The 72,089-nt window shown below is 37.7% G+C and overlaps 1 protein-coding gene and 1 long non-coding RNA gene across 4 annotated transcripts; one reads left to right on the top strand and one right to left on the bottom strand.

The window, feature by feature from the left end:
* Positions 1-17,401: 17,401 nt before the first annotated feature.
* Prp25l1 (acidic proline-rich protein 25-like 1) lies at positions 17,402-20,355 on the bottom strand. Of its 3 annotated transcripts, none has more exons than XM_087657039.1 (3): positions 20,208-20,355; positions 17,909-18,591; positions 17,402-17,494 (listed from the first exon to the last, which is right to left on the bottom strand). In XM_087657039.1, exons 1-2 carry the CDS (start codon positions 20,269-20,271, stop codon positions 17,927-17,929), a joined length of 729 nt encoding a protein of 242 aa, XP_087513165.1. In that variant the 5' UTR covers positions 20,272-20,355; the 3' UTR covers positions 17,402-17,494; positions 17,909-17,926. The 3 variants fall into 3 exon arrangements, with proteins under 3 accessions (XP_087513165.1, XP_087513166.1, NP_001020154.2); XM_087657040.1 differs by having other exon boundaries at positions 20,214-20,300; NM_001024983.2 differs by lacking the exon at positions 17,402-17,494 and having other exon boundaries at positions 17,907-18,030; positions 18,145-18,591; positions 20,214-20,305.
* A 12,795-nt stretch (positions 20,356-33,150) lies between these two features.
* LOC147995098 (uncharacterized) lies at positions 33,151-46,745 on the top strand. The gene is made up of 4 exons (XR_015687273.1): positions 33,151-33,230; positions 41,701-41,810; positions 42,780-42,872; positions 44,377-46,745. It is a non-coding gene; the product is annotated as an uncharacterized LOC147995098 (long non-coding RNA).
* Positions 46,746-72,089: the final 25,344 nt, after the last annotated feature.

The following is a 72,089-nucleotide window of genomic DNA, read 5'->3' as shown; positions in this document are numbered from 1 at the left end:
AACTCCACTCCCTTAGCTTCAGGAAGCAGAATCTTCATTTTCAGTGGCCAAGATCATCTGAGTGCTATGTGCTGATATTAGCATGAGTGAAGGGGATACAGATAGGCCAGACTGGTGTTTTTATAAGGAAAGAACACATATAAATGTCATAAAACCAATATTTATTTTACAAAATCTCAAATATGTTAAAACAATAAATTTAGCAACATACATAGAAAACCTATTGGGCCACGGAAAAAAAGCACTGAAGGATATGCTCACAGAAAATTTTTCACTGGAAGCTATGGAAAAGGGGCTTTCCAAATTCACACTTTCTGTTGGCCATAAAATCTCCAAATCTGCTGATCTTCTATATTCTGAGATAAGTGGATACCTAGGGGCTAATCATGCATAGTTTACCTGGTAGCTTGGCACTGTCTTACTCCTGGAGTTACAGAGCACTTTATAAATTATAATGTTTGCTGTTAAGTCTTCCATCACCTGAATGATGTGAATACCCTTTTTTAATGATGCATTAACCTCTTTCACACTTATCTCACAATGAAAGAAGGTTAGCCAAAGGGCAAATGCAGGGTGATATTTACTAGAATTAACATAGGGCAAGGATGGCTTTTTGCCATGATGTTACTTCCATACCAACTCATGAACCTACTTTTGCTTCTTCTATCTTATATGAAAGTTAAGCATGTGGTTGAAGTTTACCTGGTACAGTGCCTATATAACAGCTGGGCTCAACCTGTAGGCTGCCACCCATTTCTGGGTTGAATAACTCTTTTATATACTTCCCCCAAAATCTTAAAAGCCACAGATATTTATGTTACTATACATAACAGTAGCAAAATTACAATGATGAAGTAGAAACAAAAATTATTTTATGATTGCTGGCACACCAACATAAGGAAATATACTGAAGTATCACAGCATTATGTAGCATGAGAACCACTGTCATACTGCTTCCTTAGTATTACTGATGGTTATGGTAATAATCGAGGATATTTGAGGAACTTGTACATATATCCTACATCCAAACATAAAAAATATAAAGAGCTCCTCAGATTTCCATATGTCTTGAGAGAGTTAACACATTGTAACCTATCTCCTTCCAAAGCCAATATGCATTTACAAACAATACAAAAGCAAACAAGTCAAAGAAATTGAGACAGATAATTACCTATGGATAATTAAATTCTTTCAAAGGTAATTATATGAAGTGTTGGAGACACCTTAGTCCACACTTTAAAAAAGGTTGGTTTTAGACCGCCGGAACCTGAAAGAAACAGACCGGATAAACAGTTCTCTGCACCCAAATCCCGTGGGAGGGAGAGCTAAACCTTCAGAGAGGCAGACAAGCCTGGGAAACCAGAAGAGACTGCTCCCTGCACACACATCTCGGACGCCAGAGGAAAAAGCCAAAGACCATCTGGAACCCTGGTGCACTGAAGCTCCCGGAAGGGGCGGCACAGGTCTTCCTGGTTGCTGCCTCTGCAGAGAGCCCCTGGGCAGCACCCCACGAGCGAACCTGAGCCTCGGGACCACAGGTAAGACCAAATTTTCTGCTGCAAGAAAGCTGCCTGGTGAACTCAAGACACAGGCCCATAGGAACAGCTGAAGACCTGTAGAGAGGAAAAACTACACGCCCGAAAGCAGAACACACTGTCCCCATAACTGACTGAAAGAGAGGAAAACAGGTCTACAGCACTCCTGACACACAGGCTTATAGGTCAGTCTAGCCACTGTCAGAAATAGCAGAACAAAGTAACACTAGAGATAATCTGATGGCGAGAGGCAAGCGCAGGAACCCAAGCAACAGAAACCAAGACTGCATGCCATCATCGGAGCCCAATTCTCCCACCAAAACAAACATGGAATATCCAAACACACCAGAAAAGCAAGATCTAGTTTCAAAATCATATTTGATCATGATGCTGGAGGACTTCAAGAAAGACATGAACACACTTAGGGAAAAACAGGAAATCATTAATAAACAAGTAGAAGCCTACAGAGAGGAATGGCAAAAATCCCTGAAAGAATTCCAGGAAAACACAATCAAACAGTTGAAGGAATTAAAAATGGAAATAGAAGCAATCAAGAAAGAACACATGGAAACAACCCTGGATATAGAAAACCAAAAGAAGAGACAAGGAGCTGTAGATACAAGCTTCACCAACAGAATACAAGAGATGGAAGAGAGAATCTCAGGAGCAGAAGATTCCATAGAAATCATTGACTCAACTGTCAAAGATAATGTAAAGCGGAAAAAGCTACTGGTCCAAAACATACAGGAAATCCAGGACTCAATGAGAAGATCAAACCTAAGGATAATAGGTATAGAAGAGAGTGAAGACTCCCAGCTCAAAGGACCAGTAAATATCTTCAACAAAATCATAGAAGAAAACTTCCCTAACCTAAAAAAAGAGATACCTATAGGCATACAAGAAGCCTACAGAACTCCAAATAGATTGGACCAGAAAAGAAACACCTCCCGTCACATAATTGTCAAAACACCAAACGCACAAAATAAAGAAAGAATATTAAAAGCAGTAAGGGAAAAAGGTCAAGTAACATATAAAGGGAGACCTATCAGAATCACACCAGACTTCTCGCTAGAAACTATGAAGACCAGAAGATCCTGGACTGATGTCATACAGACCCTAAGAGAACACAAATGCCAGCCCAGATTACTGTATCCAGCAAAACTCTCAATTAACATTGATGGAGAAACCAAGATATTCCATGACAAAACCAAATTTACACAATATCTTTCTACAAATCCAGCACTACAAAGGATAATAAATGGTAAAGCCCAACATAAGGAGGCAAGCTATACCCTAGAAGAAGCAAGAAACTAATCGTCTTGGCAACAAAACAAAGAGAATGAAAGCACACAAACATAAGCTCACATCCAAATATGAATATAAAGGGAAACAATAATCACTATTCCTTAATATCTCTCAATATCAATGGCCTCAACTCCCCAATAAAAAGACATAGATTAACAAACTGGATACGCAACGAGGACCCTGCATTCTGCTGCCTACAGGAAACACACCTCAGAGACAAAGACAGACACTACCTCAGAGTGAAAGGCTGGAAAACAACTTTCCAAGCAAATGGTCAGAAGAAGCAAGCTGGAGTAGCCATTCTAACATCAAATAAAATCAATTTCCAACTAAAAGTCATCAAAAAAGATAAGGAAGGACACTTCATATTCATCAAAGGAAAAATCCACCAAGATGAACTCTCAATCCTAAATATCTATGCCCCAAATACAAGGGCACCTACATACGTAAAAGAAACCTTACTAAAGCTCAAAACACACATTGCACCTCACACAATAATAGTGGGAGATTTTAACACCCCACTCTCATCAATGGACAGATCATGGAAACAGAAATTAAACAGTGATGTCGACAGACTAAGAGAAGTCATGAGCCAAATGGACTTAACGGATATTTATAGAACATTCTATCCTAAAGCAAAAGGATATACCTTCTTCTCAGCTCCTCATGGTACTTTCTCCAAAATTGACCATATAATTGGTCAAAAAACGGGCCTCAACAGGTACAAAAAGATAGAAATAATCCCATGCGTGCTATCGGACCACCACGGCCTAAAACTGGTCTTCAATAACAATAAGGGAAGAATGCCCACATATACGTGGAAATTGAACAATGCTCTACTCAATGATAACCTGGTCAAGGAAGAAATAAAGAAAGAAATTAAAAACTTTTTAGAATTTAATGAAAATGAAGATACAACATACTCAAACTTATGGGACACAATGAAAGCTGTGCTAAGAGGAAAACTCATAGCGCTGAGTGCCTGCAGAAAGAAACAGGAAAGAGCATATGTCACCAGCTTGACAGCACACCTAAAAGCTCTAGAACAAAAAGAAGCAAATACACCCAGGAGGAGTAGAAGGCAGGAAATAATCAAACTCAGAGCTGAAATCAACCAAGTAGAAACTAAAAGGACCATAGAAAGAATCAACAGAACCAAAAGTTGGTTCTTTGAGAAAATCAACAAGATAGATATACCCTTAGACAGAATAATGAGAGGACACAGAGAGTGTGTCCAAATTAACAAAATCAGAAATGGAAAGGGAGACATAACTACAGATTCAGAGGAAATTCAAAAAATCATCAGATCTTACTATAAAAACCTATATTCAACAAAACTTGAAAATCTGCAGGAAATGGACAATTTCCTAGACAGATACCAGGTATCGAAGTTAAATCAGGAACAGATAAACCAGTTAAACAACCCCATAACTTCTAAGAAAATAGAAGCAGGCATTAAAGGTCTCCCAACCAAAAAGAGCCCAGGTCCAGTCGGGTTTAGTGCAGAATTCTATAGACCTTCACAGAAGACCTCATAGCAATACTATCCAAACTATATCACAAAATTGAAACAGATGGAGCACTACCGAATTCCTTCTATTAAGCCACAATTACTCTTATACCTAAACCACACAAAGACCCAACAAAGAAAGAGAGCTTCAGACCAATTTCCCTTATGAATATCGATGCAAAAATACTCAATAAAATTCTGGCAAACCGAATCCAAGAGCACATCAAAACAATCATCCACCATGATCAAGTAGGCTTCATCCCAGGCATGCAGGAATGATTTAATATATGGAAAACCATCAATGTGATCCATTATATAAACAAACTGAAAGAACAAAACCACATGATCATTTCATTAGATGCTGAGAAAGCATTTGACAAAATTCAACACCCCTTTATGATAAAAGTCCTGGAAAGAATAGGAATTCAAGGCCCATACCTGAACATGGTAAAAGCCATATACAGCAAACCAGTTGCTAACATTAAACTAAATGGAGAGAAACTTGAAGCAATCCCACTAAAATCAGGGACTAGACAATGCTGCCCACACTCTCCCTACTTATTCAATATAGTTCTTGAAGTTCTAGCCAGAGCAATCAGACAACAAAAGGAGATCAAGGGGATACAGATTGGAAAAGAAGAAGTCAAGATATCACTATTTGCACATAATATGATAGTATATTTAAGTGTTTCCAAAAGTTCCACCAGAGAACTACTAAAGCTGATAAACAACTTCAGCAAAGTGGCTGGGCATAAAATTAACTCAAATAAATCAGTAGCCTTCCTCTACACAAAAGAGAAACAAGCCAAGAAAGAAATTAGGGAAACGACACCCTTCATAATAGACCCAAATAATATAAAGTACCTCGATGTGACTTTAACCAAGCAATTAAAAGATCTGTACAATAAGAACTTCAAGACTCTGAAGAAAGAAATTGAAGAAGACCTCAGAAGTTAGAAATACCTCCCATGCTCATGGATTGGCGGGATTACTATAGTAAATATGGCCATTTTTACCAAAAGCAATCTACAGAGTCAATGCAATCCCCATCAGAATACCAATCAAATTCTTTACAGAGTTAGACAGAACAATTTGCAAATTCATCTGGAATAACAAAAAACCCAAGATAGCTAAAACTATCCTCAACAACAAAAGGACTTCAGGGGGAATCATTATCCCTGAACTCAAGCAGTATTACAGAGCAATAGTGATAAAAACTGCATGGTATTGTAACAGGGACAGACAGATAGAACAATGGAATTGAATTGAAGACCCAGAAATGAACCCACACACCTATGGGCACTTGATTTTTGACAAAGGAGTCAAAAACATCCAATGGAAAAAAGATAGCGTTTTCAGCAAATGGTGCTGGTTCAACTGGAGGTCAGCATGTAGAAGAATGCAGATCTATCCGTGCTTATCACCCTGTAGAAAGCTTAAGTCCAAGTGGATCAAGGACCTCCACATCAAACTAGATACACTCAAACTAATAGAAGAAAAACTGGGGCAGCATCTCAAACACATGGGCACTGGAAAAAATTTCCTGAACAAAACACCAATGGCTTATGCTCTAAGATCAAGAATTGACAAATGGGATCTCATAAAACTGCAAAGCTTCTGTAAGGCAAAGGACACTGTGGTCAGGACAAAACGGCAACCAACAGATTGGGAAAAGATCTTTACCAATCCTACAACACATAGAAGGCTTATATCCAAGATATACAAAGAACTCAAGATGTTAGACCTCAGGGAGACAAATAAACCTATTAAAAATGGGGTTCAGAGCTAAACAAAGAATTCACAGCTGAGGAATACCGAATGGCTGAGAAACACCTAAAGAAATGTTCAACATTTTTAGTTATAAGGGAAATGCAAATCAAAATCACCCTGAGATTCCACCACACACCAGTGAGAATGGCTAAGATCAAAAACTCAGGTGACAGCAAATGCTGGCGAGAACGTGGAAAGAACACTCCTCCATTGTCAGTGGGATTGCAGACAGGTACAACAATTCTGGAAATCAGTCTGGAGGTTCCTCAGAAAATTGGACATAAAACTACCTGAGGATCCAGCTACACCTCTCTTGGTCATATACCCAAAAGATGCCCTAACATATAAAAAAAGACATGTGCTCCACTATGTTCATAGCAGCCTTATTTATAATAGCCAGAAGCTGGAAAGAACCCAGATGCCCTTCAACAGAGGAATTGATACAGAAAATGTGGTACATCTACACTATGGATATTAATCAGCTATGAAAAACAATGCCTTTATGAAATCCACAGGGAAATGGTTGGAACTGGAACATATCATCCTGAGTGAGCTAACCCAATCACAGAAAAACACACATGGTATGCACTCATTGATAAGTGGCTATTAGCCCAAATGCTTGAATTACCCTAGATGTACAGAACACATGAAACTCAAGAGGGTTGACCAAAATGTGAATGCTTCACTCCTTCATTAAAAGGGGAACAAGAATACCCTTGGCAGGGAATAGAGAGGTAAAGATTAAAACAGAGGCAGAAGAAACACCCATTCAGAGCCTACCCCACATGTGGCCCATACATATACAGCCACCCAATTAGACAAGATGGATGAAGCAAAGAAGTGCAGGCTGACAGGATCCTGGATGTTGATTTCTCCTGAGAGACACAGCCAGAATACAGCAAATACAGAGGCGAATGCCAGCAGCAAACACACTGAACTGAGAACAGGACCCCCATTTTAGGAATCAGAGAAAGGACTGGAAGAGCTTGAAGGGCCTCAAGACCCCATATGAACAACAATGACAAGCAACCAGATCTTCCAGGAACTAAGCCACTACTCAAAGGCTATACATGGACTGACCCTGGACTCTGACCTCATAGGTAGCAATGAATAGCCTAGTAAGAGCACCCGTGAAAGGGAAGCCCTTGGTCCTGCTAAGACTGAACCCCCAGTGAATGTGACTATTGGGAGGAGGGTGGTAATGGGGGGAGGATGGGGAGGGGAATACCCATAAGGAAGGGGAGGGGGAGGGGTTAGGGGGATGTTGGCCCAGAATCCGGGAAAGGGAATAACATTCAAAATGTAAATAAGAAATAATCAAGTTTATATATATATACATATATATATGTGTATATATATGTATATATATATATACATATATATAATTCTTGCAAAAGGAATCCAAGAACACATCAAAACCATCATTCATCATGATCAAGTAGGCTTCATCCCAGGTATGCAGGGATGGTTCAATATACAGAAAACTATCAATGTAATCCACTATATAAATAAACACAAAGGTAAAAACCACATGATATTTCATTAGATGGTGAGACAGCATTTGACAAAGTTCAACACCCCTTCATGATAAAAGTCCTGGATAGAACAGGAATTCAAGGCCCATACCTAAACACTGTAAAAGCGATAAACAGCAAAACAGTAGCAAATAGAAAAATAAATGAAGAGAAACATGAAGGAATGCCACTAAAATCATGGAGAAGACAAGGCTGCCTACCCTCTCCCTATTTACTCAATACTTTCTTCAAAGTCCTACACAGAGCAATCAGACAACATAAGGAGGTCAATGGGACTCAAATTGGAAAGGAAGAAGTCAAAATATCACTATTTGCAGACGATATGATGGTATACTTAAGTGACCCCAAAAGTTCCAGCAGAGAACTACTAAGCCTGATAAACAACTTCAGCAAAGTGTCTGGGTATAAAATTAACTCAAACAAATCAGTAGCCTTCCTCTACACAAAAGATAAACAGGCTGAGAAAGTAATTAGGGAAATGACACCCTTCATAATAGTCCCAAATATTATAAAAAACCTTGTTGTGACTCTAGCCAAGCAAGTGAAAGATCTTTACTATAAGAACTTCAAGACTCTGATGAATGAAATTGAACAAGATCTCAGAGCATGGAATGATCTCCCAGAATCATATATTGGCAGGATTAAAAAAGTAAAAATGTCCATTTGCTCAAAGTAGTCTACCAACTCAACACAACCCCCATCAAAATTTCCAGTCCTATTCTTCAGAGAGTAAGAATGAACCATTTGCAAATTCATTTGCAATAATAAAACACCAGGACAGGTATAACTATCCTCAACAATAAGAGGACTTCTGGGGAAATCAACATCCCTGACCTCAAGCAGTATTACAGAGCTATAGCCATAAAAACTGAATGAAATTTTTGCAGAGACAGGCAGATAGACCAGTGGAATAGAATTGAGGACCCAGAAATGAACCCACATGCCTATGGTCACTTCATTTTCGACAAGGAAGCCAAAACCTTACAATGGAAATAAGATAGCATTTTCAACAAATGATGCTGTTTCAACTGGAGGTCAGCATGTAGAAGAATGCAAACCAATCCATTCTTATAGCCCTGTACAAAGCATAAGTCTCAGTGGATCAAGGACTTCCATACCAAACCAGATACACTCAGACTAATAGAAGAAAAAGTGGGGAATGGTCTCCAACACATGGACAATGGAGAAAATTTCCTGAATTGAACACCAGTGGCTTCTGCTCTAAGATCAAGAATCTACAAATGGTATCTCATAAAACTGCAAAAACTTCTATAAGGCTAAGGACAGTGTCATTATGACAAAACAGTAACCACCATATTGGGAAAAGATCTTTACCAATCTTACATCTGATAAAGGACTATTATCCAAAATATACACAAAATTCATGTAGTTAGAATCTAGAGAACCAAATAATATTATTAAAATGGTGTAAAGAGGTAAACAAATAATTCACAATTGAGGAATATCAAATGGATGAGAAACACCTAAAAAAATGTTCAACATCCTTAGTCATCATGGAAATGCAAATCAAACAACCCTGAGATTCCACCTCACACATGTCAGAATGGCTAAGAACTCAGGTGCCAGCATATGCTGGTGAGGATGTGGAGAAAGAGGAACACTCCATCATTATTGGAGGAATTGCAAACTGGTACAACCTCTCTGGAAATCAGACTGGAGGTTCTTCGGAAAAGTAGACATAATACAATCTGATTACCCAGCATTACCACTCCTGGGCATATAGCCAAAAGATTCTCCAAGATACAACAAAGATGCTCCACTATGTTGATATCAGCCTTATTTATAATAGCCAATACCTTGAGAGAACCCAGATGCAATTCAACATAGGAATGGATACAGAAAATGTGGTAACATCTACACAATGGAGTAGGATTCATCTATCAAAAACATTGACTTCATGAAATTCATAGGCAAATGGAACAAACTAGAAAATATCATCCTGAGTGAAGTAACTCAATCACAGAAAAACACACAAAGCATGCACTCTCTGATTACTGGATATTTGCCCAAATACTCAAATTACCCAAAATGCCATGCACAGACCACATGAAACTCAAGAAGAATGACCAAAATGTGGATGATTCACTCCTGCTTTAAAAGAGGAACAAAAATATCCATAGGAGTGGATAGGAAGGCAAAGTTTTGAGCAGAGACTGAAGGAACAGTTATTCAGAGCTTTCCCCTATATGGACATAATATATATTAATATATGTCTCCCCCAAAACTAGATAACACGGATGAAGCTAAGAAATGCATGCTGAGAGGAACCGGATATAGCTCTCTCCTGAGAGACACAGCCAGAACATGTCAAATACAGAGGCAAAAGCCAACTCCAAACCACTGAAGTGAGAATGGGAATCTTGTTGGAGGAATTAGAGAAAGGACTGAAAGAGATGAAAGGGTTTGCAACTCCATAAGAATAACAATGTCAACCACCCCGAAGTCCAGGTATTAAACAACGACCCAAAGACTCTGGACTGACCCTTGGCTCCAACTGCACAGGTAGTAGTGAATACCCTTGTTGGGGCACCAACAACCTTGTAAGGGGAAGCCCTTGGTCCTGCCAAGTTTGGACCCCCAGTGTAGGGGATTGCTGGGGTGTGGGGCAATAATATGGGATGGATGGAGAGGGAAACACCAATATAGATGGGGTGGAGAAGGTGTTAGGTGGCTGACGGAGAGGAAACTGGGAAAGGAAATAACATTTGAAATGTAAATAAAAAATTCTCGATTTAATAAAAATGGAACAAAAAATACCTTTATGTACAAGCAAAGAAATGTCAATAAACATAAGCAAATATTGTATATTTAATGGACCAAAAATAAAATTTATATTGTATCTAAAACTGAAAAAAAAGAAATAATTACATATATGCTATCAGATCACTGTGGATTAAGGCTGATCTTTGATAAAAATAAAAGCACCTGAAAGCCCACATACACTTGGAGGCTGAACAACACTCTACTCTGTGAAAACTTTGTCAAGGATGAAATAAGAAAAGAAATTAAAGACATTTTAGAAGTTAATGGAACTGAAGACACAACATTCCCAAACATATGGGATACAATGAAAGCAGTTTTAAGAGGACAACTCATACCTCTGAGTGCCTAAATAAAGAAACTAGAGACAGAAAACACTGTTGGCTTGAGAACACACTTGAAAGCTCTAGGACAACAGGCAGCAAATACAACCAAGAGGAGTAGATGGCTGAAATAATCAAACTCATAGCTGAAATCAACTGTGTAGAAACAAAATGATCTATAGAAAGAATAAGCAAAACCAGGAGCTGGTTCTTTGAGAAAATCAACAAAATACATAAACACTTAGCAAGATTATCTATAGGGTACAGAGACACTATCCTAATTAACAAATCGGAAAGGAAAAGGTAGACTTAGCAGAAGAAACTGAGGAAATTCCAAAAATCATCACATGCTGCCTATGCGAAATAAAATTCAGGAATCTGGAGGAAAAAGACAATTTTCTAGACACACACCAGCCACCAAAATTAAATGAAGATCAGGTAAATCATGTAAACTGTCTGATAACACCTACAGGAAAGGAAGCATTCATTAAAAGTCTTGTAATCAAAAACAAAACAAAACAAAACAAAACCCAGGACCAGATGGGTTTAGTGCATAATTTTATCAGTCATGCAAAGATGTAACATCAATATTCTTCAAACTCTTCCACAAAATAGAAATGGTGGAACCCTACCCAGTTTGTTCTTCGAAGCCACAATTATGCTTATTCCTAAAACATGAAAAGACCTTACAAAAAATAGAACTTCTGACCAATATTTCTTATGAATATCAATGCAATAATAACTGAAAAAATTCACAAACCGAATCCAAGTATATACCAAAATGATCATTCCCCATGATCAAGTAGGCTTCAGTCCAGGGTTGCAGGAATGGTTTAATATATAGAAATTCATCAAAATAATCTACTATGTAGACCAACTCAAAGAAAAAACATACATGATCATCTCATTGGGTGCTGAAAAAGCTTTTGACAATATTCAACATCTCTGTATGACAAAAGTCTTACAAATAACAGTAATTGAAGGATCATACCTAAACACAGCAATAGAAATTTACAGCAAACCAGTAGCCAACATCTAACAGAATGGAGAAATCTTGAAGCAATCCCACTAAAATCAGGAACTAGAAAAGGCTGCCCACTCTGTCCCTTCCCTTTTTCTCAGATAGGGTGTACCACATACCCCCAATTCCCATGGCATCCCCTTCTCAGGAGTACTAAGTCTCTACAGGACTAGGCTCATCATCTTACACTGTAGCCAGACCAGACAAGATGTCCTCCGCTATATATATATATATAAATAAATAAAACAGGCTCCTCAGACGATACTTCCATGTCCTTAGATTGCAGTCCTAGTTGCTTAGGCACTTGACTTGATGGTTTACAAAACTCCAAAACCACACAGTGGAAAAGAGAAAGTAAATGCAACAAATGATGATGGTCTAACTTGTGTTGTGCATGTACAGATTTTCACCCTGCCCAAAGCCCAAGTCCATGGGCATACTGTTTACTTCAAGCAAAGTTTATCTGTCACCTGCTTTTAAAGATTGTCATTGAGCCACTATATTTTATGCTAATTGTAAAATATTTTAAAACCTCAGATTTTTTTAAAAAATGCTTATAAATTTGCCTCAAAAAAGTAGTTTCTGTAGTGTCAGAATGGTCTTCCTCTTTTTCATTAAGTTAGGCGTTTTTTCCTGGTATGTATATGATAGAGGATCTACTGCTCTCTTTAGTGTCTCTAGAAAATAAATAGAAGCACCAATCTGGAGTCCCAAGATGGGTTTTTAAATGAGAATTTAGAGTCATTACAGTAGACCATAACTTTGTACTAATACAATATTTCTAATTAAAGTGTAAAAATAATGAGGAAAAACATTGGTACAAAATGATTTCACAAGAACATCACAATCTGAATAGTTACAGGTGATGTTCACTCACTATGTTTGATGTAGGCATATGCACCAGAAATTGGAAAGAATTTTTACTTATGATAAAAAGTCTCCCCAGAATCATAAAAATGCAAATCCCATCTATTTCTTCAGTGTAAAAAAATTAAGCTTTACTGGAAATTTGAGGAAATTCACTTCAGGAACTGAGGGCTCGTATAAGCAGAGTTGAATATGAGAACAACAGCATGTATGTAGAATCACTAAAACAGTGTTTAGGCATTCTACTGTCTATGGATGTTCAACCAAATTATCAAATTATCAAAATCCCCACATGCTTAAAATCTGTACAAATTATCATGTCTTCCTTGGGAGAAAACGCAGTGTGTGTGTGTGTGTGTGTGTGTGTGTGTGTGTGTGTGTATTTTTGTGTGTGTTCACACACATTTCCAAGCATAGCTTATGAGTCTGTGATAGTAGATAAGACTGCTAAATCAACTTCTCAGAACTATCTCTCATCATTCAGGTTGGCTTGGCCACATTGGAAACATGAGAACTGCTCAATTCTATTGCCTCTCCAGGCTTTGTTTCCAGCATGTAAGACCTTGGCAACAAGACTCAGTTTTCTCTCCATTGCCTTAATGGAGACAATAACTCTTTGATTCATAGAAAGCTGTCTGAGCCATAGGTCGCATTTTGGATTGATTCCTAGCTCATTGGTTCTGTTAAACCGCAAAAATCATTATTCCAGATGGGAGAGTTTTTACACTACCTATCTGTTAACAAGGTCAAGAAATTTGGAAACTGTGTGAGGATAGAGTTCATTTGTCAAAGACACTATACTTTACCTTATATATTTCTACAAGATGTTGCTTCACAACAGTGAAGACACAATGCAGCACTTTATTCCAATTCCCTTAGTTGTTTTGGAATAATGTAGGATCTCAGAGAATGAGGAACATGGTCACATTGCACATTTTTCTTTGTATGTAGCTATCACTCAGAGTCAGCAATCTCTACCACCACAGAAACTCAACGTACCAATAGTCCATTTTCTTCTGGAATATGTTTGTCAGATCAATTATTAATGCTTTCTCTTTTCAGAGACACTAAACCATAAAAATTATTCACAATCTACTCAACACTATGATTTTAAATAGAGTCCTAATAAAGAATTTTTATGGACCTTATTTTCTCTAAGTGGACTTGGCTTTCTCAAGAGGTTAAATAAATAAATTCAGTGTGTTTTCTCTGACCCTTCTTTATGGATGTTGTCATTGAGACACTCCAAGTCCAACACAGTTCCAAGGAGTGTATTCAATTTTTCTTCTGAAATGTTTCAGCGGGCAGAGCATTTATAGTATGAATAAGATCACATAGACTCTATAGTACTAACATTTATTTCCTGGATGCTGGCTCTGTGGATAGGGAGAAGGAGAGCATTTGAGGAATCCCCAGCCAATACATTTGCAGGATTATTGAGATTTGCAATGAAAAACATAGTTTTTCTCTGCTCTCTTGGCCCTCAATTAGAATTCAGACATCTTTACTACAAGCTGATCTACCTCCACTCCTTTAGCTCCAGGAAACAGAATCTTCATTGGCAGAGGCCAAAATCATATGAATGCTATGTGCTGATATCAGCATAAGTGAAGGGGACAGAGATAGTCCAGACTGGTGTTTGTATAAGTAAAAAACAATGTATAAATATCATAAAATCAATATTATGTTACAAATTCTCAAATATGATAAAACAATAAATTTAGGAACAGAAGTAGAGAACATATTGGATCATAGGAAAAAAAACTGAATGATATACACACATATTATTCACTAGAAGTTATGGAAAAGGGTTTTTTCTGAATTCCCACTTTATTTGGCCATGAACTATCCAAATATGTTGGTCTTCAAAGTGTTTTGGGGTCATCATCCACTAATATGAACTAAATAATTCATATCTTTCTATATGTAAAATTCAATTATTATTAGATGCATATAGTTGTTATATTTGTATTCTCAGATAAGCAGATACCTAGGGGCTTCATCATGCATAGTTTACCTGGTAGCTTAGCACTGTTTTACTCCTGAATTTACAGAGCACTTTACAAATGATAATTTTGCTGTTAGGTCTTCCATCACCTGTGTCCAAGTGGATATCTTTTTTATGATGCATTAATCTCTTTCACTCTTTTCTGATAATGAAAGAATGCTGAAAAGTGGGCAAAAGCAGGGTGGCATTTACTAGAATTAACATAGGGCAAGGGTCATTTTTCACCATGATGTTACTTCCGTACCAACTCATGGGTGAGCATGGACCTTCTTTTGTTCCTTCTATTTATATGAAAGTTAAGATAGCATGTGTTTGACTTTTAGCCTGGTACAGTGCCCATATAGCAGCTGTTCTCAACCTGTAGGCTGCCACCCATTTCTTGGTTGAATATCTCTTTTATATAGTTCTCCCAAGATCTTTAAAAACCACAGACATTTATATTACTATACATAACAGTAGCAAAATTGCAATTACGAAGTAGAAACAAAATGATTTTATGGTGTCACAGCAACGTAAGGAAATATACTGAAGCATCACAGTGTTAGGAAGCAGGAGAACCACTGTCATACAGCTTCCTCAGTGTTACAGATGGTCATGGTCATAATCTGAAGGGTATTTCAGGACCTCGTAAGAACATCCTATATACAAATATTAAAAATATCCAGAGCTTCTCAGATTTTAATACATCTTGGGAGAGTTCACAAATTGTGACCTATCTCCATCCAATGCCCAAATGGATTTATGAATCAAACAAAACCAAACAATACTAAAGAAAATGAGACATATAACACCTACTGATAATTAAAACCATGGGAAAGATAATTTTATGAAGAGTGGGAGACACCGTAATCCACACTCAAGAAGGTTGGTTTTAAATATTCAGTCTCTTGCCCCTCTGTATTTTACCTCAACAAATCAATTCACATATTGAAACATATTTTGTATTAACAAGAGCAATAACAAGAAATTTATACAAGTGTAATGTGAAAATAACAGCTGCTTAGGTTAATAAACCTCTGTATTAGATGGATAATATTAATTGCCTATCAACAGATATGAGAAAATAAACACATGATAAAAGGGATAAAACAAAAACTATTGCTCCAAATATGGCAGCATCTGATACACAATGTTTAAATCAGAAATGGTTCAAGATGTTGAATAAGAGAAAAGATAATGTGTTTATGTGTTATATACAGTGTTCTATAATGTACTAAAAATGCTGGTTATTCAGAAAGAAAAAAGTGAGATATTATTTAGAACTAATACTAGCAGTATGGATTAAGGAACCATTTATGGAAGAGTTATTATCACGTGGCAGAACAAAATGTATTGGTTTAAAGACAACACTAATCAATTCCTTCACCCTCTCTATATCTGCCATGTCGCCACACAAATCTGATCTTGACCACCCCTTTCCATCTAACCCTTCTCTCTTCCCCCAAGTTCCTCTTTCCCTCTACCTCCTGTGATTATTTTGACCCCCCTTCTAAGTAGGACTGAAGCATCCAACTTTGGTCTTCTTCTACAACATATGACCTCTGAGATTTATCAAGGGTATACCGAGCTTTTTACTTAACATCCACTTATCTGAGAGTATGTGCCATGTGTGTTCTCTTCTGACTAATTTCCTCATTCAGAATGACATTTTCTAGTTCCATTCATTTGACCACTAATTTCATGAAGTCATCGTTTTTAATAGCTTAGTAGTACTCCATTGTGTCAACCTCAAGATATAGAATCAATTGTGCTCTACTAACTCTAAATTTTCTAATCACTAATGAGAAAGGAATGACATCAGTGGAGAGATACTGGGTTATAAAGCAAAATAAAACAGTGGAATTGAATCAGCCAATATATTAACAGGATATGCCAACATAAGAATAGAAGCCAGACAAGTTTTACATTAGAGAAATGTTTTTTATATTTCTACAGAAAATGAAAAGCTCTGAATACCATTATTATCAATCAGAGTCAAAGCAGCAAGAAAGGAGAATTAGAGGGTTCTTTGTATGCCAGATTAGAAACAAAGCATACCCATGAAACCATACCAGTTTCCATGGACAGATCATCTTTTAATAAACTATTAAGAGAGGATTAGAATGATGCTTTTGATTCAGGCAGAAAAGGAGCAGTAAATGACCATGAAAGTGATATTTTTAAGAGGAGAATTCACAAGGTCTATGGTAGAATGAGTTAGGATACAGTGACATGTTTGTGCATGATAGGAGAACTAAAGGAGCTTTTTCTTCTGGACTTCAGTAAATTGATAGGTGGACGTTCGTAGCCACAGAAGGAAGTGACAAAATATGGCTTTGGCAGGGGAAGCTTTCGGAATGTAATATAACAACTTTGAGCATGGTAGAATTATGTGGGAGAAGGGCAAGCCACACTCACAAAGATCAAGCTGGCTTGTGTCCCTTCAAACAAATCTGTCTAAACTTTTTTAAATATTCCGAAGGATATTCTAAGGTCTATACATTGATCTGGGTTCAGCTCAAGTATACTACAATGCTATAATATACCAAATTATCAGCCTGTTATTTTAAAATGTAAATAAATTTTACAACCCATTATGTTTTAGAGACCAGGCAAGGGAAAGCAGGAGAATACTTGTGCCAGGTAACTGGATTATGGACAATTGCTGAACTAAATTACAAAAGCAAACCATAAGACTGGATTGAGCACATGGATTATTTTCAGTCATGAAATTCCATCCAGAAAAAAAAGACAGCAATCAGAAGTTGCAGGTTGATCATTTTATTAATGTTGTGAATCTCCAGTTCTGAAGCTGCCGTTACAGTAGAAAAACAGGAGGGAGAGACTTCTTACTCACTTTCTGAAATAAAACATAATGGAGACAGGTTACAGAGAGAACATGACATGTCAATAATAAGCATTAAGAACATGCAGATAGAAAACAAACACAAGAATGAAGAACATGATGATATCTGTGTATCCTTATGAATTCATGAGTCCCAGCCTTGAGGTAAAGGACCTTAGGAAGAAAAGGGGTCTTCTTGCCAGAAACATATACGACATGGCAATAACTGTGGAAGACAAAATTTGGAGGACATATTCTTCCAAAGTCATATATTCTCTCATGGAAAGATCATTAAATATTTAATACAGATATATGTTTTTGGGTTAAGGATAATGTCATTTCTACATATTAGGCTGGTTACTTTCTATACCCTGAAAAAATAGAGTTCAGTTGTCTGCAACACAGCAAGATGAAAAATATGAGTCATACCTTTCAGAGGATTCTGGTTTACTGAGGACCCAAACTCTGGAAAGATCCCTGTGGTCTGTCCAATTGGGGACCTTGTGGTGGGCTTTGCTGGTTTCCTGGCTGAGGAGGTCTCTGCTGTGGGCCTCCTGGTGGGGGTGGGTCTTGGGGCTTTCCAGGCTGAGGTGGTTTCTGCTGTGGGCCTCCTGGTGGGGGTGGGCCTTGGGGCTTTCCAGGCTGAGGTGGTTTCTGCTGTGGGCCTCCTGGTGGGGGTGGGCCTTGGGGCTTTCCAGGCTGAGGTGGTTTCTGCTGTGGGCCTCCTGGTGGGGGTGGGCCTTGGGGCTTTTCAGGCTGAGGGGGTTTCTGCTGTGGGCCTCCTGGTGGGGGTGGGCCTTGTTGGTTTCCAGGCTGAGGAGGTCTCTGCTGTGGGCCTCCTGGTGGGGGTGGGCCTTGGGGCTTTTCAGGCTGAGGTGGTTTCTGTTGTGGGCCTCCTGGTGGGGGTGGGCCTTGTTGGTTTCCAGGCTGAGGGGGTTTCTGCTGTGGGCCTCCTGGTGGGGGTGGGCCTTGGGGCTTTCCAGGCTGAGGTGGTTTCTGTTGTGGGCCTCCTTGTGGGGGTGGGCCTTGCTGGCTCCCATTAGCAGGTGGTCTTGGTGGGAATCCTGGTGGAGGTGGTTTCTGATTTGGTGTCTGGTCTAGGCTCTGAAGTTCTAAACGAATAAAGAAAATGATCAATGAACTTAGTTATACATAACACATGGTCTTTGGAATGCATGCATCAATGCTAAATATGATTTCCACAATGATAAGAGTCATTGTCCTTAGACAAATGTAAAACAAAGAAATCATCTTATCCATGTTTGTTCAGTTGCCAGTTGCGTTGTGAGACCAAACTGACTTTTGTGAATCTAAATCAAATCACTATGTTTCATGGTAAAAATCAAGACCAAATGTAACCTTACACAGTATTAAATGAAGAAATCCAGCACAGGTTATAATCTTTGGGCTCCATACATTTTTCCTATTTTGTGTATAGAGTCAGTGAGAAAAGAGACACTGTGCTTTTCTTGTGCTTTTCTGGCTGAAATAAACTAAAACACAGGCAACAAGACGTTGTGTGTAGACACTGAGGACCTTTTCTTATCATAGAGGAGTTAAAATCAGAACACTGCATCTGAGTTTTATTTCCTAGCCACCACACCTTTGTGATGGAAACGTTAAATTGCTCCTATTTTCAGTGAGGCCTGCCCTCTGGCTTATTCCAAATTAATTGCTCTCCCAGATAATGCTCTGTAGTGTAAAAGTTGGAGATTTTTTTGCCTAAAAATTTACAAATTTACATTCATTAGTTCTTAAAAGGAGAAATGACATTGTGGATTAGAAATATAAGTAATTAATAGAAGAATTAATAGAAAATATCCTCCTTGCTAACAGGCAAGTAACAAGATTGAAGATTCATTGGTGCTTCCTTGATATTATTGGGAAAGAGTGTTCACAGTTGGCCATTGGGAAATAAAGCATAGTATAGACTCAAAAGTGAGGTCAGAAAAACAACTAGCATCCTACAGGCAGTAAGAGATTTTAGCCATGATCTGTCAATTTTACGGGACGTTTTAGCCAATGTCTGTGAAATGACCAGCTAGCAGCATTTGGTAGCATCCAATGCTGACTACTATTCTGCGTGTCAACCACTAACTCACAAAATAAACTTCACTTTTGGTCCTCTCCAATGCCCCTCGAATCTCATTGGTTACACAGATATGTCATTATCTATCTATCTATCTATCTATCTATCTATCTATCTATCTATCTATCTATCTATCTATCTATCATCTCTTTCTCAATACTGATCCTTTTATCTCTACATAATTTATAACTTTTATATCTTTTTCTTTAATTAATTCTTATGTTTAATTTGATGTCTTCTCAAGAAAAGAATAAACATCTGAGTAAATGATTGAACAAAAAATGGTAACACCGTTAAATATAAAATGGGTGTGGAAAAATGAAAATTGGGAGGATTCTATTTCTCTATCCAAAAGTTTCAGTTGTATTACTTCATTTGCCATCCTAAGAATGGCTCTGGTATGTTTTTCATTCTGTCATCATCCCTTAATGTACTGCACAGCAAGGTTACTGGTACACATAGTTTATTTTAACTACCATAGTGTCTTCAAAACTGAGACTATCCATTTTTCAAAGCCAAAGACTCTGTGTTTTCATTTATCTCTCATAACTTGTTCTCTGTCCCATCTCCCTCCTGTCCTGCAGTGCTGTCTCCTGTATTTTAAAAAGAATCATGGTGCCCACAACCATATTCTCATACCATCACCTGGTTCCTGAGCATAGCTCAGGGTTAGCAAGACCGCTGTGAACAGGACCACCAGCATCTTGGAGGAGGCTCTGGTGTTTCTCCCAAGTCTGTGCTGGAATAAGCAGGGCTCTGCCTTTATAAGTCACACCAGAAGAATGGCACCTTTGAATTCCATTCTATGCTATTTCATACTTAATAGAGCAGGAAATCTTACATCCCTGACTCCACACTGGGACATTTGCCCAGCAGGATGAGGTAAAGAACAGGTGTCAGTGCTGCCTTTCTCGATGGTACAACAAGGATTATATTGAATTTGAAAGAAATCATGTTCAAGAGAATAGACCAGATATTGAAGTCATAGGATCATCAGTATAGGCATATCTCATTCTATTTGATGAGACTGTCTGTATAATACTGTGTGTTGGGGGTAGAAGTAGTATGTGCACACCTGTGTTTAAATTGTTAGCAATGAATTATAACAAGATTGAACCAGTTCAGTGTCTCTAATTAGTAGTATAGCTTAATCTTTATCACATATATGTGTCCCTATATGTACTGCAGTTAGTTAATATTGATGGTGTTGAGTTTATTCATATACAAATTTGAAGTATTACACCTAGCCAGCTAACCCTCAAAATGTCTCTCCACTATTCTGTTGACCTAACCCAATAGTAGCAACATTGGCTGGTAAAATATATGTCCTAGTATTACACTAAAATCCAAGTAAAAATGGCTTGGCAACCCATATGTAATTTAGACAAGTCAGTTTCATGAATCTGTAATTCATTGATTATTCATTGGGTCATTATATATTTCTAACATCCATGGACAGCTCCACTTTCTTAATTGTTTTATTTAAGTGGCTTAATGCTAAATTATGGTCCTGTACAAGGCAGCAGTCTTCTTGATCCCCTCAGTGGTTCAGCTGCACACAGTTATCATGGTTTTCAATATCAGTTAAATTCCCTGTCTTCAGAATTACATTCAATGCTGTTTATATTCAATTTTCTGAAAGCACTTCTTGTCAAACTTCTTTTTCTGTATATTTGTTTCTTTTTCTTTTTATTGGGACTCAGTCCTCTGTGTTCATTTTCCGTATTATTCTTGGGTCATCTTCATGCACTTGAAGAGAACTCTTTTACTTTATTGTTCAGATTAAGCATATACAAAATATGCTTAACATATTGGTCATGCATTTGTTTTAATTTTCATTATTTATATCTCAATTTTCATTTCAAAATTGGTAACCAGATGCTCTATCTCTAAAAGATTTTCTTGTTTGTCTGACATATTTTACTTAAAACATCCTTCCTTCATTGTCGTGTCTCAACATTTCTTTCTCATTCTTTTTTTTTGTAAGTATTAGGTTTTAACCATCTCTCAATTTAACATCTCTGTAGAGTTTATTTTTGTGTCTTTTTTGTTTATGACACAGCATAGGATAATTTGGTCCTGCCTCATTGAAGGGAATATGGAAAAATCCTCTTAACATATACTGTGAACCTTGTTGTTTGTGAGTCACTGGAATCTATGCTATATATGTGACTGTCAGTCTGATCATTTCCACCTGCGTGTAGAGAAAAATGTAGAAATTCTCCTTCCTCGATGGCTTATGTGTGCTACACAGCAAGCAATGGTTACTGGATATCCAGAATCATGGTTATGTTTCTGGGATAATTACAATTGTACTCTTGGGCAAGTTCATTTGCAGTTGAATGACCTTTCTTGGTTATGCTAAAAGCAAACTGATTTTTCTGTTTTAATAGAATAATTAAGAACGAAGCTTCTTACTCTTGACCAGTCTGTAACTTCTATGAACACTTCATAGCAAGGGAGCCTGAAGATTTGCTGTCCTCTTCAGTTTGGCACAGCAAATAAGCCTAGTTGAGAGTCATTCAATGGGCTGGCTACCTCTGAGTGATGATATTTTTGCTACAAGTCAGCCTTATCCTTGACTTATTGAATCTGGGAACAGAGCAGGATAATCTTCCAAATATCACTCATCTCAGGATATTTCTCTGACCTTCTCACCATCAACCATATGTGAAATCAACTAGTGTACCATTAAAGAAAAATATCGTGTGTGACCATGTCACAGAGATCTGAAGCAGAAAATATTAAAGAACTGAGTGTGTGCTTTATGGCTTGAGTAGAAAAATAACATTTATCCCATATAAATTATTTTAAACCATGTGAGGTGACCTTAATGAACCCTCTCCCTTTCTCTTTAGTAAACACACACACACACACACACACACACACACACACACACACAGATATATATTATATTCACTAAATATATAATATATATAATATATATGACAAATATATATATAAATGTTTTGAATTTGAAGTTATATTTTACTTTTCTTCATCCTAAATGTATACTCTTCAGCATTAGTACAATATGGATTCTGAGGAATAGCAGCCAAACACTGTGGGACATAAATGGAATTTATTTGCATACAAGCATTCATCTGCAAGTCCATGATTTTGCATCTGTATAAGCTCAAATCCTGAGACTTTTCTTTTTATTTCTTTTTCTCTGATCATATGGGTTTTGCTTGATGCATGTTTGTGGTAGTGTCATCAAATACCCTTTTCTTGTCAAGACACACTCATTTGGATAGGGCTGGTTAATAGTTGCTTTTTTAAAATATAATTCAACTCATTATATGATTTTTGAAATCTCGATTCATGTATATAATTACTCTGATCATGCTCACTTAATAGTCTCTCCTAATTTCCTCCCATCTCTGTTAATTATCTCTCCTCCCTAAAAGTCCCTTCCTTAGGATGAGATCTTTATGCTATCTTTTGTTACACTGCGAGTGTCATTATACATATTACATCAAAATTTGTTCAGTACTCTTCAAGGGAGGCAGGTGCCCTTTCTTTGTTGTAGAAAAAGCAATAATTCCTTCCCCTTATCTAAAATCCCTCAGTATTCCCCAAACCCATAGCATCTGTGGTTACCTGTAGAAGACTCGCCCAAATTTGACCTAATCAAAATGTGTGGGGAAAGTTTCACAATGCTGAATCCTTGATGACTGCTTGTGTGTGTGTGTGTAGATTAGTTTTCTTGGGTAGTGTGGCTACTCCTAACTCTCATAGTCTCTAGTAGATGGCCTCACATCTGCTAGAATACAGACAATACTTATTGAAATGAGAGGCATATAAAATTATAATAATGTGATTCCATGATATTTGAAAAGGGACATGTTAAGGATCTGAAGATAATGACCGCAAGGGAGAGTCATGAAAATCATCAAAATAGATCCATAGATTCAGGAGCATCTCAACAAATAAGTAGAAATTATTACATTTGCTCCATATTTTCATTTTACATAAATTCTCTTATTTAGTCGTCTACAATGTCCTTCTTTAATACATACCCTTTAAGCTTCTAACTTAAACAAAACACCCATTTTGAAGCCATGAACTCCTTAAGAGAGCATTCTGACATCTGATTCCCTGGGCTTGTTTATTTCCTTCAGTTTAACTTTTATCAGTTGTATTTCTCTATTGCTAATGTCATAATTTCAATTTTCTTTAGTTCTGAATAGACTTCAATTGCACGTATGCACCAAACTTTTATTACTCATTCAGAATTTGATGGATGTTTAATCAGCTTCCATTTCCCTGCCCTTGTATGATGGCTGCAATGGACATGTGGGTGTGTCCACCACAGGTTATTAAATTGTTTGTTTCTATGCCCAAAAGTTGTTTTTGTTGTGTTGTATGATGACTTTTAGCTTTAGCTTTGTCAGAAAACTTCACATAACTGTCCATTTTCTTTAATCACAATAATGAGAGCTAAGCCTTGAAACAGAGGAACTACCTGTTTTAAGGGTCTTGAAATATTTTTCGTGACCTCCAGAATTAACAAGCCAAATTATGTTCCACCATAACCTTCAGTTATATTTCTATTAACGATCTTTGTTATACAGGTTTTTAAAATTTTACATATTATTTCAGGATACTTATATTTTTCTAAATACTGTCACTAGCAAATCCACCTGATTATTTTCAATGTGTTTTGCAGTATAAACATTGGTACAATACTTACTCATTTCTTCTTATTTCTCATTTGGGAGTCTGAAGCTTCTCTCTAGCTTCATAACCCAATTGTTGTCTACTGTGTCCCTTATAATACTTTCAGCTTCAGTAGACAATCACCATGTGGCTTACATCCTAGTAAACATTTTTCTGTTATCATATTAACATATACATTTCATACTGTTATGTTTTTGGGAATCTATGAAAGAAGATGCCTGTCACAAATATTATGCCAGAATAAAGACCATTTCTTCTTTAAAAACAACCAGCTTGCTGGGGTCACCATCACATCAAAATGATCATGACCCCAGAAAAATTTGAGCAGGTCTTCTTGCATGGAACCAAAGGAAACTCTCCAGAAAAATAATATAATCACTAATGTGATTCATTAGTTTATTTATTACCTTTGGATTAGGTAATCTAATACCTCACTGGTGGGTAAAGAAATGCACTAGACAAACTGACATTATGAGTCATGAATTAATAATCACAGATTGGGGTTCTGAGAACAGATGGCCTATCCTGAGGGAAGGTATCTCCCAATCCTTTGGCTCTCTTCAGACTGTTCCTGTGGTGGGGGCAGATGTTACTGTCATGTTCCTCTACTTTGAGGTCTGAAGCTGGTGCAGATTGCTTATGGCCTAGTTTCAAGGTCTGTTCCTGGAGTGGGTGACCTATATCCTAGTTTCTGATCAGAGACAAATACAGAAATGAAAAGACTGCTTCAATATCTTGGTCTCTAAAGAGCCATGCAGTTTTCTCATTGTGAAAGAGAGTCTAACTCTGCATCTCAGTAAACAATCTTTGTTAAATTTGCCAATTACTGCTTTGCCTTGATCACTGAAGTGACTTTTAACAGGAAAATGAATAGCAATAGTGTCCACAAACATGGGCTTCCATTCAGTCAATTACAGCAAGTCATTTTGGCTTTGTAAGAGAGTTAGAGTAATATCATCCCCATAATTAAACATTTGAAGACATAGTTGAGAAATATACATGAACTTCTTAATAATTAAATTTTACTTCATTTTTTGTATAAAATTTGTTTATTCCATTTTGGAATTATCCCATGAATCTTAAGTTAATATATACCCAAAATCATTATATATTTTAACATATATTTATATATAAGGAATAAAAGTCTGAGGCTTCTCTTCAGCTCATTAACATAATTGCTGTCTACTGTGTCCCCAACAATCCTTTCAGCTTCAAACAGATCATTATGTAATTTATATCCTTCTAAACATTTTTTTCTGTTATCATATTAAAATATACATTTCATACTGTTATGCTATGGTAATCTCTGAAATGAGATCCCAGTCCCATATATTATGCCAGAATAAAGACCATTCCTTCTGCAATAGCAAACAGTTTGCTGGGGTCACCAACACATCAAAATGGTGATGACCCCACACAGAGGCAAGCAGGTCTCTTTGTATGGAACCATAGGGAATTCTCCAGAAGGATAGTATAATCACTAATATGATTGAGAGGACCCAAATTCCTGATATTGATTTGTTTACTATTATCGAAATTGGTAATTGAAAATCTCACTAGTGGGTGCAGAAATGCACTATATGGACTGGAATCCTGAGTCATGAATTAATGGGCTTCCCAGAACAAATGACCTATCCTGAGACAAGATATCTTCCAAATCTGTGGCTCTCTACTAACTGTTACTCCGGTGGGGTTGGTGGGGTGGGGTTATTGTCATGTTCCTATACTTGGAGGTCTGCTGCTGGAGAAGATTGCTTATGGCCTACTTCCATGGTCTATTCCTGGAGTGGATGACCTATGCCTTAGTTTCTGTTCAGAGATAAATATGGCAATGAATAATCCACTGAATGTCTTGGTCACTCAACAGCCATATATTTCTCTCATTCTGAAAGAGAGTCTAACTCTGTGTCTTAGTAAATAGTCTGTTACATTTGCCAGATTCTGCTTTGCCTTGATCACTCAAGTGACTTTTACCAGCAAAATGAATAGCAATAGTGTCAACAAACACGGGCTTCCAATCAGTGAATTACAACAAGTCATTTTGGCCTTGGAGTAGAGTTAACAGTAATACCATGCCATAATTAAGCATTTGAAGACTTACTTGGAAAATAAACTTGAACTGCTTAATAATTAAATTTTACTTCATATTTTTGTATAAAATTTGTCTTTCCATTTTAGAATTGTTCCATAAATCTGAATGTATACCTAGAATAATTATATATTTTAATATATATTTATATATAAAGAGTGAAACTACTAGTGTATACTTCTTATATTACTTATATAAGTATGTGATAGTTAAATTTTCATAATATATATATATATATAAAATCCCTCTCTGTAATCCTTATACATACATATGTATATTTAATGTGTACAAACACACACACACACACACACACACACACACTACACAAACATGCTTTGGAGAGGCTGGTAATATAGAAAACTTTTGGAAGGTGTCTATCTTGGGTCCTTTCTTCTTAATAACCACCTTTGTATGAATTGATGAAGCAGTGTGTGTGTGTGTGTGTGTGTGTGTGTGTGTGTGTGTATTTTTGTGTGTGTTCACACACATATCAAAGCATAGCTTATGGGTCTGTGATGGAAGATAAGGCTGGTAAATCAACTTCTCAGAACTATCTCTCGTCATTCAGCTTGGCTTGGCCACATCGGGAACATGAGAACTGCTCAATTCTATTGCCTCTCCAGGCTTTGTTTCCAGCATGTAAGACCCTGGCAACCAGCCTTAGTTTTCTCTCCATTGCCTTAATGGAGACAATAACTCTTTGATTCATAGAAAGCAGTCTGAGCCATAGGACACATTTTGGATTGATTCCTAGCTCATTGGTTCTGTTAAACCGCAAAAATCATTATTCCAGATGGGAGAGTTTTACACTACCTATCTGTTAACAAGGACAAGAAATTTGGAAACTGTGTGAGGATAGAGTTCATTTGTCAAAGACACTATACTTTACCTTATGTATTTCTACAAGATGTTGCTTCACAACAGTGAAGACACAATGCAGCACTTTATTCCAATTCCCTAAGTTGTTTTGGAATAATGTAGGCTCTCAGAGAATGAGGAACATGGTCACATTGCACATTTTTCCTTGTATGTAGCTATCACTCTGAGTCAGCAATCTCTACCACCACAGAAACTCAAAGTGCCAATAGTCCATTTTCTGCTGGAATATGTTTGTCAGATCAATTATTAAAGCTTTCTCTTTTCAGAGACACTAACTAAATTGAAACCATAAAAATTATTCACACTCTACTCAACACTATGATTTAAATAGAGTCCTAACCAAAGAATTTTTATGGACCTTATTTTCTCTAAGTGGACTTGGCTTTCTCAAGAGGTTAAATAAATAAATTCAGTGTGTTTTCTCTCTGACCCTTCTTTATGGATGTTGTCATTGAGACACTCCAAGTCCAACACAGTTCCAAGGAGTGTATTCAATTTTTCTTCTGAAATGTCTCGGAGGGTAGAACACTGATAGTATGAATAAGATCACATAGAATCTGTAGTACTAACAATTATTTACTGGATGATGGCTCTGTGGATAGGGAGAAGGAGAGCATTTGAGGAATCCCCAGCCAATACATTTACAGGATTATTGAGATTTGCAATGAAAAACATAGTTTTTCTCTGCTCTCTTGGCCCTCAATTAGAATTCAGACATCTTTACTACAAGCTGATCTACCTCCACTCCTTTAGCTCCAGGAAACAGAATCTTCATTGGCAGAGGCCAAAATCATATGAATGCTATGTGCTGATATCAGCATAAGTGAAGGGGACAGAGATAGTCCAGATTGGTGTTTGTATAAGTAAAAAACAATGTATAAATATCATAAAATCAATATTATGTTACAAATTCTCAAATATTATAAAACAATAAATTTAGCAACAGAAGTAGAGAGCATATTGGACCATAGGAAAAAAGCACTGAATGATATACACACATATTATTCACTAGAAGTTGTGGAAAGGGGCTTTTCTGAATTCCCACTTTATTTGGCCATGAACTATCCAAATATGTTGGTCTTCAAAGTGTTTTGGGGTCATCATCCACTAATATGAACTAAATAATTCATATCTTTCTATATGTAGAATTCAATTATTATTAGATGCATATAATTGTTATATTTGTATTCTCAGATAAGCAGATACCTAGGGGCTTCATCATGCATAGTTTACCTGGTAGCTTAGCACTGTTTTACACCTGACTTTACAGAGCACTTTACCAATGATAATTTTGCTGTTAGGTCTTCCATCACCTGTGTCCAAGTGGATATCTTTTTTATGATGCATTAATCTCTTTTCTGATAATGAAAGAATGTTGACCAGTGGGCAAAAGCAGGGTGACATTTACTAGAATTAACATAGGGCAAGGAACATTTTTCACCATGATGTTACTTCCATACCAACTCATGGGTGAGCATGGACCTTCTTTTGTTCCTTCTATTTATATGAAAGTTAAGATAGCATGTGTTTGACTTTTAGCCTGGTACAGTGCCCATATAGCAGCTGTTCTCAACCTGTAGGCTGCCACCCATTTCTTGGTTGAATATCTCTTTTATATAGTTCTCCCAAGATCTTTAAAAACCACAGACATTTATATTACTATACATAACAGTAGTAAAGTTACAATTACGAAGTAGAAACAAAATGATTTTATGGTGTCACAGCAACATAAGGAAATATACTGAAGCATCACAGTGTTAGGAAGCAGGAGAACCACTGTCATACAGCTTCCTCAGTGTTACAGATGGTCATAGTCATAATCTGAAGGATATTTCAGGACCTTATAAGAACATCCTATATACAAATAGTAAAAATATCCAGAGCTTCTCAGATTTTAATACATCTTGGGAGAGTTCACAAATTGTATGTAACCTATCTCCATCCAGTGCCCATATGGATTTATAAATCAAACAAAACCAAACAATTCTAAAGAAAATGAGACATATAACACCTACTGACAATTAAAACCATGGCAAAGATAATTATATGAAGAGTGGGAGACACCGTAGTCCACACTGAAGAAGGTTGGTTTTAAATATTCAGTCTCTTGCCCCTCTGTATCTTACCTCAACAAATCAATTCACAAATTGAAACATATTTTGTACTAACAGGAGCAATAACAAGAAATTTATACAAGTGTAATGTGAAAATAACAGCTACTTAGGCTAATAAACCTCTGTTTTAGATGAATAATATTAATTGCCTATCAACAGATATGAAAAATAAACACATGGTAAAAGGCATAAAACTATAACTATTGCTACGAATATGGCAGCATATGATACCCAATGTTTAAATCAAAAATTGTTCAAGATGTTGAATAAGAGAAAATACGATGTGTTTATGTGTTATATACAGAGTCCTGCAATGTGCTAAAAATGGTAGTTATGCAGAAAGAAAAAAGTGTATTATTTAGAACCTTTAATACTAGCAGTTTTGATTAAGGAACTATTTACAGAAGAATTACTATCCTGTGGCAGAACAAAATCTACTGTGTTAAAAACAACACTACTCAATTCCTTCACCCTCTCTACATCTGCCATGTCTCCACCCACATCTGATCTTGACCCCCCCTTCCCACCTACCCATTCTCTCTCTTTTTTTTTTATTAACTTGAGTATTTCTTATATACATTTCGAGTGTTATTCCCTTTCCCGGTTTCTGGGCAAACATCCCCCTCCCCCCTCCCCTTCCTTATGGGTGTTCCCCTCCCAACCCTCCCCCCATTGCCGCCCTCCATTGTGTAGATGTACCACATTTTCTGTATCCATTCCTCTGTTGAAGGGCATCTGGGTTCTTTCCAGTTTCTGGCTATTATAAATAAGGCTGCGATGAACATAGTGGAGCACGTGTCTCTTTTATATGTTGAGGCATCTTTTGGGTATATGCCCAAGAGAGGTATAGCTGGATCCTCAGGCAGTTCAATGTCCAATTTTCTGAGGAACCTCCAGACTGATTTCCAGAATGGTTGTACCAGTCTGCAATCCCAGCAACAATGGAGGAGTGTTCCTCTTTCTCCACATCCTCGCCAGCATCTGCTGTCACCTGAGTTTTTGATCTTAGCCATTCTCACTGGTGTGAGGTGAAATCTCAGGGTTGTTTTGATTTGCATTTCCCTTATGACTAAAGATGTTGAACATTTCTTTAGGTGTTTCTCAGCCATTCGGCATTCCTCAGCTGTGAATTCTTTGTTTAGCTCTGAACCCCATTTTTTAATAGGGTTATTTGTTTCCCTGCGGCCTAACTTCTTGAGTTCTTTGTATATTTTGGATATAAGGCCTCTATCTGTTGTAGGATTGGTAAAGATCTTTTCCCAATCTGTTGGTTGCCGTTTTGTCCTAACCACAGTGTCCTTTGCCTTACGGAAGCTTTGCAGTTTTATGAGATCCCATTTGTAGATTCTTGATCTTAGAGCATAAGCCATTGGTGTTCTGTTCAGGAAATTTTTTTCAGTGCCCATGTGTTCCAGATGCTTCCCTAGTTTTTCTTCTATTAGTTTGAGTGTGTCTGGTTTGATGTGGAGGTCCTTGATCCACTTGGACTTAAGCTTTGTACAGGGTGATAAGCATGGATCGATCTGCATTCTTCTACATGTTGACCTCCAGTTGAACCAGCACCATTTGCTGAAAATGCTATCTTTTTTCCATTGTTTGGTTTTGGCTCCTTTGTCAAAAATCAAGTGACCATAGGTGTGTGGGTTCATTTCTGGGTCTTCAATTCTATTCCATTGGTCTATCTGTCTGTCTCTGTACCAATACCATGCAGTTTTTATCACCCATTCTCTCTTACCCCCAAATTCCTCTCTCCTTCTACCTCCTGTGATTATTTTGACCTCCCTTCTAAATAAGACTGAATCATCCATCTTCTACAATGTATGATCTGTGAGTTTTGTCAAGGGTATACTGAGCTTTTTTCTTAACATCCACTTATCTGAGAGTATATGCCATGTATGTTATCTTTTGACTGGGTTTCCTCACTCAGAATGGCATTTTCTAGTTCCATTCATTTGCCCATAAATTTCATGAAGCCATTGTTTTTAATAGCCGAGTAGTTCTCCATTGTGTAAATGTACCACACTATCTGTATCCATTCCTCTTATGAGGGACATCTGGCTTGTTTCATGTTTCTGGATATTATAAATAAGATTTCAATGAATACAGTAGAGAAGTTGTCCTTGTTATATGTTGGGGAACCTGTTGGGTATATACCCAGAAATGGTATAGCTGGGTCCTCAAGTAGTACTGTGTCCAATTTTCTTAGGAACCGCCAAACCAATTTACATGGTGGTTGTAACTACCTGCAATAACAATAGGCAATGGGAGTTTTCCTAAGTTTCCACATCCTCATCAGCATCTGCTGTCACCTGACTTTTTGATCTTAGTCATTCTGACATTTGTGAGGTGGTATTTCAGTGACTTGCATTTCCCTGATGACAAAGGTTGCTGAACATTTCTTTAGATACTTCTCAGCCATTTGAGATTGCTCAGTTGATAATTCTTTATTTAGATCTTCACTTCATTGTTAATAGGGTTATTTGATTGTCTGGAGTCTAAGTACTTATTTCTCTCCATATATTATATATTAGGCGTCTATCAGAAGTAAGATTGATAAAGAGTTTTCCCAACATGTAAATTCCCATTTGGTACTGATGATAGTGGGTTTTGACTTAGAAAAGATTTTCAATTTCATAAGATTTATTTGTCTATAGTTGATTTTAGAGCCTGGGTCATTGGTGTTTTGTTCAGGAAATTTTCTTCTGTAGAAATAAACTTGAGAACCTTTCTCACTTTCTCTTCTATTAGATTCAGAGCTGTGTACCAGTGGTAGACGATAAAATTGAGGTAACCACAAGGACGTCACAGAGTCCAGGAGAGCAGGAGCCTTTGAGGAACTAATATAAATGACATTAGCTGAAATACCCAATGAAGAGAAGAGAGAACCTGTAGAGACCATATCCAGAGGTCAGGCACAGCCCTGTTTGAGTGATGGGACCACTCACCCATCTCAAAAATTTTAACTCAGAATTGATCCTTTCTAAAGGAAATTCCCTTAAGGACAAAGATTGGACCAGAGAATAAAGGAAAGGCTATCAAGAGACTTCCCCACTTAGCAATCTGTCGAATGTGCAGGCATCAAACTCACATACTATTGTTAATGCGAAGAAAAGCTTGCTGACAGGATCCTGGCATATTTGTCCACTGAAAGTCTCGGCCAGATCCTGACCAATACAGATGCAGATGCTTGGAGCCTACCATTGGACTGATCAAAGGGACCCCAAAAGTGGAGTTAGGTGAAGAACTGAAAGAGCTGAAGGAGTTTGCAACCCCAAGGAAGAACAAAAATATCAACCAAACAGACCCCCCCATAGCTCCCAGGGACTAAATTACCAAACAATGAATATACATGGAGGGACCCATCTGACAACTACATTGTAGCAGAGGATGGCCTTATCTGAAATCAGTGGAAGGGCAGGTTCAAGGTCCTGTGAAGGTGCAATGCCCCAGTGTAGGGGAATTCTAGTGGAGTGAGGTAGGGGTGTGAGCATGAATTGGTGAACTCCCTCACAGTAGCAAGGGTCAGAACAATTCTGATAGGAGGCTTTTGGTGAGTAAACCAGGAAGAGTGAACATTTGAAATGTAAAGAAATAACCAATTTACAAGAGAAGAAAATGAAAAAGAAAATCTTATCACTTTGCTCTTTGTCCATGGAGACAGTTCCTAGAAATTCTATTGTTTCAGACACTGTTAGTTCAAAGGACCAAGTTTCAAGGTTTGATATCATCTATTTGGTTGTGAGCCTAGCCTTTAACGGCTGAGCCATCTCTCCAGCCCTGATATCATCTATATAAGGAGTATGTGAAAATTTTACCAAGACAAGTGGGGTGATAATGAAGGATATTGAGAAGTGACTGAGAACAACGATGTGATAGACAAAGAGCTGTTAGTAAAAGGTAAGTGGGCATTTCATAACTAATCTTACCTCTCCATGTGATGGACTAACAAGAACCTAAGACTGTAAATCAGAACCCTAATATCAGGCAACCTGTTGCAGAATTCCTGGAAGGAACTCCTCCCAATCAAATTATACAACTCAACATGGCCTGCTTTGAGAAGGATGCCAGAAACAGACCAAATTCCCCAACCTTGAAACCAGCAAAGCCGGTCCACACAGGGAAGTCAGCAGCTTCATTCTTACCATCCTCATGATGGAAACTACCAATGACTATTCCCATATGGAAGGCAGCAATAGAAGCAAATTGCACAGCCTGGAAACCAGTAAGACCCACCTGAGAGGCTCAGTAGAACCAGCCACCTTAGCTTAGAAAAAAGCAAATCCCATTGCTACTTACACAACAGGGGAATCCTCAGAGATCTTATCCATATCAGGATCCTCAGTAACCAAGAAAAAATTGTTGTATAAGATTTCTATTTATTCTTGTCAAAACATCAACTCCATGAGTTTTAAAAATACAATAATATGTACTTACTTAGTCTTAAGCACATTAGTATTGCATAGTTTGGGGTCTTAATACCATTTGGATAGTCTGTGTTGGTATAGGAAATTTATGTTTTATACACTACAAAAAGTATTTTGATTGTGAGGAGCAATTCCATATTTTGTTTCATTATTGTTGATGGGTTGTTCAAAAATAGCAATAATGTTCCTAAATTCTAGGACCTCCTTACTCAGGCAAGCAGCCATATCCTTTATAGTAAGAACTGACCTTTATGTTTCTCTCATACGTGAGACCATAATGCTGTTTTTAAATGTTATTTTCATTTTTAGCATGCACTTACCTTAGTGTATGTGAAAAATGGAGAAAAAATAGGCTTTTTAGAAAACAAAGCATTAAGTTAAATTTTAAAATTATATATAATTATCTCTTTCAACTTAAACATTAACAATAATTAATTTTTTCATAATTCTATTAGATACACAGTACATGACAATTTTCTATTATTTCCATATCTATATATTACACTTGTACTAAGCAAAATTTGTTGTTAAACAAAGATACCACTATAATTTTCATAGAATCAATAAATTTGTTTTGATTTTTTTTTTGGTCTTTTGGTTTTTGCATTTGTAAACTATCCCCTTATTTGGCTGTGATAATATTGATTAGCTAATTTCTTGTTAGTGGAACTTCAATCTGGTTGCTATGTTTACTAGTATAGCACTTGTCTCCATAACCATCTTTCTTTTACTTTTCCTAGGATTTTTTTAAAGTAGGTATTTTTTATTTACATTCCATTTCATTGCATATGTAGCAGAAGATGGCTTCATAAGCATTTTTCTAAACATGTCTTATTATTTGTAGTAATTTTTTGAGAATAGAAGTCAGGTGTACATAAGGAAGGGGAGGGGGGAGGGGGATGTTTGCCCGGAAACCGGGAAAGGGAATAACACTCGAAATGTATATAAGAAATACTCAAGTTAATAAAAAAAAAAAAAAAAAAAGAAGTCAGGTGTATTTAGTCTAGTCTGGCTTTATACTTGCTGTGTTTCCAATGATGTTTGAGTTCCAGGTCCTTCCTTCCTCCACTCTTCTAATGCTGTGATTATAGACATATCATCATCACCAGGCTAGGTGGAATGTTTTTCACTAGAGCTATATAGCCAAAAAATTATTTTCTTCATTTTATCAGACACAATTCAGAGTGCATAACTTGTTAGGTTATTGATAATTATCAACTTTGGAATCTGTGTGGTGGGAAGTGAAGGTAAGCACCCAGACTGGGTACCTCTGAGAGTAGCTGACAGGAGTGAGTTCGTATATTAACTGGGGCTGCTGACCATGGCAGCCAGTGTTTATAGAAATTATTCATTGCTATTTTGAGAGAACAAAGATTAATGAACTGGTGCTGTCACTCCCTTTGGGCCAAAATAAATAAATTTCTGAGCTCATTTAACTCTTGGGGCTGCTGAGAAAGAAGAGAAAAGTGAGAAAATTCATGCATGCAAAAGCACATACATAGCCAATGAATAAATGAAATAAAGGCATAATTCATTAACTTCAAATATACAAACACAGAAATATATGCATGCAGACATATAGACAGACAAGTGGACAGACATATGTATATTCACACATAGAAAGTAAGAAGCAGGCAGATCAAAGCATGTTGCCATGTTGCACATGTATATATGAACATATATGCACATGCTGGGTGAGTGAATGGTACAAGCTTTCAACAAGCAGGAATCTGACATTTCAAACACACACACATACACACCCATACACACACACACACACAAACACACCCACACACAAACACACACACAATTTGTGAGTAGAGTAATTTACAACACACACAGACTATATCTATATCTATATCATCTATATCTATCTATATCTATATCTATATCTATACATATATATATAAAAAATAACTAATCAACTTGTAATTTTGCTACTGTTATGAATCACAAATATCTGATAAATGGGATATCTGACAGATTACACACAACAGGCTCAGTCCACAGGCTGAGAATCACTGCTCTACAGGAAACCACAGTTTTGACACAGGCAACTTATCCTTGTGATTGTACAGTTTACTCTGCTCACATGATTCTTCATAACTTTCTGAGTATACATTTTATAATCTGTGAATAAAGATGGCTAACTGAGACTTTTCTCTGCCTCATTTTCAGCCTCTACTCTCCCAAGCCACACAAGCCAAGAGTGATAAAAATTATGCATAGGTGAAAAGCCATAGGCCATAGATGGATACTAAGAAGCTGGGTAGGGGTGAGTGTGGGCTCAATTTTCTGCAGGTATGAACACTTTTCTACATTAGCCAACTAAACACATGTACATATTGTCAAAACGAACTCAGTACTTTGGATTTTTTTAGGTATATATGTAACAATATAATTAGAGAGGAGGTAATGGATTTGAAAGAAAATCCATGATAAACTGAAAGAGTTGCATAGGGGGAAACACAGAGTGGAAATGTTGTGAATGCATGCAACTCATTTTATGATTCGTTTTATCTTTTTAAGTATTTTAGTTTCTTTACATTTCATTTATTGCCTCCTCTCACCTCCCTCATAGTTCTCCATCCCATTTCTCCTCCCCCTTGCCTCTGAGAGGGTGTTCATCCTCACCAGCATTCCCCTTCCTTTCAGTCTAAAGTCTCATGAGTACTAAGTGAATATTCTCCCACTGATGCTAGATTAAGTAGACCTCTGCCATGTATAGGCCAGTGGCCTGGTATCAGCTTATGTGTGTGCTTCTCTTTGGCAGCTCTGTATCTGGGAGCTCTCTGGAGTCTGAGACAGTAGAAACTCCTGGACTCCAATAGAGTTGCTCTCCCTTTCAGTTTCTTTAATCGTTCCACTAATTTAACCATTCTTCAGTCCAATGGCTGGGGTTAAGTATCTGCTTCTGTCCTTACAGAGGAGAGCCCTGACAGACTCTTTTCTTTAAGAACATCAGAGCATAGTAGGGTCATTCCTTTGTGCCTTCCCATGAAATGTATCCCAAAGTGAACCAGTCAGTCCTTAAGCCTCATCTCCATTTTTTGTCTCTGCAGTTCTTTAAGGCAGAAACCATTTTCAATCAGGAATATTGACTGTGGATTTGTAACACTGTCCCTTGACTTGAGGCCCTGTCTATTTACTCGAAGTGGACTCTGAGTTCACTCTCCCTAATGGCAGGTATTTTGGCCAAGAATACTCCCAATGAGTCCTGAGAATATACAACCTCCCCAGAGTCTGGTACTTTCTAGAGAATCTTGCCACTTTCCACTCATCTAGACTACTCATTTACATTCATTATCTTGGTCCCCTGGGCTTCTCTCCTGTCCCTTATTCTCCATATCTGATCCTGTTCCCATTTTCTCCTCTCCTTTCCATCTCCCTTCCCTCTGGCACCTATGTGCCTCTCTCTGCCTCTTGTGATTATTTCCTTACTTATTCTAAGTGAGATTGAAGCTTCCTCACTTGAGCTTTTCTGCCTGTACATTTCTCTAGGTTTCATCCTAGGTATTCTCTAATTTCTGGGTAATATCTATTTATCAGTGAATACATACTACTCATGTCCTTTTGGATCTGAGTTATCTCACTCAGGATGAAATTGTCAAGTTCTATCCATTTGCCTGCAAATGTCATGATGTGTTTGTTTTTAAAAGCTGAGTAGTATTACACTGTGTAAATAAAAAAAAACTTTTCTGTATTCATTCTTTGGTTGAAGGATTTCTGGGTGATTTGCAGTTTCTGGCTGTTATTTAAAAAAGCATAATTGTTATTGTCTTTTGGGACACAGTTTATAAACATGTAGTATAGAGTATAATTTATTATCAATCAATCATTTGAAAAAAAACTGACTCCAAAACCAAAGATGCTGTACTTCACATTATTATGTTTCAGGGTATCCTTGAATTTGACACTCTGATCTTCTGGGCATTACATTTGTTTTATTTTCAAATCTAGTACTTTATGCATTTCCTCTGCAATATTTGTTATTATTTGATCAAGAGCTGTGATTTCATTAACTTGTGTTTTCTATATTCTGGTGATTACAGTAAACTTTCTAGGAACAAATTCCAAATTAAATGGGTTTTATTTAAAATAACTTTGGGGACTTTTTAAGACTTTTTACACACTATTAATACCTTTCTTTGTAAAAAGAAAACGAAAGCATATTAAACTAATTAAGATAATTTTGCAATGTAAATTAAAAATATCCTAAGGAGCTGCCCTTAAGGAAATGCCTCCATGTGATCCAGCTCTCATTCATTTTTTCAATTAGTGATCAAAGTGGGAGTGTCCATTTTGAGTGGTGCCATCCTTGAGCAGGTAATCTTGGGTTCTATAAGAAAGAAAGGTGAACAAGCCAGGGGAAGCAATCTAGTAACAACATCCTCCATGTCCTCTGTATCAGTTCCTGCTTCCTTATTCCTGCTTGAATTCCAGTCCTGACCTCCTTTGGTGATGAACAGCAATATGGAATTGAAAGCTGAATAAACCTTTTCTTCCCCAACTTGATTCTTGTTCATGATGTTTTGTTCAGTAATTGAAACCCTGAGAAAGATATGGCTCAAGTGATTAACAACCTCTGTAAAGCCCCACTATCAATCTTGGATGCCCTACAGCCACTGCAGACCAGTGTCTAAAGTCTACCAGCCACTTCTTCTGCTAAAGATGTTTGAATATTCCTTCTTTCCTCTGAAGCACTGTTGCCCCAGGCTACACATATACCCACCTCAGCCCTCTTGCCTTGGCAAGTGGCTCATGACTGCCTGCCTTTACAGCCCAGATTAGGCACAGACTACATTCAAACACCTGTTTTCAAAGATCGATACTTTATTAAGCTAAGAAAAATCTGACTCAGAAAGAAACATAGCAGTAAAAGACCTTCAGTTGTAATTTTTAAGAAGAAAATAGTGAGGGGGTTGGGGATTTAGCTCAGTGGTAGAGCGCTTGCCTAGGAAGCACAAGGCCCTGGGTTCGGTCCCCAGCTCCGGAAAAAAAAAAAAAAAAAAAAAAAAAAAAAAAGAAGAAAATAGTGGAGGTCTCTGTTAGAATGGGGTAGGATGCAGGGGTACATTTTGTTTGGGAATGTTAATAAGGTGAAGCATAGTAGGCTTCTGATTGATGGACTCAAATACATTGATAGCAAGACCTTTTTTACTGAGCCTCAGAAGAAGGAAGTGGCCGAAGGAGGTTATGTACCTTGAGGAGTAGAGAAAGCATTATGAAATACAGTCCTTAGCAAGGCAGAGAAAATGAGGGAAAAGTTCCAACCTAGCTCGCCAAGATGAAGCTGGTCAGTGTCCCTTTGACCACACCTGTCTTAAGTTTTCATAGGTTTATCACCATATGCTAAGGGTGGGGTTTTGTTCTGTGTTCATAATCTATCAAAATTATCAGTCTGTTCTTTAAAAGTGTGAAAATAATTTTAAAAACCATTATGTATTAAAGACCAGGCAAGAGAAAAGAGTGGAATATTTATGCCAGGTACCACAAACCTGACTTATGGAGAGTTCCTAGAAGAAAGTACAGGCAGAAAACATGTGAAAATACTGATGCTCTTAGATTATTGTCTGCTCTGAAACTGCAGGTTGAATCACACCCAGAAAGAAAGACAGCAATCAGAAGTTGTATGTTGATCACTTTATTAATGTAGTGAATGAAACTGATCCTCCTGTGAACGTGGATGAAGCTTGTGAGGAATCCATCTTCTTAATCAATTTCTGAAATAAAAAAAAATGAAGTTATCGTACAGAGAGGACATGTCATATCAATTATAAGCAATAAGACCAGTGTGAAAGAAAATAAAAGGAACAAAAACAGTATATCTGTGTATCTTTTTGAATTCTTGAATCCCAGCAAGGAGGCAAAAGAATTTAGAAAGAAAATGAGTCTTCTTGTGGGAAACTTGTGTTTTATGTGATAATATTGGAAAACCAAATTTTAGGATATACTCCTCCAAAGTCATATATTTTCTCATAAATGGATCAAGTAATATTTAATAAAAATATTTGCTACAGGACACTGTTGACACTGTTATTACTACATATTTTGGTTGGTTACCTTCTTTTATTTTCTTTTTTTTAAAACTTTATTGTTATTATCTTTAATTGTGTGGATGTGGATGTGAATGTTTGTACCCATGGAAGTTAAAGGTTAGAGGACTAGATGCCACTAAAGCTTGAGTTACAGCTGTGAGTCCCTGATGTGTGTGCTCAGAATCAAACTCAGGTCTTCTGCAATATGAGTGGTACACTTAGGTTGGTTACTTTCTACAATCTGAAATATATAGGAATTCTGATCACTGCCATTCATGAGGGCATTAATATGAGTCATACTTGTCACTGATTTCTCGTTTACTGAGATCCCTGGGGTCTGTCCAATTGGGGATCTTGTGGAGGGCTGTGTCATTTTCCAGCGTGAGTTGGTCTTTGCTGAGGGCCTCTTGGTGGAGGTAGGCCTTGTGGGTTTCCTAGTTGAGGAGGTCTTTGCTGAGGGCCTCCTGTTGGTGGTGGGTCTTGAAGAGGGCTCTGCTGTGGGCCTGCTGGTGGGGGTGGACCTTGCTGGTTCCCATTAGCAGGTGGTCTTGGTAGGAATCCTGAAGGTGGTGGCCTCTGATTGGAGATCTGATTTAGGTTTTGAAATCCTGAGTGATAAAAGCAAATAAGAGAGTAACTTAGATCTATTTGAATTTGTTCCTTTTTATCTCAATGACATTTTCATGCAGCATCTTTTCTAGATAGGAACCTTTCTACAGTTTCATGAAGTATTCCTGTTAAATCATGATCTTTGGATGAAAGGCAACTACACTTAATACAGTTTCCAGAGTATTCAAAAGCAGTTTACTCAGACAAGTTTTTTTCTTTTTTTTCTCCCCCTCCCTTTATTTATGGGTGTTCCCTTCCCCATCCTCCCCCCTTTGCCGCCCTCCCCCCAACAATCACATTCACTGGGGGTTCAGTCTTAGCAGGACCAAGGGCTTCCCCTTCCACTGGTGCTCTTACTAGGATATTCATTGCTACCTATGAGGTCAGAGTCCAGGGTCAGTCTATGTATAGTCTTTAGGTAGTGGCTTAGTCCCTGTAAACTCTGGTTGCTTGGCATTGTTGTTCATATGGGGTCTTGACCCCCTTCCAGCTCTTCCAGTTCTTTCTCTGATTCCTTCAACAGGGTCCTGTTCTCAGTTCAGTGGTTTGCTGCTGGCATTAGCCTCTGTATTTGCTGTATTCTGGCTGTGTCTCTCAGGAGAGATCTACATCCAGGATCCTGTCAGCCTGCACTTCTTTGCTTCATCCATCTTGTCTAATTGGGTGGCTGTATATGTATGGGCCACATGTAGGGCAGGCTCTGAATGGGTGTTCCTTCTGTGTCTGTTTTAATCTTTGCCTCTCTATTCCCTGCCAAGGGTATTCTTGTTCCCCTTTTAAAGAAGGAGTGAAGCATTCACATTTTGATCATCTGTCTTGAGTTTCATGTATTCTATGCATCTAGGGTAATTCAAGCATTTGGGCTAATAGCCACTTATCAATGAGTGCATACCATGTGTTTTTCTGTGATTGGGTTACCTCACTCAGTATATTTTCCAGTTCCAAACATTTGCCTATGAATTTCATAAAGGCATTTTTTTACTCAGACAATTTAAAACAAGTAAATCCATTCACATATAGAGATTCTGTTCACTGCTATATTTTGAGAAATACTGTCTTTTGTGAATCCAGATAAAATCACTTAGTTTTGTTATAAAATTCAAGCAGCTTGCTCAGAAGATTGGCTCTCATGTTAACGAGTGTTATCAGGTTAAAAGAGTCTAAAAGTCACAGACCATACAGTATTCACTGAACAAATTCATCACAGGTTATAATCAATGGTCTCAATATATTTTTTGAATGTAGAATCACAAAAAAGAGACCCTAACATTTGTTTGCTTTTCCTACTGAAAACAGCTGAAATAGAGGCAACAAGACATTGGAAGAAGACATTGAGGAGCTCTTGTTTCCATTGAGGAGTCAAATCTGGACACTGTATCTAAGCTTTGTCCTATGTTGTAGCAAAGGTAAATTGCTCCTTTTCTCAGGTAATTCAGAAGTCTGATTTATTGTAATTTATGGTCCTCTCCCAATAGTGTTCATTTTTGTCAAAGGTGAAGAATTTTTTTTCTGAAATTTTGTGAAATTTACATTCATTAACACATAAAAAGAGAAATGACAATAAAATGTAGAATTAAACCACACTCCTTACTAAAGAGAGATAAGGACATTAAAGATTTCTTGGTATTTACTTGGTGTTATTGTAAAACAGGGTTCACAGATGGCCATTGTGAAACAAAGCATAGACTCAAAAGTTAGTTCACACAAGCAACTAGCATCCTGCAAGTGGCAAGAGATTTTAGCAACAATCTGTCATTTGTTAATAGAATTTTTAATCAGTATTAGGAAAATCAGCAGCTACCAGTAATTTGAAGCACATCTTGTGACTATTTTCATGAACATCATCCACTAAGTCACAACATAAAATTTTCTTTTGGTTGTCACCATTTTACTTACAATCTTGCTGCTTACACTGATTATATTTAATTTTTACTTTTCTGTCTTCTCGGAGTAAAGGACTATGAATAAATATTTGGGTAAACGATTAAATACACCATGATAATATAGCAAAATGTTGAATGTGTGTGAAAAATGAAACTTGGGAATATTTTACTAGTTTTCTGTGTAATAGGTTCAGGTTTGTTACTTCATTTGGCATCCTTCAAATGGCTCTTCTGTAGGTCTTTCTGTCACCTTCCCTTGAGGAATAGTAGAGCAAGACTACTGAGCTATGTAGTTTATTCTAATTACCACAGTATCTTCAAATACAAGACTATACATTTTTAAAAAGTGAAACACTGTGTGGTCTCATTTATCTTTCATCTCCTGTCCTCTGTGCCATCTCTCTGCTTCCATGCAGTGTTATATCCTGTTCTTTAAGGATATTTACAGTACCAAAACCAATATTCTCATACCTTCACCTGCTTCCTGAACAGAGTGCAGAGACAGCAGAATCACCATGAACAGGACCAGCAGCATCTTGGAAGAGGCTCTGGAGTTTCTCCCAAACCTGTGCTGGAAGAAGCAAGGTATTACCTTTATAACTAGGACGAGAAGAATGGCACATTTGAATTCCATACTATGTTATTTCAATTTAACAAAGCAGGAAATTTTGCATCCTTTACTCTTCACTGGGACTTTTATACAGCAGGATGAGTTAAGGAAGAGTTCCCAGTATGCGTTTTCAGATAGTACAACAATGATTCGAGTAAAATTGAAAAAAAATTAAGTGTAAGATTGTAGCCCAGATACAGAGGATATGGAAGGTTATCATCATATGAATTCCTCATTCTGTTTACGGACATTTTCTCTGTATTACTGTTGATTGGGATAGGACTAATGTATGTACACCTGTGTTTATATTGTCAGTAATTATTTACATCAAAATTGAATAGGTCAAGGTCTCTGATCAGTAGTATAGCTGAAACACTATCATGCTTATGTGTCTCTATATGAACTATAGTTAAATAAAACTGATGGTGTTGATGTTATTCCTATTTCAATTACGACAAGACACATGGAATTCCTAGCATGCTATGCCTCAATAAGAATGTCCACTATTCTCTTGACCTAACCTAATAACTGCAACATAGGCTACTAAAATATGTGACCTATCACAGCTATAAACCCAGCAAATGTGGCCCCACAATACATATGGAATTTACCTGAATCAGTATCATGAATTGTATTTCCTTGATGAATTGTTTGACTGTTTTACATTTTAAAGTCCATAGAGAGCTCCCTTTTCTAAACTGATTTTTTCTTTTATTGAATATTTTTATTTATATTTCAAATATTCTATTTGCCAATTTACTTATGTATGTAGCTTAAGGATAGGTTTATGGAGCTGAGCAAGTCAGTCTCCATATTCCCCTCAATGGGACATGAATACAGTTATCATTATTTTCAATTTCAGTAATAGGATTTTGCCACAGGATGTCATTCACCACAGGTTATTCATAACTTTCTGATAGTGCTTCATCTCAGGATTTTCTTTTTAAATATATTTTCTTTCTTTCTTTTCTGACGACTCATATTTCTATTTTTTGTGTCTGTTTCACCTTATTCTTGGGCAATTTTAAGAGGCCTTAAGAGAAATCTTTAACTTTTAACTTCATATTAAACATGTTCCAAATATGGGCTGGTAAAGCATATGTTTTCTGTTTCATAACATAACATGTGTTTTATCTTTTTCTATTTCAAAAATGGTTCACCAGATGCTTTCTTTCCAAAAGATTTTATTGTGTGCCTCATATTTCTTACTTAAAAAAATTCTGCCATTATTGTTATGTTATCACACTTCTCTATAATTCATTTCTTGGAAAACTTTTATTTTAATAACTCTACTAAGATAATTTTTTGAAAAAATTTTTAATGTTCCTTAGTTTGAGTAGAGAGAATGTGGTATTTTTGGCCTGGTTCCTTGGAGGTAACTTAGAGAATGCCACATAAGAGATAGATTTGTGATGCTTGAGTATTGTAGGCCACTAGGTTCTGTGCTATGCCTGTGAATGTCACTCATGTCTTTTCCAGCTGATTGCAGAGAATCATATAGTGACTTTAACCAATCAACTGAAAGAGCTTCACGATAAGAACTTCAAGTCTCCGAAGAAAGAATTTGAAGACCTCAGAAGATGGAAAGATCTCCCATGCTCATGGATTGGAAGGATTAATATAATAAAAATGACCATTTTCCCAAAAACAATCCACAGATTCAATGCAATCCCCATCAAAATTCCAGTCCAATTCTTCATAAAGTTCAATAGACAAAATTGAAAATTTATTTGGAATAACAAAAATCCCAGGATAGATAAAACTATCCTCAAGAATAACAGGACTTCTGGGGGAGTCACAATCCCTGACATCAAGCAATATTACAGAGCAATAGTGATAAAAAAAACTGCATGGTGTTGATACAGAGACAGGCAGATAGACTAGTGGAATAGAATTGAAAACCCAGAAATGAACCCACACACCTGTGGTCACTTAATTTCTGACAAAGGAGCCAAAACCATCCAATGGAATAAAGAGCATTTTCAACAAATGCTATCCAGTTGCTTGTTCAGCTGGAGGTCAGCATGTAGAAGAATGCAATTTGAACCATTCTTATTGCCCTGTACAAAGGTTAAGTATAAGTGGATCAAGGACCTCCACATCAAACCAGATACAATCAAACAAACAGAAGAAAATGTGGGGAAGAGTCTTGAACATATGAGCACTGGAGAAAATTTCCTGAACAGAACATCAATGGCTTATACTCTAAGATCAAAGATTGACAAAAAGGACCTCATTAAGTTGCAGAGCTTCTCTAAAGAAAAGGACACTGTCATTAGGACAAAATAGCAAACAATAGATTGGGAAAAGATCTTTACCAATCCTACAACTGATAGAGGGCTAATATCCAAAATATATGAAACTCAAGAAGTTAGAATCCAGACAGCCAAATAGTCCTACTAAAAAATGTGGTACAAAGCTAAACAATACCTTCTCAGGTGAGGAATATCAAATGGCCAAAAAGCCTAAAGAAATGTCCAACATCCTTAGTCATCAGGTAAATGCAAATCAAAATGGCCCTGAGATTTCACCTCATACTAGTCAGAATGACTAAGATCAAAAACTCAGGGAACGGCTGATGCTTGTAAGGATGTGGAGAAAGAGGAACACTCTTTCATCGTTGGTGGGATTGCAAACTGGTACTTCTCTGGAGATCAGTCTGGGGGTTCCTCAGAAAATTGGATATTCCACTACCTGAGACCCCAGCTATAACTCCCCGGGGCATATCCCAAAAGATACTCCAACATACAACAAAGACTCATGCTCCACTATGTTCATAGCAGCTTTATTTATAATAGCCAGAAGCTGGAAAGATCCCAGATGCCCTTCAACAGAGGAATGAATACAGAAAATGTGGTACTTCTACACAATGGAGTACTACAGGGCTATCAAAAATAATGACTTCGTGAAATTCATAGGTGAATGGATGAAACCAGAAAATATCTTCCTGAGTGAGGTAACCTAATCACAGAAAAACATACATGGTATGCACTCATTGGTAAGTGAATATTAGACCAAATGCTTGAATTACCATAGATGCAGAAACCACAAGAAACTCCTTTAAAAGGGGAACAAAATATCCATAAGAGGAAATACAGAAGCAAAGTTTAGAGTAGAGACTGAAGGAGGGCCATTCAGAGCCTGCCTCAAATGTCACCCATAAATGTACAGTCACCAGAACTAGATAAGATGGATGAAGGTAAGAAGTACATGCTGAGAGGAACTGGATATAGATTGCTCCCGAGAGATACAACCAAAACATGTCAAATACAGAGATGAATTCCAGCAGCAAATCACTGAACTGAGAAAATTGTCCCTGTTGAAGGAATTAGAGAAAGAACTGAAAGGGCTGAAGGGGCTTGCGACCCCATAAGAACAAGAGTGTAAACCAACCAGAGCTTCCAGGGACTAAACCACAACCCAAATACTATACATGGACTGACCCTGGGCTCCAACTTCATACGCAGCAGTGAATAGCCTTGTTGGGGTACCAGTGGAAGGGGAAACCCTTGGTCCTGTCAAGGCTGGACTCCAGTGTAGGGGATTGTTGGCGTGGTGATAATGGAGGAGGGATGGTGATGGGAACACCCTACACCCAGGTGTAGGCGATAGGCGGCTGATGGACTGGAAACCAGGAAAAGGAATAACATTTGAAATATAAATAAGGAATACCCAATTTAATAAAAATGGAAGAAAAAAAAAGAAAAAAAGAAAGGCTCCCTCATCAATGAAATATGTATACTATAAGCTTTAAACAATGGCCAGTTTCATGTAACATTTTGGGTTAATTAGATGTATACTCTAAGGCAACACTATTGCAGTTCACTAATAACTTTTGGTCATGCTACAAAAAAAAACTGTTTTTCATGGTTTTGTGAAATTTGTGAGAAACAGGGATTTCTTACACCAGATAAGACTCTCTATTAGTCAACGCATGATGGATAGTTACTTCCATATACATATATAGCAAGGGGGTTTGAAAATGTTATCCTGTCCAGTTTGTCACAGAAAAGGACCGTAGTCAAGAATAATGCAAGGTACTAGTTATTACTGAGTTTTGTCATGCTTGGAGTCTCAATCATTTTCTTGAGTTGTTGAAAACAGGAACATATCTGTTGATTCTTCTGAATATCACTCTACTCAGGACATTTCCCTGACCTTTTCAATACCAAAAATGTGTGAAAGAGATTAATGTATTATGAAATAAAAATATCATGTGTGTCCTCAACAGGCACAACTGACGCAGAAAATATACAGGGTTTGGGGGTTTGTTTAATGTCTAGTACCGAACTATAGATTCTTTTACCTCATAAAAATAATATTGAACCATGTCCCCTTAATGAACATGAGCCCTCCTCCTTGGAATGTTCATATATATTAGTACATATAGTCATACATATGCTCTTATATATTAGTTTATTTATATCATATATTCTAAAGTCATATCAAATATATATATATATGTATGTATTGAATTTACACTTTTTGATTTCATTATCCTAAACGTAATCTCCTCACTGTTAATATAATATGTATGCAATGGAAAAGCTGCACATTGTATTGGCACAAACAATACACACATGCACATGAGATTTTTGTTTGCAAGTCCAAGAAAAATGTGGTGTGAGTCAAGATTTCAGAAACCTTTTTCTTTGTGCCTTTCTCTTTGAGCATATTGGGTTTGCTTGGTGTGTGTATGGGGCTCTGTTATGTAATAGCTATTCCTCATAATGCAACAGTAAACAAAGTTTTCCTGATTATCAGTTGCTTCTTTTCTTTTACATTTTAACAAAATCCATGTGTTCTTTGAAGTTTTGATTCAGGTATATAATGCCACTCATCATGCTCACTATTCCTTTGTCTTACTTTCCTCCTACCACTCTGAGGTCTCCATCCTCCCTAGAAGTCTCTTTTATCAGGCTCATGTCTTTCTGTTATTTTTGTTACCCACTGAGTTTCATCAGACTTGTCATTTTACTGTGTGTGCAGAACTTTCCACTGAAGCCTGGTGATCAGACTAGGGTATATACAGCTCAAAGCAATGACTCACCTTGCCTAAAATCCATCACTATCCACTGAACATGTAGAGGTTACCTGCAGAAGACTATGTCAAGATTAAAGAACTCTAAGTGGATGGGGGAAGTCTCCCAATGTCCTATTATTACCTAAGTGCCTATTGGCAGTTAATAACTGCTTGTGTGGGGATATATTAGTTTTCTTGGGAAGTGTGACTACTGATAAGTTGCCTGTTCACCATTGGATGGGCTTATATCCACTAGAATACAGGCAGCACAAATTAGACTCATTTTAATATAAAAATATAATAGTATAAGGAAATTATATTTGAAAAAGAACATGTTGAGGATCTGGAGATAAGACTTAAGGAAAAAGTCAAAATGATCAAAAATAAATGTCATGACTATTTCAAAGAATAAATTAAAAACATTACATCTGCCACCAATTACACTTCATATATGTTCTCTTGTGTTGTTGATTGCCATGGCCAGCTTCCTGAGAGCTCCATATATTCCAACATGAATGCAACAATCATTTTGAAGCTATAAACACCTTAAGAGAGCAAAGATGGCATGTGATTGCCTGAGCTGGCTTTTTTCACTTACTCTAATTTTTATTAGTTTTATTTCTCTATTACAATTTTCATAATTTTATTTTTTCTTTTTTTCTGAATAGGTTTATATTGTGCTTATCCACATTATATTACTCATTCATCAGTTGGTATACACTGAGTCTACTTCCATTTCACAGCTATTCTAAGATGTCAGCAAGATACAAGGTTGTGTATCTCTATCAGAAATATAAAGTCTTTGGGTCTATGGGTGTTTTATGATGAGTACATTTAGCTTTGTCAGAAATTTCTGCACAGAGTTCATTTTCTTTATTTTCTCTGGTGAGAGCTTAGCCTCCAAACACAGCTACTGACTGAGGCATGGGTCTGTATTTTTTTTCTGTGATCACCATGATTAACAAGATAAAATATCTTTCCATCACAAACTTCAGTCATTTTCCCTTAATTGTTCTTTATTTCACTGGCTTTCAAAATTATAAATATTTTTTCAAGATACTCATTTTTTTCTAAGTACATTCACTAGCAATTACACATGATTCTATTCTCAGTTTGTATGACAGTATAGTCATTTGCAAATCAGAAATTCATTGCTTCACCTCTCACATTTAGAGGGCTGAGTCTTTCTAAAGCTTTATAACACAATTACTTTCCTCTATATCCCCTAACATTGCTTTCAAATACCACAGGAAACTTTCAGTAGGAAGCAGAACACTATGTGGCTTACAACCCACTAACTGTTTTCCTATCTTCATAATAACATATATATTTCATACTTTAATTTAAAATAGAATCCTAAGGGTTCCTAGTAGAGTAAGTTCAGCTAGATGGTATTTTGCTAGGGCAAAAAAAAAATTAGGAGTGCTTTCTTGAAGTGGACACAGGACAAATACTAAGACAACATTTTGTAAAATAATGTTTCACTGAAGCAGACACAGGAGAGAAGATGTTCTGGTAGTGCAAACATATGAAAGGATATTTGATGAAAGATTATTTACTAACAACATGCATACATAGGTTCACCTTCAATTTTGTAGTTGAGCTCTTTTTTCGGGACTCCACAGATAGAAAAGCACCAAGAAAACTTCTGGTGGTGTCCTGTAGCTTCTTGCTTCTTCCGTGGACTAGAGCTGAATTGCATGTTCAGAGAGAATAAATAGGACTTGGTGGACAGTGAAGTAGGATGAGCTAAGATTACTGATAGAGCTAGCTGTACAGTGGTTGTGGGACTAGAATCTGTGCTGACATATGCACAGCTAAGAACATCTCTTCACGTCCCTCCGGGTCTCTCCTGCTAAAGAGAGATGAGTTTGAAACTTGGCTCTCTCTGGTTGGTCGTGCTACCACTGTACTTTCAAGTTTGCTTTCCCAATATGCTCCATATGTGCTTTACCAAATTTGATAAAAATAGAAAATCTTTGTTAGCTATTTCCCTTGAGGCATTTAATTTTCAAAACCACCTCTGAGGGACTGTGATGGGGATGAAGGATGATGATGATCATATTGTCAAATACGGTGCTTCTCTAAACACTAATGTTAAATATTGGTGCCCTGCAACATCCCTTTAATAATGGTAACCTTGGGTGTGCAAATCTATAGGACCCAGGGTATTCAGCCTCGCTACTGTAATCAACCAGTTATATTTTTACAAAGTTCAAACTGTTTAGAAGTTGAAAGAAAATGTAGTACAGAGATTAATCAAAGTGTATAGAATGAGAGACCATGGAAACTTTTGTGTTTAAAATACTAAATGACACAGGGAGACAGGTAGGAGAGAGAGAGAGAGAGAGAGAGAGAGAGAGAGAGAGAGAGAGGGAGGGAGGGAGAGGAAGGAGAGAAAGACAGACGTTTAGAAAGAGATGAGATAGTGCATGTGAGGGACATATGACTATATAGAGTCTAAGATATAATATGTACAACAAGTGGTGAATTAGTTGTGGAAACATTAGTAGATTTTTGGCTAGAGAAAGATTTAATTAAGATCTTGTGTTAAATGCATCACTCTAACAGTTGTTATGAGCACTGGAGATGCTCTTGTTTAAAGGAAAATGTTATATTTTAAAGAATTAAGATATATTTAGAGTGAGCATGCTGCATGTATTATAACATTTCAATTATCAGTACAAACACTTTCTGTTTACTAGTCTTGGGCATCCATTTTCCTTCAGGGAGATTGTGTCTGGTGCCTGTTTTGTAAGACTGTCAGTAAGCCATTATATTTTGTGCTGATAAAATGTACATATTAAATATATTTTAGTATGTCAGCTTCAAAATACACTTATCAATTTGCCTCATAAGTATTAATGTCCAAACTACCCAGATTTTAGGTGTTTTTTTCAATAGTATTGATTGGCAGAGGATCAACTACTTTCTATAGAATAACTAGAAAATAAATTGAAGCATTGAGCTTGAGTCCCAAGATGGTTGAGGTAAAGAAATGATGAGCATATTATAGGGGGCCATAAAACTAACATGGGTGAGAATTTAAATTTCATGAGACAAACATAGTCTTGCAGAACAAATAGGCAAAATTCACACACATAGGGTTGATGTAGGCATTTGTACAAGGGATGGAAAAATACTTAGTTTTTAGAACAATGTTATGTATATACCATGTATTCCTCCAAAAAGTTATGTTTGCAGCATTACAAATGTTTCAGTTTGACAGCTTTTCGGTCTGGGAATTGCTGATTGAGAAATAAGGGCCCATGTAAGTAGAGATAAATATGAGAACAACAACCTGTGTATAAAATCATTAAAGTAGTCAGGTTACATACTGTGGAGTCTACGGGAGAGTCACATAATTATCAAAACACCAAATGCTTAAAGACTAAACCATTGGTTAACTCTTCTCTAAGAACCAAAGCAGGTGCTGACTTATTCAGAAGTGCTGAAAGTATCTCCCCTTTGTGTGTGTGCGTGTGTGTGTGTGTGTAAGAGAGAGAGAGGGGGGGGCAGAGAGAGAGAGAGAGAGAGAGAGAGAGAGAGAGGGCAGAGAGAGAGAGAGAGAGAGAGAGAGAGAGAGAGAGAGAGAGAGAGAGAGAATCTTCTAAACATGGATGCAGGGTCTGTGATGGTGTACATGAATGCTGGATCAATTTCATAGGAATAATTCTAATCATTTGGGTTTCCTCTGCCTCATCAAGAACATGAGAATGGCCCATTTTTATCTCCTTTCCATGATTTGCTTTCAGCCATGAAGACCCTGGAAGCTTGGACTATTTTTTCATTCCATTAATCTAATGGAAGCAAGAGGAGATGGATTCATAGAAAGTTGTCTCAGACATAGAAGGCATGCTTCTCACTGGTTTGATTCCTAGCTGTTTCTGTAAAAGACCAAAAGTCATTTTTTCAGATGGAAGAGTTTTAACAATACTGTCTTCTAACATGGGCAAATAATTTTTTCTTTTTTTATTAACTTCAGTATTTCTTATTTACATTTCGAGTGTTATTCCCTTTCCCGGTTTATGGGCCAACATCCCCCTAACCCCTCCCTCTCCCGTTCCTTATGGATGTCCCCCTCTCCATCCTCCCCCCATTGCGGCCCTCCCCGCAACAATCACGTTCACTGGGGGTTCAGTCTTAGCAGGACCCAGGGCTTCCCCTTCCACTGGTGCTCTTACTAGGATATTCATTGCTACCTATGGGGTCAGAGTCCAGGGTCAGTCCATGTATAGTCTTTAGGTAGTGGCTTAATCCCTGGAAGCTCTGGTTGCTTGGCATTGTTGTTCATACGGGGTCTCAAGCCCCTTCAAGGTTTCCGTTTCCAGTTCTTTCTCTGATTCCTTCAACGGGGGTCCTGTTCTCGGTTCAGTGGTTTGCTGCTGGCATTCACCTCTGTATTTGCTGTATTCTGGCTCTGTCTCTCAGGAGAGATCTACATCCAGCTCCTGTCTGCCTGCACTTTTTTGCTTCATCCTTCTTGTCTAATTGGGTGACTGTATATGTATGGACCACATGTGGGAAAGGCTCTGAATGGGTGTTCCTTCTGTGTCTGTTTTAATCTTTGCCTCTCTATTCCCTGCCAAGGGTATTCTTGTTCCTCTTTTAAAGAAGGAGTGAAGCATTCACATTTTGATCATCCGTCTTGAGTTTCGTTTGTTCTAGGCATCTAGGGTAATTCAAGCATTTGGGCTAATAGCCACTTATCAATGAGTGCATACCATGTGTGTTTTTCTGTGATTGGGTTACCTCACTCAGGATGATATTTTCCAGTTCCATTTGCCTACGAAATTCATACTTTGATAGCTGAGTAACATACCATTGTGTAGATGTACCACATTTTCTGTATCCATTCCTCTGTTGAAGGGCATCTGGGTTCTTTCCAGCTTCTGGCTACTATAAATAAGGCTGCAATGAACATAGTGGAGCACGTGTCTTTTTTATATGTTGGGGCATCTTGTGGGTATATGCCCAAGAGAGGTATAGATGGATCCTCAGGCAGTTCAATGTTCAATTTTCTGAGGAACCTCCAGACTGATTTCCAGAATGGTTGTACCAGTCGGCAATCCCACCAACAATGGAGGAGTGTTCCTCTTTCTCCACATCCTTGCCAGCATCTGCTGTCACCTGAGTTTTTGATCTTAGCCATTCTCACTGGTGTGAGGTGAAATCTCAGGGTTGTTTTGATTTGCATTTCCCTTATGACTAAAGACATTGAACATTTTTTTAGGTGTTTCTCAGCCATTCGGCATTCCTCAGCTGTGAATTCTTTGTTTAGCTCTGAACCCCATTTTTAATAGGTTTATTTGACTCCCTGAGGTCTAACATCTTGAGTTCTTTGTATATTTTGGATATAAGCCCTCTATCTGTTGTAGGATTGGTAAAGATCTTTTCCCAATCTGTTGGTTGCCGTTTTGTCCTAACCACAGTGTCCTTTGCCTTACAGAAGCTTTGCAGTTTTATGAGATCCCATTTGTCGATTCTTGATCTTAGAGCATAAGCCATTGGTGTTTTGTTCAGGAAATTTTTTCCAGTGCCCATGTGTTCAAGATGCTGCCCTAGTTTTTCTTCTATTAGTTTGAGTGTATCTGGTTTGATGTGGAGGTCCTTGATCCACTTGGACTTAAGCTTTGTACAAGGTGATAAGCATGGATCGATCTGCATTCTTCTACATGTTGACCTCCAGTTGAACCAGCACCATTTCCTGAAAATCCTATCTTTTTTCCTTTGGATGGTTTTGGCTCCTTTGTCAAAAATCAAGTGACCATAGGTGTGTGGGTTCATTTCTGGGTCTTCACTTCTGTTCCATTGGTCTATCTGTCTGTCTCTGTACCAATAACATGCAGTTTTTATCACTGTTGCTCTGTAATACTGCTTGAGTTCAGGGATAGTGATTCCCCCTGAAGTCATTTTATTGTTGAGGATAGTTTTAGCTATCCTGGGTTTTTTGTTATTCCAGATGAATTTGCAAATTGTTCTGTCTAACTCTTTGAAGAATTGCATTGGCGTTTTGATGGGAATTGCATTGAATCTGTAGATCGCTTTTGGTAAAATGGCCATTTTTACTATATTAATCCTACCAATCCATGAGCATGGGAGATGTTTCCATCTTCTGAGGTTTTCGTCAATTTCTTTCCTCAGTGTCTTGAAGTTCTTATTGTACAGATCTTTTACTTGCTTGGTTAAAGTCACACCGAGGTACTTTATATTATTTGGGTCTATTATGAAGGGTGTCGTTTCCCTAATTTCCTTCTCGGCTTCTTTCTCTTTTGTGTAGAGGAAGGCTACTGATTTATTTGGGTTAATTTTATTACTAGCCACTTTGCTGAAGTTGTTTATCAGCTTTAGTAGTTCTCTGGTGGAACTTTTGGGATCACTTAAATATACTATCATATCATCTGCAAATAGTGATATTTTGACTTCTTCTTTTCCGATCTGTATCCCCTTGACCTCCTTTTGTTGTCTGATTGCTCTGGCTAGAACTTCAAGAACTATATTGAATAAGTATGGAGAGAGTGGGCAGCCTTGTGTAGTCCCTGATTTTAGGGGCACATAATTTTTAAATGTGTGAGTATTCAAGTTGTTTGTCAAAAAAATTTTTTTTATTTTCCTTCTGGAATCTTTGAGGCCTTACCTCATGATGGTGATGAGACAAGACAGCAACATTCTCCCAAATGACTTAGTTTGGACTGATGTATATTGTGAGAGAATGGGGGTACATTGTAGTAATACTGCCACAGTGCATTGTTTTTTTAATTTTTTTTTTATGGTGGCTATCTCCAGTTAGAGACAGTTGTCTCCACTGTCACAAAACATCCAGGTGCCGGAAGACCATGTGGCTCTTGAATATCTTTGTCAGATCAACTATCCTGTTCTTTTCAGGGAAACTCACTAAGTTGGAACAACATGAAATTATTAATGCCCTATTCAGTATTATGGTTTTAAAACTGTAATCTCACAAAGAGCCTTCAAGGACATGTTTTTCTCTTTGTGGAAGAGACTTCCTAAAATATTACATAGATTAAATCAATATATTTGCACTCTGAATTTTTATGGGTGCAGTTAATGAAATACCTCAAGTCCAACACAGTTAACCAGTAATGTCTTCATTTTGTCTTCTGAAATTTCTTCGTTGGTAGAAAATTGGTGGCATGGACACAGCTCAATCAGAATCCATAAGACTGGAAATTACTTGCTGAATACTGACTCTGAGGATGGGAAGGAGAAGAACATTTGAGGAGACCCCAGACAGTACAGTTACTGGATCCTTGGGATTTAAGGAGAGGACACATAGTGTTGCTCTGGTCGCTTGACCCTCATGTAGAATGCCAACTTCTTCATCTCTATTGGCTTCAGAAAACAGAAGCATCATTGACAGAAGCCAAAGTCTTTCTATGTGTTTTGTTCTGATATCAAAATGAGTGCAAGGGATAGAGATAAGTCAGACATGAATTTGTAAAAATAAAGAACATACTGAAATGACTTAAAACCAATATTTGTGCTACAAATTCTCAAATAAGTTAAAACAATAAATTTAGTAACAGAAATAGAGAACATATTGACCCTCAGAAAAACAGAGCTGATGCTGTGCTTAATGTCTTCAGTAGAAAAATAACATTTAGCTCATATAAAATTTCCCAGCCCTTGAAAGATGGCAGCAATGGTTATGGGTATGTATCTCTATCATATGTTATAAAATCCTTTGTTTCTATGCCCCAAATTGTTTTAGTTTTGTTGTATAATGACTATTAGCTTTGACAGGAAACTCCACAGAGATGTCTATTCTCTTGAGTCACTCTGGTGACAGCTGAGCCTTGAAACACAGCTACTGCCTGTTTTATGTTTCTTTAAGAATTTTCCAGGGTTGGGGATTTAGTTCAGTGGTAGAGCACTTGCCTAGGAAACGCAAGGCCGTGGGTTCGGTCCCCAGCTCCAAAAAAAAAAAAAAAAAAAAAAAAAAAAAAAAAAAAAGTACTTATCACACATAAAGAACCCCACCTAATTGGAATCATGTGCTTTGCTGGTTGTGGTGGCGCACACCGGTAGGATTTGCTGAAGGAGGCAGAGGCAGGAGGATCACGAGTTCGAGGCCAGCCTGGGCTACACATTTTGGGGTTGGGGATTTAGCTCAGCGGTAGAGCTCTTGCCTAGCGAGCACAAGGCCCTGGGTTCGGGCCCCAGCTCCGAAAAAAAGAAAAAAGAAGAATAAAAAAAAAAGAATTTTCCATGACTGATGGGATTGACAACCCAAATTATGTTCTGTCATGTGCCTCAGTCATATTTCCTTTAATGATTTTTGTTTTACTTATTTTTACAATTTTAATATTATTTCAGGATAGTCATTACTCTCACTACCAAATCCACCTGACTCTATTTTTAATGTTTATGACAATATAATCATTTGCAGAACACTCACTCATTGCTTCATATTACTCATTTGGAGAGCTGAATCTTCGCTCTAGCTTTATAACACAATTGTCTATCATATCCCCAACAATCCTGTTAGCTTCCACAGACAACCTTTCACTGGAAGCAAATCACTGTGTGGCTTACAACCCACTAAGCAATTTTTGTTATTGTAATAACATATACATTTCTAACTGCTAGATTTTATGATTACCGAAGGAATACCCCAGTCTCAAATACTATGTCAGAATAAAGACCATTCCTCCGCAAAAACAACCAGCATGCTGGGGGTATTCCTTCTCCAACCCGTTAAAATGGACTTGGCCTAAGCCAAGGAGGCCTTCTTGTGGGGACCCATGGGAAAACTCAGTAGAAGGATTATGTCCTCTCTAATGTGAGTGGAAGTGACCAAATACTCACATCAGTAAAATTTTGGTTGGCTACTATCTTAGGTTTAGCTAACCTAAAACTTCTTTGGTGAGTGCCAACATGCTCCAGATGGACTCTATTTCTGAGTAATGAATAATTAAGCACAAGATGGGCTGTCTAGCAAAGATGGCCTATCCTGTGGTAAGATATCTTCCATTGATGTGACTTTTATTAGACTGTCCCTCTGGTGGGGTATTTATTGTCATGTTCCTGACTTTGAGGTCTGAGCTGAGGTAGATGATTTATGGACTATTTTCTGAGTGGAGACAAAAATGGAAATGAAGAGACCCCTGAAACACCTTGGTCTGTCAACAGCCAAGAGCCCTTTAATTCTGAAAGAGCTTCTATCTCTCTGTTTCAGTAAACAGTCTTTTTTTTTTTACTTTACCAGGATCTGCTTTGCCTTGATCTCTGAAGTGGCTTTTACTATCAAATGAGTAACAATAGTGTGGACAAACATTGCAGCAAGTCACTATGTGCATGGAGGAGATTTAAAATAATACTTTCCATATAATTGTGCATTAGAAGACATAGTTAAGGAAATATATATTAAGTTCTTAATAAATAAACTTTAATTTGTATTTTTAAAATAAATTTTGTTTATTTCATCCCATCCTGGAATTTTTTCATAAATGTTATCTCAATACATATACCAAAGTATTCATATATTTTCACACACACACACACACACACACACACACACACACACACACAGACACACACACATATGAAATATAAATACTTGTATGTACTCCTTACATTTCCTATATAAATATATAAATATATATGTATAGAATATATAGTTCATATCTATAATGCATATACAGACAGATGTACACAAACGCACATACAAATCTGGTAAAATAGAAAATATTTCTGGTTTCTGCCTGCACCTGGAGCTGACCAGGTCTCACAACTCTCTGTACCCAAATCCTGTGAGTGAGAGAGATGGACTCTCAAGACTGTGGACAAACCTGAGAGCTCAGGGGAGACCACTCCTTCTATTCACATTGCTGTCCCAAGAGGAATGCACCTAGGGCCCTCTGGAGACAGGAACCTGGGAACAGTCAGAGAAAGGATCCTTCTAGTCTCTCCCTGTGCCCAAAGCTGAAAGCGATTCACCAGGAGTACTGACACACCTGAAAGCAGAGATAAGATCAAATATCCTGCTACTAGGGACAGAACTGTAGCCCTAAAGACAAATAAACCCAGAAACGGTCAGGGGTAGAACCCTTTATGTTTCTGTCTGTGCCAGAGCTGTCCTGATCCCACAGCTCTCTCTACACAGATCTCACTGGGAGAAAGCCAGTCTTCATGAATGCTGACAAACAGGCTTACAGGAGGGTCAAGACACTGTCACAGACAGCAAGACCAATTAACACCAGGCACAACAGATGGTGAGATGCAAGCACAGGAACATAAGCAACAGAAACCAAGCTTATTTGGCATCATTGGAACCCAGTCCTCCCACCAAAGCAAATACTGGATATCCCAACAGACCATAAAAGCAAGACTTGGATTTTAAATCATATCTCATCATGATGATATAGGACTTGAAGAAGGATATAAATCACTCCCTTAAAGAAATACAGCACAGCACAGGTAAACAAGTAGAAGCCCTTAAAGAGGAAACACAAAAAAATTCCCTTAAAAAATTACAGGAAAACACAACCAAACAGGTGAAGGAATTGAACAAAACTGGCCAAGAGTTAAAAATGGAAATAGAAACAAAGGGAGACATCCCTGGTGATAGAAAACCTGGGGAAAAAATCAGGAGTCATAGATGCAAGCATCATGAACAGAATACAAGAGATAGAATAGAGAACCGCAGGGGCAGAAGATACCATAGGAAACATTGACAAAACCATCAAAGACAATGTAAAACATAAAAAGCGCCTATCCCAATACATCCAGGAAATCCAGGACACACTGAGAAAATCATACCTAAGGATAATAGGTATAGAAGAGAATGAAGACTCCCAACTTAAAGGGCCAGTAAATATTTTCAACAAAATCATAGAAGAAAACTTCCCTAAGCAAAGGAAGAGATGACAATAAACATAAAAGAAACCTACATAACTCCAAATAGAATGGGCCAGAAAAGAAATTCATCCCGTCAGATAATAGTCAAAACACCAAACTCACAAAACAAAGAAAGAATATTAAAAGCAGTAAGAGAAAAAGTTAAGTAACATGCAAAGGCAGACCTATCAGAATTACACCAGATTTCTCACCAGAGACTATGAAAGCCAGACGATTCTGGACAGATATTATACCTAAAGATCACAAATGCCAGCCCAGGCTGCTATATCCACCAACACTCTCAATTAACCTAGATGGCGAAACCAAGATATTCAATGACAAAATCAAATTTACACAATACCTCCCACCATTCCAGGCCTAAAGAGATAATAGATGGAGAACTCCCACACAAAGAGGGATACTCTACACCGGAAAAAGCAAGAAAGTAACCTTTTTGCAACAAACCCAAAAGAAAGAGAGCCACACAAACAGAATTTCATCTCTAAGAACAAAAATAACAGGAAACACCAATCACTGTACTTTAATATCTCTTAACATCAGTGGTTCAATTCTGAAAAAAAAAATCATAGACTAACAAACTGGATACGGAAAGAGGACCCAGCATCTTGTTGCATAGAAGAAACAAACCTTATTGACAAAGAAAAACACTACCTCAGAGTAAAAAAAAAATTACAAGCAAGTGGTAACAAGAAAAAGCTGGAGTAGCCATTCTATTGTCGAATAAAATTGACTTTCAACCAAGAGTTATCTAAAAATAAGGAAGGACACTTCATATACATCAAAGGAATAATCCACCAAGATGAACTCTCAATCCTGAATATCCATGTTACAAGTGCAAAGGCACCTATATTCATAAAATAAACCATATTAAAGCTCAATGAACACATTGCACATCACACAATAATAATGGGAGTCTTCAATACCACACCCTCATCAATTGACAGATCATGGAAACAGAAACTATTCGGACATATAGAGAAACTAACAAAAGATATTTGTAGAACATTTCATCCTAAAACAAAAGAATATACCTTCTTCTCAGCACCTTATTGTACCTTCTCCAAAATTTACCATATAATCAGTCACAAAATAGGCCTTAATATATAAAAGAAGATTGAAATAATCCCATGCATTCTATCAGATCACCACAGACTAAGACTGATCTTTAATAACATCAAAACAGAGAGAAAGCTCACATCCACCTAGAAGTTGACAAAGCTCTACTCAGTGATAATTTGGTAAAGGAAGAAATGAAGAAAGATATTAAACGTTTTAGAATTTAGTCAAAATGAAGGGACAACATACCCAAACATATGTGAAACAATGAAAGCAGTGCTAAGAGGAAAACTCATCACTATAAGTGCCTCTAAAAAGAGGCTGGAGAGAGCATAAAATAGCAGCTTGAAAGCACACATAAAAGCTATAGAAGAACAAGAAGCAAATACACCCAAGATGAGTTGACAGCAGGAAATAATCAGACTAAAGTTTGAAAAAAATCCACATAGTAACAAGAAGAACTTTAAAAAGAATCAACAAAACCAGAAGCTGGTTCTGTGACAAAATAATCAAGATTGACTAAGCAGAGGGCACAAACAGAGTATCCAAATTAACAAAATCAGAAATTAAAAGGGAGACATAACAAGTTGAGGAAGTTAAAAAAAACTGCATAGGTAGCAATTAATAGCCTAGTAAGGGCACCAGTGGAAGGGGAAGCCCTTGGTCCTGCCAAGGCTGGACCCTCAGTGAACAGGATTCTGGGGGAGGAGGGTGGTAATGGGGGGAGGATGAGGAGCAGAACACCTATATAGAAAGGGAAGGGGAAGGGTTAGGGGGACCTTGGCCTGGAAACCTGGAAAGTGAATAACATTTGAAATGTAAATAAGAAATAATAAAGATGGAAAAAAACTTATGACAGGAGAATAATAAAAATAGACATAGAACATGAACATACAACATATAAAGTGTCAATAGGCATGGAAAAATAAAGACAAACCAGAAGAAGATGTAAAAAAAATCATCAGATCCTACTACAAAAGCCTATATTCAACAAACTGGAAAATCTGAATGAAGTGAACAATTTTCTAGACAGATAGCAGATACCAAAGTTAAAGAAGGATCAGATAAACCATCTCAACAGTCCCATACCTCCTAAAGAAATAGAAGCAGTTATTACAATCTCCCAACCAAAAAGATCAGAGGACCAGGTGGGTTTAGTGGAGAATTCTATCAGACATTCATAGAAGACTTAATACCAATACTGCACAACCTATTACAAGAACAGAAACAGAAGGAACACTACTGAATTCCTTCTATGAAGCCACAATAGTTAAAATAACTAAACTACACAAAGACCCATCGAAGAAAGAGAATGTCAGACCAATTTCCTCATGAATATCAATGCAAAAATACTCAATAAAATTATTGCAAACCGAATCCAAGAACACACCAAAATGATCATGCATCATGAACAATTAATCTTCCTCCTAGAGATGCAGGGATGGTTCAATATATTGAAAATCAATCAATGAAATTCACTGTATAAACATACTCAAAGAAAAAAACCAAAAAAAATCCATGTGATTACTTCTTTAGATGCTGAGAAAACATTTGACAAAGTTCAATACCCGTTCATGATAAAAGTCCTGGAAGGAAAAGGAACTCAAGTCCCATAGTTAAACATAGTAAAATCAATACACAGAAAACAAGTAGCAAACATTAAACTAAATGGAGAGAAATTTGAAGCAATTCCACTAAAATCAGGGACTAGACCAAGCTGACCACTCTCTACCTGCTTATTCAATATAGTACTTGAAGTCCTAGCCAGAGCAATCAGACAACAAAATGAGGTCAAAGGGATGCAAATTGGAATGGAAGATGTCAAAATATTTGCAGGTGGTATTAGAGTATACTTAAGTGACCCCAAAAGTTCCAACAGAGAATTCCTAATCCTGACAAACAATTTCAGCCAAGTGTCAGGGTATAAAATTAACTCAAACAAATCAGTAGTCTTCCTCTACTCAAAGGATAAGCAGACTGAGAAAGAAATTAGGGAAATGACACCCTTCACATAGTTCCAAATAACATTAAATGTCTTGGTGTGACTCAAATTAAGCATGTGAAAGGTATTTATGAGAAGAACTTCTAGTCTCTGAAGAAAGAAATTGAAGAAGACGTTAGAAGATGGAAAGATCTCTGCACTGGTGGTTTGGCCAAATCACTATTGTAAATATGGTCACCTGGACAAAGCAATGTATAGATTCCATGAAATCCCCACTAAAATTCCAACTCAATTCTACATAGAGTTACAAAGAGCAGTTTGCAAAAACATTTGGAATAACAAAAATCCCAGGATAGCAAAAACTATTCTCAACAATAAAAGAAATTCTGGGGGAGTCATCATTCCTGACATTAGGTTGGGTTACAGAGCAATTGAGATAAAAACTGTATGGTGTTGGTACTAAGACAGGATGGAATAGAATTGAAGACCCAGAAATGAACACATACACCTAAGGTCACTTGATCTTTGACAAAAGAGCTAAAATCATCCAGGGGAAAATTATCGTCTCTTTAACAAATAGTTCTGGTTCAACTGGAGATCGGGATGTAGAATATCTGTTCTTATCTCCTTATACAAAGCTCAAGTCCAAGTGAATCAAGGACTTCCACATAAAACCAGATACACTGAAACTAATTTAAGAAAAAGTGGGTAAGAGGCTCAAATACATGGGCACTGGGGAAATTTCCTTAACAGCACACCAATGGCTTATGCTCTTAGATCAAGAATTGACAAATGGAACTTAAAAAAAATTACAAAGTTTCTGTAAGGCAAAGGACACTGTCATTAGGATAAAAGCACAAAGAATATATTTGTAAAAGATCTTTACCAATCCTACATCTGATAGAGGGCTAATATCTAATATATCCAAATAACTAAACAAATTAGATGCCACAGAATCAAAAAAAACATATTAAAAATGGCGTATAGAGGTAAGCAAAGCATTCTCAGCTGAGAAATATTTAATGGCTGAAAAGTACCTAAAGAAATGTTCAACATCCTTAATCATCAGGGAAATGCAAATCAAAAAAAAACAAAAACAAAAACAAAAACACTGAGATTCCATCTCATACAAGTCAGAAAGGTTAAGACAAAATCTTAGGTGACAGCAGATGCTGGTGAAGATGTGGAGCAAGAGGAACACCCTTCCATTGTGGGATTGCAAGCTGGTAAAACCATTGTGTAAATCAGTCTGGCATTTCCTCAGAAATTTGGTCATAGTACTATCTGAAGACACAGTTATACCACTCCTGTGCACATATCCAAAAGATGATCCAACATAAAACAAGGACACATCTTCTCCTATGTTCATATCAGTTTTATCATAATAGCAAGAAGCTAGAAAGGATCCAGATGCACCTCAACAGAAGAATGGATACAGAAAATATGGTACATCTACACAATAGAGTACTACTCAGCTATCAAAATCAATGACTTCATTAAATTCATATGCAATCAGATTGAACTAGAAAATATCATCCTGAGTGTGGTAACACAACCACACACAAAACGCATCACACACACACACACACACACACACACACACACATGTTATGCACTCACTGATAAATGGATATTACTCCAAAACCTCAGATAACACAAGATACAATCAACAGATCATATTAAGCTCATAAAGAATGACCAGAGTGCAAATGCTTCAGTGCTTCTTAAAAGGGGAGCAAAAATAGGAGGTGATATGGTGACAAAGTTTGGAGCAAAGCCTGAAGGAATGGCCATTCAGAGCCTGCCCCACCTGGAGATCCAGCCCATATACATACAGCCACCAAATCCCCAAAATATTCCCGATGACAAGAAGTGCATGCTGACAGGAGCCTGATATATCTGTCTTCTGAGAGGCTTAGCCAGAACATGACAAATACGGAGGTGAATACTAGCAGACAAACATTGAACTGAGAATGTGGTCCCCATTGGAGGAGTAAAAGGATTGAAGTAGCTGTAGGGGTTCACAACCATAAGAACAATAATACCAACCAACCAGAGTTTCTAGGCAGTAAACCACCACCCAAAGAGTACACATGGAGAGACCCAGGGCTCCAGCTTTATATGTAGCAGAGGGTGACTTTCTTGGCCACCAATGGAGGAGAAGCCCTTGGTCCTGCCAAGACTGTAATCCCCAGTGTAGAGGAAGATCAGAGCAGGGAGGTAGGGAGGGCTGGGTGGTTTGGTTGGGGAATACACTCATAGAAGAAGGGGGAGAAGGGATGGGATAGGAACTTTAGGGCAGTAATTCAGGAAAATAGATATCATTTAAAATGTAAATAAAAATTACAATTAAATCAAAAAAAGGTATCTTAATGATTTCTGGCTGTGGTGATGCACAACTTTAATCTTCAGCATTTGTAGAGGTAGTGATAGGAGACTGTTGTGAGTTTGAGGTCAGACTTGTCTACAGTATGAGTCCCAGGACATCTGGGCCTTCATAACTGGAATTTCTTATGAACATCCCTTCCAAAAGAGAACCTATTGTATTCTGGAGACAACTTCCATTGCTCTAAGAACTTGCTTCACCTGTATTTACAAACTCCTCATCAAAGAAGATTCTTTTTTTCAGCAGATGGAAGATATTTCAGAATTCTTTAGTTTTTCAGTTGTTGAGAATAATTGAACAGAGAGTGCCCAGCCTCAATTGGTATATTTACAAAACAACTGCTGCCCATTAGGTTCAGGAGATACTGTACAAGATGGGATGGAACAATTGTAAAATTCAGGACACAAAGGAGGTTATTATGAGACAGTAGTCTTCTAGACATTATGTGAAAGCTATACCCAAAATAATCTGAATAATAATGTTACCTGACAAATACCTGCATAGTGAAAATGATCTATATGTCAAAATGGATTGAAGAAAACTTTACTGTCTGTGAGGCAATAATGAAATTGTGTCCAGATTCTTAGAAGTTGTAAGAAATCATCAAGAAAATAAAATAAGAGTGTTCGGATCTGAGTTTATTAAAAAAGATTCATTCTTTGAATGTGGGTTTCTGCTGCCCCCTCCCTAGGTAACAGTAGGAGTGAGTTTACTCCAGATCATTCATTACATCTGGCTATTATTATTTATTTACATGCCTCTATTGCAGTGATTCTTAACCTTGTTAATGTTGTGACCCTTTAATATTTCTCCTCATGTTGGAATGACTCCAAGATAGTATTGCTACAATATAACTGTACTCTGGTACTTTCTATAGGTCTCACAACTTCCCACTCTTTTAGACTGCTTATGCCCATTCATTCTCTTGGAATGATTCTCTGATCCTTTTCCCCTTTTCCCTTCCTTCCCCACTCTCCCACCTATGTTCATCCATCTCTCTGCCTCCTGAGATTATTTCCTTCTTCCTGCTAACAGGGATTGAAACTTCCTCACTTGGCCCTTTCTTCTTGTTACCCTTTCAATGGTCTCTAGGTTTTATCCTAGATATGCTTCACTTTCTGGGTAATATTCATGTATCAGTGAGTACATGCAATGCATTTACTTTTGGATCTCAGCTCAGTCAGTATCATATTTTCTAATTCCATCCATTTACCTGGAAATGTCATAATTTCCTTGTTTATAAAAGCTGAATAGTATTTCGTTGTGTAAATGAACTACCTTTTCTGTATTCATTCTTTGTTTGAAGGACAATTGTGTGGTTTCCAGCTTTTGGCTATTACAAATAATGAATTCTCAAATCAAATAAAATACAATAATCAGAATTTTATTCAATTCTCTATCCAAAATGGAAACTAAAAAATAATTCATCCACATCTATAAAGTAGAATTAATAATCAATCATGATTCATGAAAACAAAAACTGACTGTATAACCAAAATTCTCTATTTCACATTACTATGATTCATGATATGCTTGAATAAGATCCCGTGATCTTCTGAGTATCATACCTGTTTTATTTGCAAATCTATTATTTCATGCATTTGCTCTGAAATATTTGTTATTATTTCCTAACGATCTGTGATTTCATATTTGTGTTTTGTACCTTGTGGTCATAACAGTAAATTACCCCAGAGCAAATTACAAATTAAGTGGGTTTCATTAAAATAACTTTGGGAGCTTATTTAGAATGTTAATCCTACTAGAAAAAAAGTACTTTATTTCTTTGTCTAAAGAATAATAGGCTAATTAAGATTATTTCACATGATGTAAAATGTAAAATTTACATGAATAAATTGCAATTTCTGTTTCCACTATTGAGATAAGAATAAATAAATACAATTTTGAATATGAATGATTTCTGATTGGCACATATGTTTGGATATTTGATTTCTAGCTGTAGTAAAGGCTGTGTCTGGACAGAACATGACAAGCACAAGTTGACCATGACAAACCAGTCACTGCCAACAGGTTGCGGTTTTTACCCTTTGTCTTTTGTTATTTGCTTTTGTTCCTTCCTGACTCAGATTCAGCCAACTTTTCTCATTCCTTTCTTAATAAAGAATCACTTTACAGTGTGTTTGCAGTTGGATATTGGTGTTTGGGTTTGGCCTGTACCTAATCTAGAGTCAAGCATGGAACATCCAATAATATGCCTGTCCTTTAATACTATGCTGCTGTTGTAGATAAAGAACCTCCATTTTATACTAGACATTCATTGTCCTACATACTAGCCAATTATCTCTGACTCGAGTCCCTAGAATAAAAGGTCCCTATAAACCTAATTCAGTAGCTATACACTTTCAAAATTGTATAGCCATGACTATCTATTTGTTACAACATGGCTGCTAAATTTGTTTCTGTATCTTGTTTACAGAGATACCAAAAACTTGTTTTGAGTTGACTTAATCACTTTGCTTGGGAAATAGAATAGATTTCCTTGCTTGCATAGACATTGAAAATCCTCCTGCGGTTTTCCCTTTCAAAGTACTTCTTCATACAACCTCTTCATTACCAAAATTGTTTCAGAAGTTGTTCTTCCTGATAGCAAGTTATCAGTAAATCTTTAATTATAATTGGATTGAGTCCATGGACTTTTCCTTGTGGTCACAAACTCCATAACATGGCAGCTTGGATTTGGCCTACATGATATGCCCCATGACTCATCCCCCTACTTTGTAACCCAGTTCTGAATATTTTGACTACCAAAGTCCAATCTTTTATTTACAAAAGTAGCTGTTTGATAAACATCATTTCTTTTTCTCCTAAACAGTCCCAGGATTATATCATTGACTATCTGATGTCTTCGCTCTGTCCTGGTGGATTGTGGAGCCTCTATTCTATGATGACTTACCTTGGTTATGGTAGACTCCATTGGATGACCAGTAGGTACTTCAATTATATTCCATTCAGTTTGGCTTAGTTGAAAGTTTATTTAACTTTTAATGACTACATAACCTGCATCCAGTTTCTTTCTGTTCCTACTTGACAGAAACTCTCTGGACACATCCTACATTTCTTCTGAGACTTTTGTCCCACTCTTGGTTATAGAGTGTGGGTGGTTATAGAGCTCTGGATGCTGGCGCAAAGATATCATTACCCAAGGTAATCTTCTCTCTCCATTTGGAATGCAAACTCCAACATACACTCAAAATTACTAATATATCCTAGCACTCAAAAGTTGCCCCTTAACTTCTTAAAATCCAAGTACAGAAAAGAAAAAAATAAAGTTTTACAACTTTATGTGCATAGTGACTGAAACAAGGAGATATGAGAACTTCATTTATTGTTGAGAATCCATCTAGGAAAGACTGAGGCTAACAGGTGGACTTCCTGGACATGGCCCACCTTTTGGCATAGACTAAGATTGGTGAGCTCTGAGGCAAGATCCCAAAAAAGATTTAATGTCAGGATTGCTTATTTCAGTTGACTTGTATTTTCTGCCATTATTACACTAATATAATAATCCATAGGCATTAGTCCACCTTATTGAGCATATTTCCTATGTAAATGAACTTTCATGAATTAATTCTGCTTAAATAAATTAATGATTTCATGGAATTCCTGATTAGACTCAAATAATCTTAGGAAGAAAGTTTTAAATAATGGGTTTATTTGTCTTGCTAGAAAGACATAATAGGGTTAGAATCAAGAATAGAATGTGCACTCTACTCATAAGAGAAATCAACGGCTACATTAAAAGAAATACAATGAGCTTTTATAAAATACTCAAAATAGAAATAGGCTTACAAAAATTGTGTTCACAATAAAAAAGTGTGGCCAAAGGATGAAGCCACAGGTGTGCAGTATTGTAAAATAAGGTCATATGTAACTGTTGCTTTGACCTTATAACGAGCTCACAGAATGTTACCCAGCTTTGAATTAATATCAAAATCCTTTCATAACTCCTATTTCGTGTAACATTTTATCTATGAGTTAATTTTCTAAGATCTTTTGTTTATAAAAATGCCAGAAAAGAAATAAAGATGATGGCTTTGCTTGGGGGACTCTGCTGCATTCATTCATCCAACATTTTATATATATATATATATATATCTGTGTGTGTATTTATGTATGTATATATGTATGTTTGTATGCATGTATGCATGTATGTATGTCTGTTTGTATGTATGCACACTTAATAGTTATAAAATTTTAGAGTTTCTTGACAGGCATTCTTTCCAGCCCCAGATAATTAACTTATGTTCTATCAGTATGATTGACTACATTAATCACTTGATTCTTTCTGCACCCCATCTACTGTCTTCTAGATATGGTACCCTATATTATTAAAGAAAGTCATTGACACTTTAGAGCTCTGTGAAGACCAATATCTCAACCTGTCCCTGCCTTCCCTATCCTGGGTAGTTTGTGCCTGTGCCTGTGCCTGTGCCTGTGCCTGTGCCTGTGCCTGTGCCTGTGCCTGTGCCTGTGCCTGTGCCTGTGCCTGTGCCTGCTCTTGCCTGATGCTCAGTCCTGTTTGTCCTGCATTTTTATCTGCATATTTCTTCAAACTTTTCCCAATGCATTTCAAACTTTTGTTGAAGCTCTGCAGAACACAGTGACTGACAGTCTGCCTTGTACTCTGTAGCATTCTATCAGGGCATCTATATTTGCAGTCACAACAGCAGATATCAGGTCAGCCAGTCTTGACCCTTGTCATTTCAAGCACTGACCTTGCAGCCAGCATCTTCACACATGTACCCCTGACCTTAGTATTCTATACTGACTGGTTTTCTGTATCTACTTGACATATGCTGGAGTTATTACAAATAAATGAGCCTCCTTGAGAAAATGTCTCAATGAGATCCAGCTGTAAGGCATTTTCTCAATTAGTGAGCAAGAGTGGGAGGGCCCATGGTGAGTAGCTGGTAGCCTTAGGTTCCATAAGAAAGCATGCTGAACCAGCCAGGGGAAGCAAGACAATAAGTAACATATTTCATGTCTTGTGCATCAGTTCCTGCTTCCTGACCAGCTTGTGTTCAAGTTCTGACTTCCTTTGCTTATGAACAACAATGTTGAATTAAAAGCTGAACAAACCCTTTCCTCTTGTACTTGCTTCTTGGTAATGATGTTTTGTGCAGTAATTGAAACACTGAGAAAGACACATCCCAGGTGAGCAAAAATCTCTGGAAAGTTCCACTGTCTACCTTGGATGACCTGCAACATGTTGGGAGCTATGCCCTTAAAACCCTCCATTATTGATGTTAATATTATAGTTAAAGTTAAGTATGACTGGGTTCATTAAGAGGTCAGGCCTATGGAAAAATCCCAAGCCAGCTGCAGAAGGCTAATACAAATCTGGTGGTCAGGTTGTCTAATGATATGACAAACTTGTGATCTTTCTGAGAAACCAACATCATGTTGATGTCAGCTAATTTCCTGACAATAAGAGCACAATGTAGTGTCCTTGACTTATGTGGATAGTTCCCGCTTCTCCCTCCCTCTGTTACCCCTACTATGGTAGAAATTCAGTCTTGGGGAAAAATAATATTTGTCACTTTGATCAGACTTCTGTCTTGGTGTCCTTCTTCGAGTCTCTTGTCCTCCATTCTCTCCTAGGTGGTCCCCAACCTCTGCTGACTGCCCTATGGGTCAGTGCAGCAGCTACCGCCAACTACTTTACCAATGTCTAGAGCCTACCAATGTACTGCTTCTGCCAAAGATGCTAGGCCATTCCTCCTTTCCTCTGAGGCTGTGGATCCCTAGGCCACACAAATATCCACATCAATCCACTTGCCTTAGCATGTTGATCATAGCTGCCTGCCCTTGCAACCCAGATTAGGCAAAAACCATACCCAAGTACCTGTTTTCACAGATAGGTATTTTATTAAGTTGGAAGTGAAAGACCCCAGCTTAGCAGCAGTAACGCCATTTTGCAAGGCTGTACTTAAGATGACTGGTTCAGGGAAAGGTTAGAACACTGAGTACACAGCGGCTGCCAAGCAAGATATGTTTGGTTGAAGGCCTGGCAACAGGACGACTTCGGTTGAGCACCTGACAATGAAAAAAAGCCCCGGGAGAGGTCCCACACCCTGGTGGGGGGCCGAGTCAGTCGTTATGTTCCAAGAAGGTAGCTAAGAAACTTGCCCCCGGGCTGAACCCTTGGGGGGCCGAGTCAGCCATTATGTTTCAGGAAGGTAGCTAGGAAACTTGCCCCCGGGTTGAACCCTTGCCATATTAGAATCCACCAATTATATCCCTGTAACCATGCATCTGCTTCTGTATGCTTGCTTCTGCTCCCCAAAATCCTATAAAAGCCCATCCTTGGTTCCGTGGGGTGCGCCAGTCCCCCGAGTGACTGAAGCGCCCACAGGTGCCTGTGCCTGTGTATCCCGACAATAAACCAAATCCTCTTGCTGATTGCATCCTGTGGTGTCTCGGTCTGGTCTTTGGAGTTGGAGGGTCTCCATCCTGAGGGAAAGTTCTCCCTGAGAGCTTTTCATTTGGTGCATTGGCCGGGAAAGGAGATCCTCCACCCAGGGACCACCGACCACCCACTGGGAGGTAAGCCGGCCGGCGTCTGTCTGTCTGTCTGATTTTGTCTCGTTCTGCCTTATTCTGTCTGTTCTGTGAGCGCTCAGCCAGGTTCTGTGAGCGCTCAGCCAGGTCTGTTCTGTGAGCGCTCAGCCAGGTCTGTTCTGTGAGTGCTCAGCCAGGTCTGTTCTGTGAGCGCTCAGCCAGGTCTGTTCTGTGAGCGCTCAGCCAGGCTGTTTGGAATTTGGGCGGGACGAAGAAGGAGCTGACGAGCTCGGACTTCTCGCCCCGCAGCCCTGGAAGACGTTCCAAGGGTGTTAGGGGCCCGACTTTTCGGGGCCCAATCTGGGAGAGGAGAAAGATCCGGACTAACGGCACCTCTGTCTGTAGTTTTGGCTTTCAGAGGGCCCCGGACCTTTGCCACCTCCATCTGACTTTTTGCTTTCAGTTTGGTACCAAAGCCGTGCAGCACGCCTGTCTGTTGTTTGTTTGACTGTTGGTGTTGTTTGTTTTCTCTGTGTTCTAATCTTCCTTAGAACTAACATGGGACAGTCCCTAACAACGCCCCTAAGTCTCACTCTTGATCATTAGAAAGACGTCCACGACCGGGCACACAACCAGTCCGTCGAGGTTAAAAAAAAAAAAAAAGAAAAATGGCAGACTCTCTACACATCCGAGTGGCCCACTTTCAGAGCGGGATGGCCAGTGAATGACACATTTAATAAGATCATTATTTTACAGGTTAAAGATTGGGTCGTCCACGGACATCCTGACCAGGTTTCTTATATTATCACTTGAGAGAGTCTCGCCTTAACCCCCCCCCCCCGGGCGGAACCCTTCGTGAACCCGAATTGGCCTCCCCTCAACCCCCAGCCTGTCCCCTCGGCCCCGCCCGGTCTGCCGGCCACGTCTTAAGAAACCTGTCCTCCCGGCAGACCCAAACTCCCCTCTCATAGATCTTCTCTCTGACAGGCCCGGCTGAAACGGAGGAGGCAGAGCCGCCGGCCAGATCAGTTGCCGGGCCACAGTCTGATAAGGGTTTCTCCCCGGTCGCAGGGAGATTGCGCAATAAGCGAGAGGTGATGCCAGATTTCAACCTCCCAGGCTTTCCCACCTAGACAGGGAACCGGTGGCCAGACCCAATACTGGCCGTTTTCAGCAGCTGACATTTACAATTGGAAACAACACAACCCTTCTTTCTCCAAAGATCCGGTGGCACTCACCGACCTAATAGAATCTGTTTTACTTACCCACCAGCCTACTTGGGATGACTGCCAACAGCTCTTACAGGCCCTCTTAACCTCAAGAAAAAAAAAAAAAAAACAAGGAGTGTTCCTAGAGGCCAGAAAGCATGTTCTGGGAGATGATGG

The sequence above is a fragment of the Rattus norvegicus genome, chromosome 4, assembly GCF_021556685.1.
Source record: "Rattus norvegicus strain SHRSP/BbbUtx chromosome 4, alternate assembly SHRSP_T2T, whole genome shotgun sequence".
NCBI classification, from domain to species: domain Eukaryota; kingdom Metazoa; phylum Chordata; class Mammalia; order Rodentia; family Muridae; genus Rattus; species Rattus norvegicus.
The sequence above is the reverse complement of the archived record's forward strand: the minus strand, read 5'-3'. Positions and strand labels throughout refer to the sequence as shown.

Excerpts from the sequence above, each read along its gene's own strand:
- Prp25l1 (XM_087657039.1), bottom strand. The coding sequence starts at position 20,271 with ATGCTGGTGGTCCTGTTCACAGCGGTCTTGCTAACCCTGAGCTATGCT. Across the intron at positions 18,592-20,207 it reads TGCTCAGGAACCAGGTGATG|AACTTCAGAGCCTAGACCAG; the intron begins GTATGAGAATAT and ends TTATTCGTTTAG.